Source organism: Lynx canadensis, chromosome D3 (genome assembly GCF_007474595.2).
Source record: "Lynx canadensis isolate LIC74 chromosome D3, mLynCan4.pri.v2, whole genome shotgun sequence".
In the NCBI taxonomy this organism is placed as follows: domain Eukaryota; kingdom Metazoa; phylum Chordata; class Mammalia; order Carnivora; family Felidae; genus Lynx; species Lynx canadensis.
Genome location: NC_044314.2, coordinates 78,448,617 through 78,519,272, shown reverse-complemented (window position 1 = coordinate 78,519,272; position 70,656 = coordinate 78,448,617). Strand labels below are relative to the sequence as shown.

The 70,656-nt window shown below is 49.4% G+C and overlaps 2 protein-coding genes across 2 annotated transcripts; both read left to right on the top strand.

Annotated features, from left to right (window-relative positions):
- The first annotated feature begins 20,006 nt into the window (after nucleotides 1-20,006).
- LOC115528728 lies at nucleotides 20,007-28,060 on the top strand. The gene is made up of 4 exons (XM_032595435.1): nucleotides 20,007-20,198; nucleotides 22,788-22,814; nucleotides 24,623-24,673; nucleotides 27,864-28,060. Exons 1-4 carry the CDS (start codon nucleotides 20,078-20,080, stop codon nucleotides 28,013-28,015), a joined length of 351 nt encoding a protein of 116 aa, XP_032451326.1. The 5' UTR covers nucleotides 20,007-20,077; the 3' UTR covers nucleotides 28,016-28,060.
- Nucleotides 28,061-30,524: 2,464 nt separating this feature from the next.
- On the top strand, nucleotides 30,525-51,204 carry SRRM4 (serine/arginine repetitive matrix 4). Its single transcript, XM_032595347.1, has 6 exons — nucleotides 30,525-30,589; nucleotides 31,550-31,694; nucleotides 45,161-45,465; nucleotides 49,741-49,944; nucleotides 50,655-50,765; nucleotides 51,123-51,204. Exons 1-6 carry the CDS (start codon nucleotides 30,525-30,527, stop codon nucleotides 51,202-51,204), a joined length of 912 nt encoding a protein of 303 aa, XP_032451238.1.
- The last annotated feature ends 19,452 nt before the right edge of the window (nucleotides 51,205-70,656 follow it).

The following is a 70,656-nucleotide window of genomic DNA, read 5'->3' as shown; positions in this document are numbered from 1 at the left end:
ATAATTACAATAATCCGATATTGTGCTTAGTTTAATAAGTGTGTATTTTCCACCACCACCACGGGTGCCTGAGTGGCTCAGTTGGTTAAGCGTTCGACTTCCACTCAGGTTGTGATCTCATGGTTTGTGGGTTCGAGCCCCGCGACGGGCTCTGGGCTGACAGCTCGGGGGCCTGGAGCTACTTCGGATTCTGCGTCTCCCTCTGTCTGCCCCTCTGCTGCTTGCACTCTGTCTCTCGCATTGTCTCAAAAATAAATAAACATTAAAAAAAATTTTTTAGGGGCGCCTGGGTGGCGCAGTCGGTTAAGCGTCCGACTTCAGCCAGGTCACGATCTCGCGGTCTGTGAGTTCGAGCCCCGCGTCGGGCTCTGGGCTGATGGCTCAGAGCCTGGAGCCTGTTTCCGATTCTGTGTCTCCCTCTCTCTCTGCCCCTCCCCTGTTCATGCTCTGTCTCTCTCTGTCCCCAAATAAATAAACGTTGAAAAAAAAAATTTTTTTTAATAAATAAAAAATAAATATACATTTTCCACCGCCACCTCAATGAAGTATTATTCCCATTTTAAAAATGAGAAAACTGAGGTTAAAATCGAGGAGAGGTCTTGCTCAAGGTCATGCTGTAATATCTTAGAGGGATTTGCAGAGTTTCTGGAGCCTGGTGGAGTAAAGAATGTGCTCCTTATAGGGCTACGGGCAGGGACGGGGGGTGGTCAGAAAAGGAGGGTATGATTATTGAGCTGAACCTTGAAGGATGGGTGGGTTTCTTTTTACAGAGAAAGAAAGAGGGGGCGCCGCAGGCAGAAGGATCAGCCTGAGCAAAGACAGGGAAGTTGGGCGCCTGTGTCCCAAAGGCTATTTACAATGAATAATTACAATTACAATGACAGCTAACATTGATTAAGTGCTTACTCTGCACCGGGAACGGTGTTAAGCACTTCATGTGCATCGTCTCTACGAGCCGGACAATATCATTAACCCTGTTCGGCAGAAGAGAAATGAAGTGACTCGTCCAAGATCACAGCTTGAAAACGGCAGAACCAGCTTCCCAGCTCCAGTTTTGTCTGATTCCAAAGGTCTGGGTGGCTCCTGGGTGCTCCCCAGGGTACACAGAGATACCTCGGAGCTTAAAAAGACCTCTGCCCATATGCTAGGGAGGGGTTTGTCCCAAGATCCCCTGACATCTCCCGTGATGTCTGTGTCCCTGCCACAACTCACTCCTGCTCCCAAGTCCTCCTAGAGCCGAGAGGAACCCATCAAAGTTGGTGGGCAATAATCACGAAGCTGACTGCCTAATAAAGATAAAGCTCTCTAATAAACCCGCAATCCTGCGGTAATGGGTTTGACTTTTAAAAGGCAGATAAAAGTCCCAGTGGAGGGACAGACCTTTCCCATCAACTCCTTAATCAGAATTACTGTGGAGGAGCCATTTCCTACAGGTGGGACAGCTGGATGCCTGGGCTGGCATTGAGAAATGACCACTTCTGTGTAAAGCCAGACGTCTGCTCCTTCCAGAGATCCCTCTCTCCCGCAGGGAATCCTTTGTCAGGAAAGAACCCTGATGGCGAAGGATGGGGCCTCTGGGACAAGCCTAAAGGAGGGCGGGGAGGCTGGAGAGGGCGTGGTTTGAGAACTCGCTGGTGATTTGTGCTGAAGTTGCGGGGGCGGAGTCTTCTGAGAGCTTCCCGCTGATTGGTGGAGTTCTGATGGACCAACCTCTCCATTTATTCTGGCTCCACCGTCGTTGTCATCATCATCATCAAATAACATATACTGAGCGTTTCTTATGTATCTGGGAAATGTGCTAAACATTTTATAACCACCTTATGAGGCAGGTAATATTAACAACCCCATTAACATTTCCCATCCTCAGATGGGAAAACTAAGGCTTGTTGATAATAAATTTAACATCCTGTGGGTCACACAGCCCAGAAGTAGCAAAGTGGAGATTCAAACCTATGTCTGCCTGACTCCGGAAATTACAGTACTTAGCTAACCATTGTTTCTGCATTTAGTAGTTTGATAGAGGAAACACTTGGTTTGGGTCTGGGTCTTTGATGGAATTCACAAGAAATAAAGCCCGAAACAGAGACTGGGGTGCACATGACTTGTTAAGGTTGTGCTCTCAGGAGAAAGGAAGTGAGGGAGCATGCTAGGTCAGGGGCAGAAAGCTAAGGGAAGATGTAGTTTCTACTGGAGTGTAGCCTCAGCCTGATGCCAGGGGGAGCTCTGGAGTGTGAATTAAACCTTAGAGTTGGTCCTACTTTGAGGCAAGTGGGCAGGTCTTTTGTACTTTAAGACAGTGAGTCAGTCATCAGCTATGGACTGCCTCTCTGCCCCACCCAGGGGTGGACATAACCTTCTGGAAAGGGGCGCCTGTGAGGCATTCACAGCCAATATTCACATCAGCCTAGGATCTGACCAACAGCATCGACTACAGCAGCAAAGGAACTGAGTGGTGGTCCCTGCACAGCCCCTAATTTGTCAAGTGTCTTTGAATGTAGCCCTTGCCCCCTCTGGACACCAGCTTCTCCAGGCTTGGGTTCAAAGTCCTCCCGGGCCTGGCCTAGCTCTGACAGGTTCTGACTCTGTGATCTGGCCCACTGCCCCAGCTGGCAGTCTGTGTTTCTGTAACCCAGGAGGAGAGACGGGGCCCCTCGGGTGGTTCCAACAGTGTGAGGCGAGGTGTCTGACAGCTTTCCCCCACTGAAGCCCTTTATCTCACTGCTCTGCTGTGTTATTTTAAAACTAACGAGCCCAGACCTCAGGAGCTCACCGCCTGCTCGCCGCCTGCCATCGAGATTTGTGGCTTGTCTGTTCTGTCCTCTCTGCAGATTTCAGTGGCAGCTTACTCTCTGCTTGTTAGGAATTTTCTTCCAAACCTCAGCATCAGGAAGGAGGCGTATGTGCATGTGTGTGTATATGTCTACAGGAATACGAAGTCCAAATTGCACCATACTCTCAGAAGCCTCAACTGTAGTTCTAGATGATGAAAGAGTCTAGTGGGTGGCTCTGGGACGACAGGGAGAAACAAATTCATCCCTGAGTTATTGAAAAAGAAAGAAGGCAGGACACAGAAGGGAATGGGGCAAGGGCCATTGCTAGGTTCTGAGGTAGCCACTCGGCTTGGTGGTGGAGAGCCACGGTCCCGGTGTAGGGAGGAGCTCCTGAGACACTCAAGGGCACACCAACCTCCCTGCGCTCCCACTCTGCAGAATCCCTTGCCTTGGGCTCTTTGGGGAAAGGGGCTCAGAATCAGCAGTGAGGCTAGAGAACAACGTGACCTATCCTGAGAAGTGTGGCTGATATTTAAAATGCCGCCGTGGAAGTGCTGGGCGTGCATCGTGCCATTTTATTCTCATTCCAGCCCTATGAGGGTCATATGATTTGTGTTTCACCAGAGAGGTGAAGAGGTTTTCCCAAGGCCACCAGTTGGTGAATGGCCGGGCAGAATCTGTTTGATGAGTCTGATCACCATGCTCTACCGAACCCTCCGGAGACCAATCAGTCTTCCCCGTCTGTACGGCCTGTCTTGTTCCTCCAACCTTGTCCTCTTTCCTTAGGGCTTCTCCTTTCCTGGGTCACTTTCATTCATGAGAGTTTATGTACCTGACCCATGTCTTCCTCTGAATTGTAAGGAAAGCCTTCTTGGGGGAAGGAGCATGTCTGGAGCATCTTAAAAGGACCCTCCACCAGGAGTAAAACAAGGCGTAACAGATGAATGAATGAATGAATGAATGGGAGGAGTCAGACACTTTATAGTGCAGCTGACCCAAGTTTGAATGGCACAGGATCCACTTATGGGTGGATTCTTTTCCATAAATACGGCACAGGACTGTAAATGTATTTTCTCTTCCTTATGATTTTCTGAATAACGTTTTCTTTCCTCTAGCTTACTTTGTTGTAAGGATACAGTGCATAATACAGATAACATACAAAAGATGTGTTAACCTACTGTTTACGTATCAGAAAGGCTGACTGGTCAACAGTAGGCTCTTAGTAGTTAAGTTTGGGGGGGAGTCAAAAGTTATACATGAATCTTTGACTGCACGGGGGTCGGTGCCCCTAACCCCTGTGCTGTTCAATGGTCCATTGTATATTTTAAGAGCCAGTCCACCAGGCTGGGGCACTCCTGTTGAGCCATCTTGTTATTCAAAAACCTCACTGGCACAGAGCTTAACCGACTTCCTCAGTTTCCCACCTCACTGTGGCGAGGTGCCCTATCTAATCCCAAGAAGATCCAATCTCATGGCCTTAAATACCATCTAAATGCCAACATCCCTCAAATGCACTTCCTCAGCGCTAATGTCTTCTTTGAACTCCAGTCTTGGGCACTCAGCTGCCTACCTGCCATTTCCACATAGATCTCTAATTGGCATCTCAAAACTGGCATGTCCCAAATGCCCTTCTCCACCTGCAGCCACCCCAGCTTAGTAACCAGCAGCTCCATCCTCTTGGTTTCTCAGAGGAAAACCTAGGAGTCACCCTTGACCCCTTTTGTTCACACTTCCATATCCAATCCATGAGCAAACTCCATGGATTCCAGCTTCAACCTGTGTCCAGAATCTGACCACTTCTCACCACTACGGCAGTGATAACCCTGACCCCAGCCACCATCTTCTGTCAGGTGTGTGATTGCAATAATCCCAACTCGTCTTCCTGTATTTATCCTGGCTGGCTTGCCCATTACACTCAGCATGCCTCCAGGGAGACCCTGTAAAGCCTAAGTCAGATCTCATTGTTCCCCTTCTTGGAACCCTCCAATGGCTTCCTGTCTCACTCAGAGAAAAAGTCAAGTTCTTGCAATAGTCCACCAGACAGTCCATGATCTGGTCCCTCATTACCTGTCTGATGCTCCCTCCTCATTTTTGTCCCCCTTAGTCAGCTCTAGCCTCATTGCGTCTAGTGTGTTCCTACCTCAGGGCCTTTGCATTGACCATGCCCTCTGCCTATCATGCTCTTCTCCCGGGCATGCATGAGGCTCCCTCCCTCAGTGCCTTCAAGTCTTGCTCAGATGTTACCTTTGAAGGGAGGCCTTCTCTGGTCACATTTAAAATTCCAGCCCCCTCCCAGTAGCATTCCCAGCTTTCCTTATGCTCTGTTTCTCTTCTGTATGCACTTTCCAATAGCCTACGTATTTCCCACTTAATTATGTGTATTTTCTGCTCTCCTCCTCCCTCTGCCCATCCCAGTAGAATGCAAGCTCCGCCAAGCAGGGATGGTTCCTGCCTTGTTTTCTGTTGTGTCTCTGGTGCCTAGAACATGGCCTACATATAGTAGGTGCTCAATAAATATTTGTTGAGTCAGTGACTGAGCAAAGAATAAGCGAACGGTCCCTGGCAGCACTTGTTGGAACCAGTCTTTACTCTCTTGGCTCTTGAACCAAGGCTCCTCCCTACCCTGGACTGGAGGTTTCTGTCCTGTTCCCAGAAGATCCTGCTTGCTTGGTGCCTCCTCCAGTAGTGGCTGTAACGATGCCCAAAGGGACTCACCTAGCACAGCCCCTCCCACGGCAGGAAAATATAGTCAGCCACTCATGCTCCGTGGAGAAACCTAAACCCTGTCTGCAATTCCAGCTGGTAGAAAGGTCCTGAGGGTGCCCTGGGCTGAAGCCAGAGATGTTATTCTTGCCTGTGGTGACACAGCTTAGAGGAATCAGGGCTTGAACCCAGGTCACTAGGACCCCAGGACCGTTGTACTTTCTCAGCATCACCTAATTACTTTTTGCAGCCCGTTCAAGTGGAAAACCACAGCACTTTGGAACTTAGCTATTTCCCAAGTTACGGGCAGCCTATATTCCAGGCAGTCCCAAGAATCCAATCCAATCCAATCCCCCTTTCAGTCACTTGCCCTCTCCCTAGGCAAATAGGCAATCGACAGGCCAGCCTGGGGAGGGAGAAATGACTGGCTGAATTTGGGGTTGATGGGAGGGCAGAGGATGGATGTGTTCAGTGATGAGAGTCCACAACCCAGGCATGTCGGGGGCCTGACCTGCTTGGCTGAGCTGGGTAAGAAATGCTGAGCTGATTTTTCTCCATATGGTTCTTTTGTCCTTTGACCTGAACTTGGGAACTGGACAATTTTTGATATACAAGCGTGTTTACCACACACACATACACATGTTCCCACACTCAAATGCTCTCAGCCGTGAGAGCTGAACTAAACCATTGTCATCTTGCCCGAAGAGCGAGTGTGCCGGAGGGCTGTGCTTGTCTATATAGGCAAGCCTTCAGGGTCGGGTCCAAATCCTTTGTGAAATCTACAATCTGATTACTCCAAGTGTGGGTTCCTGGGGCCACAGCAGCACCTGAGTACTGGTTAGAAGTGTAGACTCTCAGGCCCTAACCCAGACATGCTGAGTCAGCATCTCCAGCCTAACAAGATCCCCAGGAGATTCATGTGCACGTGAGGGTGTGAGAAGCACCTGTCTGTCCTCCATATGACCCTCAAGGACCCAGTCCCTGCCTTCCTCCCCGGTATCAGCTTCTTTTGTTCCTGCACCCCATGTCCATTGCAACATTATTTACAATAGCCAAGACATGGAAACAACCTAAATGTCCATCAGTGGGTAAATGGAAAAAGAAATTATTTTACGTAAACACAACAGAATACTATTCAGCCATGAAAAGACGGATGTCCTGCTATTTGTGACAACACGGATGGACCTTAAGGGTATTTTGCTGAAGTGAAATAAACCAGGCTCAACTGTTGCTTTCCACCCTCCACCCCACTGTCTCATTCAGCCTACTGCCTCCTCTGCAGTTACGTGAAGTTCACTGCTGTGTCCTGATGTCGGGCCTTTGCACTCTCCTGACCAATTTCCATATATCTTTAGGAAGCCTTCCATGGCCACCTGCCCACGTTCCCATGGCTGGATTAAGTGTTCTCTCTCTCTCTCTCTCTCTCTCTCTCTGTGGTTCCATGGCCCTCTGAGATTACCATACCATATTTCCAGTTGAGGGATCTGTCTTCCCCTTGCAGGCTGAAGGCAGACACAAGTCTTAATTACTATACAGTCCTTGAAATCTGATACTAAGTAGGGGTTCAGCAGACAGCTGTTGAACAAATGAATTAAATAATGAGGGAGATGCCAACTTCATAAAATTTCTTATTTCTCATTCGGTTCCTAGTGGCATGAGCATTACTGACCCTGAGCCCAGCTATGTCTCCCTCAGTGGCTCTCTGGAATCCCCAGTCTTCCCCCAAGCCCCTATACTTTTTCTAGCCATGGTAGCAAACTCAAAGAGTCACAGCTCCTGCAGATTATCCCCAACCAGGCTTAGTTAACCTTGAAAAGGACTTGGTACCAAGACCTCAGGCCAGGATATTAATAGGGCCCAGACTGAAGCCCCAGGAACCAAGGCACAGATTAGCCCAATCCATCTTGTCCGTAGGCTGAGTCAGCCCCGTGATAAGGCTTGAGCTTTCTAGTGGACTCGTGAGCTGAGGGTGTGGGCCTTCACTCTTACTGAAACAGGCAGACTGTAGGTATCTGGTTGGCGTGGGGACAAGGACGGACCATCCACAGGCCTGAATGCACGTGTAGAATAAGAACCTGGGGCGTGAACCTTGGATGGAAAGCAAGAGCCTTTTCCTCTCCAGGTCTCAGTGTCTTCATCTGTGTAATGGGGATAAGTTCACTACACTGGGCACCTAACAGAGGGTTGTCGATTTCAGTTGAGATGCTGGACTAGTGCTCTACACCCAGGAGAAGCCGTTAAGGGGATGAAGGCAGTAAGCGTCCCCAGTCTAATGACCAAATGCCATTCCTCTTTGTGGAATATAACATCCAAGCCAAACTTGAGATACAGCCCCTTCTCCAAACACATAAAACAAGTCCCTGTCTTATGATGAAATGACCAAGATTCACCCTATACCCCCACGTATGACTTCCTTACATTTTCAAAGTGTTTTCCAGATTTCTCTCCTTTTTCCTCAGTTGATTCTTATAAACAGGCAGGGCAGCTACCGTTCTTGCCTCTTACCTATCCCCGGGTCTCAGTTTTTCCACCTGTACAGTAGGGACGACCATGCCTGTTCCTGGGTTTCTGTGGAGGCTTAAATGAGATGGTGCATGGCCCCCGTGTCTGGCACAGAGTAGGTGCTTGATAAATGCTGTCTCTGCTGCTGTGATCTAGTGACACGGAAAGAGCACCAGACTGGGGGTCAAAAGGCCATGGTTCAGCCACAGCTCTGACATGAGTCACTCATTGTGCAGCCTTGGGCAAGTCCCTTGCTTCTTGGGGCCTCAGTTTCCCCACTCAGTACAGAGGAGAGCCAGGGTGGGGGGCCCTTCCTACTCCCCTCCAACATGATTTGTCTCTTATTCCCCAGTCGGTGTTTAACTCAATCTAGTTCTTGGGCACGGGGATCTGTACCCAACCCAGGGCCCGGTGAGCACTTTGCTGGGAGCAGGGCGCTTTGATGTGAGAAGCAGGGAAGCAGCTAGGGAGCCGGGCATCTCGGAGAGTTTTGTAGAAAGTTCAGGCCTGACTTTTATCAGAGGCTGGGAATCTGCTGGTTGCCATGACTACAGAGAGCAGCATCTAAGCTCCAGGTCGTTGATTAGCAGGAACAGAGCGGGGAAGGCCTTGAGGAATTCAGCACGCACGGCCCCCTCCCTCCCTCTGTGAAGTGGAGTGTGCCGGCCCTTGACTTCACTGTTTTAGCTGTCCCCTGAAGATCTCGCCTCCTTTTAAGTGCTTTTTTATGCAACATCGAACGGCCCTGTGGTAAAAATGAGGCAGCTGCCGGGACTCCTCAGCAAAGACAGAACACGGAATTTTTCTTAAAGCCCTGCAAGGCTGCAGAGCGGGAGGTGGGGAAGGAAGCTGGCGGGGGGTGGCTTGGGGGAGAGGGGCTCCACGGCTGAGGTCTGAGTCCGCTGAGATGCTGTCTCAACTGAGGTGGGCCCTTCTCCTTGGACCACTGCTTCTTTATACTAAGGAGAGTTTGCCTCTGATCTGTGGTTCCCACCTGAGATCAGTCATCATTTATCTATCCATCCATCAGTCATTCATTCGACAAATGTTTATTGAGCAAAAAAGGGCACACTATGCCAGGCACCATATCCCTGGGGATTCCGTGGTGAGAAAAGAGGCTAGTTCCCACTCTCGTGAAGCTAACATTGGAGTCTAGTAGACAAGTGGTTAGCAAACAAAACATATAAAATAGTCATTTCAAATAGTAACAAGTGCCCTGAGGGGAGAGACAGCAGACTGCTGTGCTGGCGGCAGGTGAAGAGAGGGGCAAAATCACTTAAGGGGGTCAGAGAGGGTCTCTCTGAGAAGGTGACTTCTGAACCAAAGGAAGGAAACTGGCCATGCAAAGAACTGGAGGAACAGCATGCCAGATGGATGGAACAGAAGGGCAAAGCCTCTGAGCAAAGGCCCTTTTCCACATGAGGGACGACAGTAAGGAAGCCATGTGGATGGAGCAGAGTGAGGGATGGACAGAAGGGTAAGAGATGGGGTCTAGGGTCGGGGCAGACGCCGGATCATGCAGAGCCTTTTAGTTCTGGCAATCAGTTTGGATTTACTCTTAATCGAAAGGAGGGGAAATTACCGGGGATGTTTCTTTAAGATGCAGATTTCCTAGTTTCACCCCTTTGAGACTATTTATTATGGCTATGTTGGGACTGAGGAGTCTGTATTTTTAACAGCTCCTTGGGAGCCTCTGATACTGTGCCAGGTTTGGGAAGCCTGGGACTGCATGGTCTCGGAGCCTCTTTCAGTTTTCAGGAAGCAGAGAAGCCAAGTGTCAGAACATCTTGAAAAAAGATCTTAAAAGTTGTATGATATTATGGAGAATTCCTTTCTTCCTTCCCTCACAACTCCCTATCCGCCCGGTAGAATTAATTCGGGTTTTGTTTGTTTTTTTAGCTTGTTTGCAAAAAATCGCAGATGGGGTACCTAACACAAGGAAGGTGAAGCCAGCGTTATGGGGGGAAAAGAACAATCGACCGTATCAGGTTATAACAGCAGCAACCCCACCAAAACATCATCAGGATTTGCCAGTCCCTGATGCTGGCGATGATGGATGAGGGTTGTCCTCACCCTAAGCCTGGTCCACCAGAGCCTGGCAGTAGCATTCCCCATCTGTCCCTGTGCTACAGATAACCATGCCTCCTCTCCCTCCAGCAGCAGGAAGTCACTGAGACCTTCCACACAATGCCAGCTCTTACTCATCGTCTATTTATTCACTGCCACATTGCTTACATCAGTTATTGTTGTTTATTTTTCCCTTTTGAGGGCTTGCCTCGGATACAGATTTGGGTCATGGTTTCCTATAATGCCCCAGAGTCCAAAACCCCATTCTTACGTGTGTCTAGCTCAAGGCAACACACATCCATTGATAAGTTCGCTGATCACTTTTCTAGGAGAAATACGGGGTACATTAGAAAATGCATCAACTGAGCCATCGGAGTTGACTGAGGCATTGGCTGGTTTATTTCCACAACTGTGACGTGAAGGGATTAACTCAAAGCATCTCAAAATCCCTTTCTAACTCTTTGAAACAAATGCGTGTTCTCTTTAGCCAATGCATGTGCTCTTTCATTTATTCATCGCACAAATGTTGAGTGTTTACCACGCAGTGGGCTCTGGGTCAGTGAGATGCAGTCCCACTCCCAGGGAACTCATAGTCTGGCGTGAGGAAAGATAATGAAATGGCAACAGCTCATATCAGGAGTTGCAGTCATAGTAGCAAAAGGACTGTTATATCCGAGAATAGGGCTTAGATCTCCCCCTAAGTCTGCCCCCGGCGTCACCATCTCTACCTCATCAGTGGGGACCCATCCTGCTGGTTGCTCAGGCTCAAAACCTTGGAGTCATCCTTGACCCTTCCCCTTCTCTTATTCTCTCCACCCACCTTTAGCCAGCAGCAAATGATGCTAGAGTCCCACTTTCAAATATCAGAATCTGACCACATCTCATCACCTCCGTCACCAACCCACCGATCCGAACCTGGACAGTTGCATGCACCTCCCTCCCTGTTGTTCCTCCCTTGCGTCTAGTGTCTTCAGCCACTGGGCTGATCCTTCTAAAATGTGAGGCAGACCATGTGAGTCAGTCCTCTGTTCAAAAGCCGTGCCATCTCAGCCTCAGAGTCCCATGACCTACAAGACGCGAACTCTGGTCTCCCCTCTTACCACACCCTAGCCCTGCTTGCTCTTTCTTGTGAATATATGCCAAGGGTCTTTGAACCTGCCATTCCTTCCGCCTAGAGCACATTTTCCACTTCCCGTGGATAACTTGTGTAGAATCTGTACATCGCCAGGCAACGGATTACCCACCCCCCCCCCCCCAATCTTATAGCTTAAAACAACAACAAACAGTTCTGATGTCTCCCCGTCAGGAATTGGCTGGGCCACTCTGGCTGGGCATCTCGCGTGAGACTGTGGGCAGATGTCAGCCCGGGCTGCAGTGTCATCTGATGAGTCACGACTGGGGCTGGAGGGTCCACTTCCAAGTTGGCGTGTGCACGTGGCTGGTGGCCGGAAGCCTCGGCTGTTCTGCAAGCGGGCTTCCCCATAGCGCTGCCTGAGGGTTCTCACCCCGTGGTGACGGCTTTCCTCAGAGTGATCAGTCCAAAGGGAGCGAGGCAGAAGCCGCCTTTGTGACCTGGTCTCGGAAGTCACGTGTTATCACTTGCACTGCCTTCGAGTCATTAAAAGCGAATCGCTAAGCCCTGCCAGTATTCAAGGGGAAGGAAATTAGGTTGCATCTTTTCATGGCAGGGCTGTCAAAGACTCTGTGAACACATTTTAAAACCACCACTCACTGCAAGGTGAGTTCCTATTCCTTTAAGCCCCCATCCCCCGGTTACTTCCAGAGTGGCCTTCTTCCCTGATACTCTGTACAAAAGAACAGTCACCCCCTCCCATTACAGAATACTGTTTCATTCTCTCCATGATTTATTGCCATCCAATAAGCCACGTTATTACTTGTGTATGCGCTTAGACCTGCTCCCCCCCTCCCCCTGGTCTGGAATGTAAACTCCGTTATCACAGGGGACACCTCTCTCTTCTTCACTGCACCCCCACACTTAGAACTGGCCTGGACGCAGGTTAGCCTAGGCCCGGTCAAGTATGACAGGAGGCAAGTGTTGCTGGGCACTGGGCAGAAATTGTAAACTCTGAGTTGTTTGAGCAGAATCAGGACAGAGTTCCATATGAAGAGACTGGAGGCATGGGAATGGAGCCCTCAGAGTAGGAGAAGCAGAGCAGACAGGTGTAGGGAACACCGGAGTTCTGGAAGCCTGGCGTGGGCAGTGAGGAGGGCTGGACGGCCCCGACAAGAATCTCCATCCCTCCTGGGCTTGCCGCATCTCTCAGCTCTGCTTCTAAAGATGCACTGATAAGCGGCTGACAGAGACAGATGTGTTTTGCTGCCCTTCCTTCAGTATTGACTGGGTTTGGCCTGCTCTCTGGGCAGCCCTAAGGAGCAGGGGGCGTATCAGATGCATTCATCCTGAGTCATAAAACCAGTCTTGACGCACTGGCTGCAGGTGCTTGGTGCAGGAGAAATGCTATTGCCTGTGGTCAGTGCTTGACCCGGACTCTGCAGGCAGGGTGAGGAGGGAGGGGCACTCCCTGGATGATGCCAAATCCACCTGTTCCTCCCAAACTCCTGAGGTTGGGGGCCAGGAGATGTGAGTGGCAGTGTCTTCAAAGACTGAGTACCTAGGTGACTTCCTTCTCCTTTCTGGATCCCAAAGAAGGAAGTGGGACTCAGGTAGTTTTCCTAGAGTTGTCTGGGGCTCTTCTCAGAGGCAGAGGGATGAGCTTCAGGCCTTCATGGGAATTGCATCCCAGGTAGGTGGCCTCATACCTGCCAAGGACACCAAAGTGGAGCAAAGGGGAATGGAACAGACACTTTTTAAGGCCGTTTTGTTTGCTTTATGTTATCTCATTTTCATAACCATCCAGCAATATAAGGACTAGTGTTACTCCTCATCTGATCACTGAGGAAACTGCAAAACAGAGAGATGGAGTCTTCTATCTACTAAGTGGTGGAAACAGTGTTTGAATCCAACTATGTACACCTCTTCCATCCAGAGATAAGGCAGGGAAATGGACAGAAATGGCAAAGGGGCATTGGAACGGATTCTCTCATGCTTTGGCCTCTACTGAATGTTTTGAGCAAGGATGTGGAACCCTGGTTTCCAGCCTCTCCCTGTGGTTTAGTCAGGATAGGATAGGATAAGCAATGCCACAGTAACAAATAAACCCCTAAATCCCAGTGGCTCAACCCGACTAAGGCTTATTTCTATCATGCAAAGTCCGATGTGGCTCAGGCATCTCTCCTCCGGCAAGTAGCTTCACCTTTTGGGGTTTGTGACCTCCAAGGTCACTGCAACAGAGGGAGAGAGAGCTGGAGAAGGCACACAGACCTTGCTGGCTCAAACCGGAAATGACACACGTCACTTCCACCGAGAGACCAGTGGCCAAAGATAATCTCTCACGGTGCCAACCTAACTGGAAGGAAAGTTGGGCCATATTAGGATGTCTCTGAATGTCTGATGAATGCAAAGACCTTGTCATATCCTAACAATTTCAGCCTCTTCATTTGTTCCCCTGTAGGACAGAACCCCAGAGCAGCCCTGTGGTTCCAGCTCAGGATGGACCCTCGGAAAAGCTGAGCCAGCATCTGGCCACCGAGGCCTTGGGGCACCAACAGCTGGGAGAGAGACAAGGCCTGCCGGGAGCTCAGCCCTGCCAGAGCACGCAGGTGACATGCTGACCCAGCCCTCTCTGGGGTCCAGTGAGGAGGTTCAAGTTGAGAATGCAGAAGTGAAGTTTGTCTTTCTGGCCACTCTTCCTCTCCTTCTGTTTGCAAACTCCTCTTTCAGACCCTTAAACCCAATCAAAGTCAGCACGCTTTTTTTTTTTTTTTTTTTTCCTGTAGAGGACCAGATAGCAAATATTTTGAGGACCAGATGGACTTGGCCACAGCTACTCAATCCTGCCCTTGTAGCACAGAAAACAGCCACAGACTCTACGTAAATAAGGTGTATAGATGCATTTCAATAAAACTTTATTTATAAAGACAGGCTAGATACAGCCTGGGGGTCAAAGTTTGTTGCCTTTGCCTTAGATGATCGAGCTAGTTCCTGTCCATTTTAATGACTCTATAAGCTACTTACTCCCAAGTCATGACTTCAGCCGAGATCGGTCTCCTGAGATCCAGATCTTTGCATTTTATTCCTTAAATTCAGTTATTCAACCAGGATTTCTTGAGCACCCATTGGTGAATTGGTGACAGGCACGGTGCTGACATCTGAGGACACACCGTTTTACTGAGGTTCGAGAGGTAATGTAACTTGCCAAAAATATGGCAGCCAGTAAGTGGCAAAGTGAAGTTTGAATACGGTCTCTCTGATCTTAAATCCTAGACTAACACCTACCATGGTTATACTTTGATGCTAATGAAAAGCTAATCTATCCCCTGGCTTCTATTTTCAAGTTTTGCACCCTGCACATATAAGCCTAGTCTGTCTTTGGCCTCTGGAGAATCAATTTTGTTGACAACATCATCCTTATTATCTGGTTTTATCAGCTGGTTGAAACTAACTCACCACTCTCTCACTACCCTGGGCTTGTACCTACCCCCTCAGTGACACGTGGAAAATGAACCTAGTGTCCTTGCCAATGGTGTGCCCTAGATATAATCCCTACCTCTTGCATCAGAGGATGTCAAAGCCATTTTACAGGTGTGGAAACTGAGGACAGTAGGTGGCAGGATCAAGATTAGCCTGAGGGACCCCTGATCTGGTCCAGATTCTCTCTTTATGTCCTGGAGTTGTTGGTTTCCTAGGTACAGACTCTAAACTATATTAGGCACCCATCTGAGAATTACATGGAAGCTAAGAGTGCTGCCACCAGGGAAAGTGTGGATATGCTCCAAGAAAACTCCCCAAATTCCACATACCATTTCAGAGGATTCATAGACTCCCAAGGCCCATGAGCAGGGCTGTCTAGTTAAGAATCTGAATTCTGAAGAAGTGGTTTGGGAAGCCAGAATATCACTCACAGGTGAAGTCCACTTCTCTACCCAGCCTACCGTCTTGGCCACGGGGTTTATTTAGGCTCTGATGTCAATGGGGAGAAAGAGTGAAGTCCTATCAGCTTGGAGAAAGTGAAGGTCAACATCAGATCTGGAGAATGCTCTCCAGGAAACAGGAAAAAAGCTGTTTCCATAAGAGGCTGCGGGAGATGGAGAGAGGGGGAGAGAAAGGGCGTTTCTATACTTCGAAAAACACTGGTCTCTCAGACAATCCAAGGGAGACTGTGTCATAGAGATAGACGTGTACTAACTGAGCAACTTTGGGCACTTAGTTTTCCTTCCCAGGCCTCAGTTTTCACAACTATAAATGGGAATATTGAGATATATATCTCCTAATCCGAGTGAGGAATTAAATCAGATACGCATGTACAGATCTTGACCGTGAGCCTAGAATGTGGGGGGGGCGCTGGAAATGCCGGTGGGGGGTGCCATGGGGGCCCGAAGAGCAGGCTCCAGGCATGAAATCTCAACAGGGTACCATGCTGTCACTTTGGCTGCAGAGAGTCCCTTTGGACTGTGGAGCGTGTTGCTCCCTTCTCTCATCTGAGACCGCTCTCTGACATGCTAAAAAAAAAAAAAAAAACAATAATAGAAGTCCATTTTTACATGAACTTGCCGAAGCACCAGGGCGCATTGCATGAGTGAGGGCCTCATTGCTTGTGACAAACGTGGGAGCACGGGTATCATGTTTTATTCCCATCTCAAGATAGTGCACGTGATACCCGGAGAGGTAGCTGAGCGAGGAGGTAATGGAGCGGGGAGTGTGTCAGCGTCTATAGCCAGCGTTCTTTATGGTTGCCAGAGTCTGCATGTTTGACCATTGTGAACGGAGCCACTCCGTGTGTAATCACTAAACACTTAACTGCTGCACATTTCGTGGCTGCTTGTGGTGACTGCGGTGTACTTACGTAACCACTAGTCTGGCCCCTCCAGCCCTGCCGTGAGGGCACACCTAGGCACACAGGTACAGGAGGAAGAAAAAGGATTTGCAGAAGGGGTTGATTTTCCCCTCACAGACCTCAAATCCAAGTCAAGGCCTTTCTCCGTTTGACCCATCACTCACATAGGAGGGTAAGTGGTCCCAAGCCTGCTTCCCTGGGACCTGGCGGTTCCAGAAAAAGAAGTGAGAATAATTGTCTGAAACATTGAGATCTTTCTCTATTTTATAAGACACAGCTTTAAGGCTTTTTTTCCTTTTTAAGCATTCTTCCTTAAATGTTTAGGGTTTTTTTTTTTTTCTTTCAAATTCCTGGCAAGGTTACACTGCGAAGTGTTTATTGTGAAACAAGATAATTTAACAAGTGGCTAAATTATTGCATCCATTCACCCCTCATTAGGTCACCCAACAAATATTTATTAGGCTCTTACTCTGTGTCAAGCACTTGTTGCCGGAAAAATTTGGAAGTGGTCTACGGACAGTTACACAAGCAGCCCGTCTGCTTCCTGGACATGTGTACTGTGCTTTGTGCTTTATAACACATAAGTGTAGTTAAGTAGTGAGGTACTTAATCCTGCGATATTTGATTTAAGCCTGCTTAAAGTGACTCTCTTGAAATGTTCTAGATATAACTATACAATTTTTATTTATTGGCAATGCAGAGACCTTAACAGATAGTCTAGTCGCTTGGTCATTTTTTCTACTACCCATAATGATCCAGATTCTTAGAATGGCATCAATATGGCAGCATTTGATGATGGCCTTAAAGAGCTGGGTGACTTCCAAAAGAAATGTCCACATAAACCAGTTTGAGAAGGCAGTTGGTTTTGTGGGAAAGCTCTCTGGGTGGGAATTACACAGGACTTGACTGCAGTCCCACCTCAGATGCAGCCATGGGCAAGCCAGTTCATGATTTTGTGCTTTATTGTCTGTGCCTGTAAATGAGACCCTAAAAGTCATACCACCCTCAAAGTGTTTTCGTATATGGTAAAACGGTTGGCACAATAATGAGGGGATCAATGATAGTGGTCTTAACGCTAACAACGACAATAGTATTTCTTATTGATACTACATTTTCCCCGGTACGTTCAACTGAGTGGGCATGTTTCTAGTCCCCAAGCAGTTTTTCTTCCCAAACCCATCTCCTTTTGCCACAGGATAGTGTTTTAAAAAAAATCCCTGGAGCCTGCCCCAATTATAACAGGAGATAAGTTGACCTTCATTCAGCTGCAGCCAGAGCATTTGAATTAATTGAATGGGAAATAATTATTCCTGAAGAGCAGAGGTTTTTGAGGTTCTGTGAAGCGATATAAGATATGTATCTCATTACATTAGACCTCGCAATATACTTTAATAATCAAGCTGCTACTTAACATAACTTCCTCCTCTCCTATTAAATTCCGGCAAGAACGATGGACATGAAGTACTGGGGAAGGAGGGGGGGGGTGCTTGAACTGCTGATTAATTATTTAAAAGTGATTTATTTACCAAGGTGAGCCATTTGCACATTCAATAATAAATCTATTAAGGAGCAGTTAACCTCTATAACTCTGTTTTAAATAATCAATCGGTGTTTGGGTAACAGTACAACGTCTGTCTCATTAGGTCGGCATTAACTCCTTATTTGAAGTGCTTAATCTGCAGTATGACCAAATCAACCATGAGGTGGTAATTAGGTATTCGCCATGGGTCCTTCATCCTCCAAGGAACTGGGGTCCTTCTTCCTCGGCAGCAGCAGCCCTGGTTGGGGCTTGGGGCGTCCTGGTTCTCTAATACCTGACTCTGTGCTCCCCACAGTGCCTCCTGTGACAAAGACCTGACGCCACCAACTTCCTCCAGGGGAAGAAGAAAAAGAAGAATCCACCCGGAAGAAGAGAAGGAGGTGAGCGTCCTAAGGGGAGATGAAATCTTCAGATGGGAGGAAAGGATGAGTAGGGGTAAAATGGGTTTCAGAGTCAAACAGTGGACTCCCCTTGGGTTTGAATCTCTCTTATCTAGCTGTGTGACTTAGGCAAGACCCTTCACCTCTCTGTGCCTGTTTCCACTTGTATAAAATACTGATTACACCTGGCGTTTGTGAGAATCAGATGGAGAAAAATGGCTGTGGAAGGAGCTGTCATAGTGTCTGGCACACAACAAATGACCAGTGAATCAGCAGAATCATGGACCATGAATATGATTTTTTTTTTTTTTTTGAGAACTTACTCTGTGTGGAGGGCTATGCTCTAAGCACTGTGATCTCCATGTTTATCTTTTCCCTTTGACCACAATTTACCAAACATTATTGTACCCATTTCAGAGATGAGGAAAAAAAAGGCAGGGGACAGAGGGTGACAGATTTACAGGGATCCCAGGCTCCTCAGTTGATTCTACTACTCCCACCTAGCAGATGAATGCCAAGGAAAATGAAGTTTATATTTTTGGCAGAAATTAGTCTTTGTACCCATGGATTTTTTCTTTGTAAAATCTCTTCTAATTTTTTTTTTTTTAATTTAAAAGTACTTCCAGATTTTCTTCAAGACGACAATTATGTCCAGTGTTCCAGACCCAGAGGGGGTCAGGTTGAAAGTCTCGCCAAACCCTGAGGCAGTGTTTGAAGAGGCCTGCAGGGGGCAGCAGAGAGCAGTGTCTCGGATGACTCGGGCCCCACTCCAGATTTTCTGGGTTCTTGCTATGCCCTTTTAGCCTTGTTCTAAGGCCCAAAGAAGACCCAGAGGGGAGTGTGAATGAAGACCCTACATCGTAGGTTGAGGGGGGGAATTGGGGCAAGTGGCTTTGAGGTTCCTGATTTTAGGGGTGGGCAGAACACTTCAAAGAAGGAAATCAGGCTTCACTAATTCAATTGTTCATCCAATAAATGTCCCTGGGCATGTGTTTGGGGGACAGGTGCTGTGGTCCCCTAAGAGAAGTTGTTCTCAACCCTGCATTTCCCCCCAAAGACATGTTCTGTTTGACCTACAAGGGCTTATTTTGTCTTTTTTTTTTTTTTTAAGTTTATTTATTTATTTAGAGAAAGAGAGAAAGCAGAGGAGGGGCAGAGGAAAAGAGAGGGGGAGAGGGAATCCCAAGCAGGCTCCACGCTGTCAGCACAGAGCCCAATACAGGGCTCAATCCCAGGAGCCATGAGATCATGACCCAAGCCAAATCAAGAGTCGGGCACTTAACCAACTGAACCACCCAAGTGCTCCTCTTTTGTCTTTTTAATTGGTGGCCATCATTTAAAAACCAGATTTCACACGAAGATGTGTTTTTCTGGTGACTTGTGTTGAAAAGCCCAGGGCTGCATTCCCACATAAGACCCTCCGGCCGATCTGAGACAGCAGATGCTCTCTGGTTCACCACAGTCCTCACCACTCTCTATTGTCTTACACCCCTCCTGCTGAGAGGCCCCTGTTGGCTTTGACTTTGAAACTCCTAATCTGTTTCAGCCTTGGTATTTTGTCAGTGGTGAAATGAAAGATGCAGAGATGAGCAGTGACATGCCCAAGGTGACTTCATGGGTCGGGGGTCAAGCTTGGAACTCAGGTCACTTGAACTTGAGTCTTGAGTCATAGTCAGGTTCCTGGGGTGGCTCTGTTTTCTTGGGTAACCCTGAGAGCACCACCCGTGCCGAACCACAGCCTGATGAGGTCTCCTCCAAGGGCTCGGCCCTACGGGAAGGACAGGGTGAGGCACAAGAGAAACCTCAAGTATCTGAGAGGAAGGGCAGAGCTGGGGGAGAACAGCAGACAAAAAACGGATTGAGAGCAAGGTCCCTGCTCTCAGTGAGGCTTCAGTTTGAAGCTCGGCTCGTGCACGTCCTAGCTGTGTGTCTTTGGACGAGTCACTTTACCTCTCTGAACCTCACTTTCCTTGTCTGAAAAAGGAAGGTAGCAATTGTCCCTATGTGGGGAGCGTGTGGAAAGATTAGATGAGGTAATGCCTATAAAACACATGGTGACGTTGAAAACAAATGCAGACTTGATTATATCAAATAGATAAATGCAAGTACTGTTAATGTCAGTATCAGTATTATCCTTGTGTGTGTTACCGAAAGAGCTGAGACCCTGTGTGGGGACCGGAGAAGGGTCTCTGAAAGCCCATGCTGGCCCTTAAGAACATCCCTCTGAAGGTGTCTCCTCCCCCGGCAGGTCCCCATCATACAGTCCATCGCCTGTCAAGAAAAAGAAGAAGAAAGGTTCCAAGAAACATAAGCGACACAGGTATTGTCCTTCTTCCTCCTCGGCAAACACCCTCCTCCTCCTCCGGGTGGGGTGGGGGTTGGGGTGGGAGTGGGTGGCGCCCAAAGTTCACTGGGAAACTTATCATTTCACTTATGTACAATACTCACCTGTGTGTTGTTATTTCCTTTTTCTTGTCTAACTTGGAACTTGGTTGCAAGGACCCGAGGCCCACTAAAGCCAACTCCGGCCCGTAGGGATGTGTGATGATAAGGAGGCAGGAGTGTCTCAGGAACCAGTCAGGCCTCAGTGAGGGGCTGGGACCAGGGCGTGGAGAGCTGGTAGCACCCAAGCAGGATACACAGTCCCTGTTCCACACGGGGAGACACGGCTGCACCCTGTTCCCATGTCTTCGCGTGGCAGACCCACCACAAGAAGACACAGGAGCCCTCTGGCTTGTTCCTTATTCCAGATTCCCAAGGAATCTCTGGGAAGGTGGGTCCCACTTGGTCCCACTTGTCCTAGAGGATGGGATCATGTAAAACATGGCTTCTGGGATTGTCCACCCTTGTGGACGTTGTTAAGGGCCATTGTGAGCTGGACACACATTCCGAAAGGTGCCCGCTACTCACACACGTACACACACACATGAATGTGTGGGGGGTGGGGGAGAATTAAAGAACTGGAAGGATGTACACCAGAGGACTCAAATCTGTGGCTCATGGGCCAACTCAGCATTTTATAATTGGGAGATTGCATAATAAAACAAAAAAATCAAGTTTTCCAGTTCCTCCGTTAAATCAGCAGCTCTGCCTTAACTGGGCCACTTTTCCCACAGGAGGCCACCAGCTAGGGTTGAGGGATCGCTGTGCATTTAGACAGAGCATAGGTGCTTTCGTGTGCTACAGGCCCCACTTAGCGCCCCCTCACACACATTTACGAAGCCCGCTTGGCCCTGGGGGGCAGGGAGTTTGAAATTCCCAGTGTAAGTTCTTTGCTATGTTTGGCTGTGGACGGTATGGAAAGAGCGGTATATATCCTTTTTTGCTTATCCCTCTCTTCCAATCTGCCTACATCAGTGGTGGATTACTTGTGCAATTAAACAATCACAGTGGAACAAAGGAGAAGAGTGCATGTGGGTTTCCCCCCTGCATCCCACCGTTGGCTCAAAGTTGCCCCCAAAGTGGCTTTTTCCAAGCCAGGGGGGTGGCCACATCTCAGCCTTTGTTGCCAGAATGGTCTCAACTCAGTCTGGTGTCACCAGCTATGTCCACTGCCTGCCCAGACATTTTGACTGTTGAGTCCACACTTAGCACAACATGTGGGAAAGCTGATTAGCAAAACGTTGTTAATTTGGTGTTAGAAACCTTTCCCGACGTGGGGTCCCCTGTGGCGGCAATGCCGCCTTCCTCTGCTGACCAATCTGTCCTATTTGGGGGGACCTTTCCATATCAGGATCTTAGAAGTCAAATGGCTTCTCACTCAAGGGTTTCTCCTCATTGAGAAAGAGACTGTGCCAGAAAGTTAGGAATGGCTTTTTGTGCCAGCCACGCTTAGCCCAGGAGGTGGAGATTAAGAGGGGAAGATGCTATTGCTGGTATTTTCCAAACCACCTGCTAGACACCACCCTACTTCTGGCCCTGCTTCTCCAAGCTCTTGAGATGTTGGGTTAATGATAGTGGACTTTTTGGAGATAGGAGCTAGGGGTGGGGAATGCATAGAGATTTTTCTTTCTCTCCCCTCCATGAACATGGCTTCAGGGCTAAAATAACAACAACAAAAAATCCCATTTTTCACATCTATTTATTGAATACCCAGTATATGCCATGAATAAGATTCTGGGCTTCGGGAACAGAACAGTGACCAAAACCCAGCCCTGGACCTCAAGTGGCTCACCTTCTAGTGGGGAAGATGAGTCATTATAATGTGCAGAGGGTAGTATAAGACCAAGCTCAGAAGCTCACCCAAGCTTGGGGCACCCAACCAGCCTGAGGGGATCAGAAAATGCTACAAGGAGGTGATACCTGAGCGGAGCTCTGAAGAATCCCTAGGACTTACGTGGGTGGAGCTGTGTGACCTTGGGCAACTTAACTAACTTCTCTGAGCTTCAGCGTCTGCAAAATAGTTGTTACTAGAACTTCCCAGGGTTTGGGTGAAGACTGAGCGTGTGGGAGACGCTTAGCATGGAGCCTGGCGCAGTTAAGTTCCACACGTGGGAGCTGGTTGTCCCGTGATGATGAGGAGGAGGAGGATGAAGAGTCCACCGCTAGGCTCACCACCCCCCCCGGGGGTAGGGAAGGAGGCAGAGGACTCTTGTATACCCCCTTCATCCACCCCCAACTGAGACAGGCTCTCTGACAATTTTGGGGTGAGGACTGAAGCTCCGGTGGGTTTGACTGAAATTCAAAATGCAAACCAGTATCTCCCATGTGGTGTCCACTGTCCGAAATCTGTGACAGAAGGAGGATTCGCCGGGTGTCCTGACCCCCGTGTAGCATGATCATAAATGCACTGATACGTTTGTCCCAGGAAAACAAACCTCACACTCACCTGTATTTATTTTCTTCCTTCCTCCCTCCTCTCTCCCTTCCCTCCCTCCCTGTCTCTCTTCCTTTGAATTCCTTTAATCAGGTCATTCTCCAAGAAGAGAAGGCACAGGTAAGAACCTTGTCATTTCTGGCTGCTTGCTTCTGCTTCCTGCTTTCCTAACAAGGTTTTAGGCAGCTTCTAGAGTCAGTTCTCCGTCTCCATCTCTGTGCTCTTGAGCACACCCCCTGCATCTTCCTGGGCCTCAGTTTCCTCCAAAATGAGGGCCTTGGGCTGGTTTCCCTGAAACTTCCAAGCCAGCTTTTGCCTTCCATCAGGCTGGATGGTTGCTCCTGGACCAGCCCCCACCAATACCCTCCCTGGAAAGTCTGGCTACCCTGGTCACAGTCTGTTTTATCACGTTGAAATCCCAGGCTGGGGCATATAGGGAACCATCGGCCCCCCACCCCACCAAAGCCTTCTCAGATCTTAGCCAAGGGACAGAGGCCAAGTCCTACTGGACTGGAACACTAGGTGAGCACAGATCGAGCTGTCCCCTACAGGGTAGCCACTATAAATTGGATCCTGCACTAAGCCCCTGCCATGTGTGTGCGTATTTAACCTCCACTGATCTCCATCATAACCCTGTACAGTGGATGTATTTATTCTTCCCATTTTACAGATGAGGAAACTGAGATTTAGACAGATGTGACAGGCATGTCCACAGACACAGAGTCAGGTGACAGAGCCAAAATTCAAACCCACGTCTGTCAGACACAGGATCAGGACACCCTACAGTGGCTTCTTAAATAACAGCCACACCTAGAGCAGTTGGCAGAGTGCAAAGTTCTTTTGTTTATCCAGTTAACAGGTAGAGAGCGATTACCAATGTCAGCCAGCCTCCCAGCCCAGCAGCCTGAGCAATGGCCCCACCTCACGGTCAAGGAAACTGGGTCTTCCAGAGGACAGGTAACTTGCCTGATGTCACAGCGACTGAGCAGCAAAGCTGGGACGTGAACCTGGACCTTTCAGTGAGGTCCTGGGCTCTTCCACTGCCCAGGCTGAGTCTCAAACACGGAGATAAATCACACGGCTGACGTCAAGGTGCAACAGCAGTTGTATAAGGTTTTCCCTTTATCCAGGACCTAGGCCGGTCCTGCATTCCTGGTGACCCCCCTGAAGCCAGTCTGGCTTGAACTACCAAATAGCATTCACCCTCCCTCTGGGGCCTCTAGTTGGTAATGCTGGGAACCCGCCTCATCGCTGTCCACCGGACCCGTCCATACCCCAGCCCTCTGACTTAAAAAAACAACAACAGATACTTAGATAATCACGGGCAGTACGTTACAGAACCGGCCAAGCTTCATGAAGCTTCAGAGTGTCTCCCTATATATTCCATTCTTTGCTCTTAGAAACTGATTGAACATCAACCAATAGCCTAGGCTCTGGGGACCCATGGTCTGGGGCCACATCCTAGCTCACCTGTGTGATCCCGGCCAAGTTTCTCAGCCTAGCTGAGGCTCAGTTTCCACATCTGTAAAATGAGTACGTATTAAGTAAATGTGCCTCTGCCCACAGATTGCAGGGAGAGTAAAGTAAGACTGTTGACGAAAAGTATTTACCAGTGTTTGCTTACAATAAATCCTTGACACATGGCAGGTATTATTATTACCTTTATTTACGACTGTATTATTAAGCTCCCAGAGCTGGCCATGGCCCCCTGCGTCACCTCATTCTCAGTCTGTGTGGGTCACTGTCTCTAGCTGAACCTGCTGGGTGAAAAGATCAGCAGTGACTGCTCTCCTCTTGGAAATGATTAGCGTCTGTCCCCAGACTGCCTGGGTCTTGTAACCCTGGTGTGTAAAGCATCTTAACTACTGTTTCTTTTTATCTGGAACTGGATTCTGCATCTTTTAATTAATTGGCCATTTCTCCATTAGCTCCTCCAGCCCAAAAAGCAAAAGAAGGGACGAGAAGAGGCACAAAAAACAGTAAGTAGGGAGCACCTGGAACATTCTTTTCTCCAGTTTCGGGGGTGGGGGGGGGAGGCGGGGAACCTGACCTCTGCATAGCCAGAGTGTGGGCGTGGCCAAATAAACGTGAGGTGGGGGTGGGGGAGGAAGGAAAGCAGGGAAAGGCAGAACCGGCTGATGAAGGGCAGTTGTGGGTTTGGGTATGTGTAAGTGCACGAGATTGTGTATGTGACGTGCGTGTATTTGTGTGTGCGTGAAAGTGAATGATGTGCGTCTGTGTGCCTGCAGTGCCTTGTGGATACATTTCTATGAAAGGCGTGTATGTATAGTATGCACATTGTTTGCAAATGTCTGTACGTTTTTCCATCCTGCAAACATTTGTGTGGAAGGCGTGTACAAACGTATGCAATGGGGATAGTCTGTGTGTGGTGTATATTTGTGTCCACACGGAAGCATTCTGTATGCTTCTGCTTACGTAAGCCCGAACGCGAACAGTGTGCACGTGGGTGCAGTCTGCCCGCGTGCTGATTTTCTGCACCCTGCGTGTGCACCGCTTATCTACCCGCGTGCATTACACGTATGGAGGGTGTGGGGTGGGTTTTACCTGTGCACACAGGTGTGCCGTGTGTGCGTGAGTGGTCATGGGGGCATGATCACGTGCAAGCACACGCGTGAGTGTGCTTGTGAGTCCGAGCCTTGGCTGCGGGGGCTTACATCATGGAGATTGCAGCGAAGCTCCTACCCCCGGTCTCGGGGCCCCAGCTGGTTCACGGTGTATAGCTGGTGGTAGAAATTCAAATCAGCTAGTGCTGCCTGCGGAGTTCAGTTCCCAGACAAATTAAAAGTAAATGTGGTTACAACCCACCTACTTTATACCCTGCAAATGTTAGCACATGTGTTTTCCAATCAACTAATATTTTATCTCCCGCCAAGAAGTGAGGACCAAATGCAATAGGATGAAAGGCGGTTGGTTGGCTGTTGGGGAGGGAAAAGAGGAGGCAGGGACGCAGAGGGAGGGCACCTCGCTTTGCTGCCTGAGGGGTCACTTCATCCAAGGTCAGTGCAAAGAAGAGCATTTGAGCCACCCCCACAGGGGCCTGGGGAATGCTCCAGAAGGAAACAGTAGAGCTTTGAATTAGCTCAGGGAACAACTTCCCGATCATCAAGCTTGTTCAGTTCAAGTCAAAAGGCATTCACACTAAGCGCAGACCAAGCACATACTCTGAGAGACCTCGGTATCACTTGTCCAGTGGGGCTGCAGTATAGACACACAGAGCCAGGGGCTGGACCGAGACTCTAAGAGCACTGGTGGGGATTGTGGGGGTGGTCATCACTGAGGCTGACTGCTTGAGGGCAGCAAGGGGGCCACCCTCCCTGGTGCCAAGAGCTGGATGAGCCCCAGAAATTGCTAGGTGATGCAAAAGACAAGCATCATCAGGAGAGGGAGAAGCAAGAAAAACCAGGCGCCCCTAAGATAAAGGATGGTTCTTCTTGCCAGGTTCTATGGTCGGGGATGCTTCTAAACAAGTGATCTCTGGAGAGATTGAGCCTGCTTGTATTCAACATCCCTTAATAAGGCCCTAATACATGGCAGGCCCTGGGCTGGGCCCGAGGACAGAGCTTAGCCAAATATTCTTCCACACTCAAGATGCTCACAGTTCCCAGCGGAACACAGGAGCCAGACGAGGGACAGGTCACAGCACAGTGATGGCGGCTAGGAGCCCAGGGCATGGTGGCAGGCTTGGTAGTGAGCAGGGGCTCCCTACAGGAGGAAGTGTCTAGACTGACTGGAGTGAGGACAGAGGTAACCATTCTAGGCTACTGGTTAGGCACATGGTTTAAACTCTCTGCCTCAGTTTCTTCATCTGAGAAGTAAGAGAAGCTACTTCATACGTTGTTGTTGTGAAGGCAGAGATGGGTCCATTTAGACTATGGTGCCAGGCAGGCAATATGTGTTAAATATGGGCCACCTGTCATCATCATCCTCAGAAGGACATCATGAGCTGGGACATACATGAGCCAGAATACAAGCAGTTGGACTTCCTTGAGCCTGCCCAGCCACAGCAGGAGACAACACACAAGGAAGCTAGAGAGCTTGGCAGGGCTGACTCCTCAAGGTGCTCAGGGTTCAGGATCAGAATGCGTACTTGACATGAGGGCAACGGGAAGGGTTAGCCAGGGCAGGGATATGGTCTGATTATCACATTAGCAAAAATCCCTGAGTCCTTTGTTGGAATAAGCAGGCTACCTCCCGATAGAGCCCTCTCTAACTCCCACTGACATCGTGCCTTGGCCCAAACCACGACATTCCTTGTACATACTCAGTGACCATTGTCTCTGCTGCTATTACTTCTGGGTCATTATTATCATTTAGGGGGAACTGAAGTAACCTGTAATAATACCACTATTAGTGGTAGTGGTGGTTGTCGATTGTTTGTTGTAATTTCTGTTGCCAGTGATGTTTCTAACTCTGAAAGCGGGTCTTTGACTCCATGTGAAGAATCTGGACTTAATTTTCCAGATCTGAGGTTATAAATTGGCAGCCCAAAGGCCTAATTTACTCTGCAAATGTGCGTTCTTTGCCCCCAGTGTCTTGTTAAAAAATGACCTTCCACTTAAAAATAGGAATCTTTTGCATAAAAATCTGTATTTCTACATTCACTTGGAAAATTAGAAGATCCAACAGCACGCCAATATTCTGGAGGCAAGGCCACTTCTTTCTTTAGCTCTTGCCCGACTGATTCACACAGTACAGTGGCTGGCTGAGATTGAGATCCCTGTCTTAGGTGGGAGAGGTGACGAGGGGACGTGACACTCCTGGCAGGTGTGGTCTGCGTCAGGGCGGGTGGGTGCAGCGGGGTGGGAACCCGAGACCCAGGCTGAGTCCCGGCTGGCTCCTCCAGAGGAAGCCTTGCCACTCACTTGTGTTCAGTATGGCTGGCTGGAGAGGCCAACCGCCCGAAGAGCTGCGGTGTTGGGGAGTGGGGCGTGGGTAGGGGGAGATGCCTAACTTTGGGAGGGACAGTGACTCTGGTGCAAGAGGATGATGTATGTCACAAGATCAAAATCTCTCTCTCCCTCCCTCTCTCTTCCCCCTTCCCCACTCTCTTCCCTCTCCTGCTCCCCCACCCTCTCCTTCCCTCTTTCTTTCTCCTTCCCCCCTCCCTCTCTCCCCTCCTCTGACTCACTCCTTTTCACTGCCCCCAAGATCACGAAGCCGGCCCCGAAAGTCTCACCGTCACCGCCATCACCATTGCCCCTCCAGGTCCCAGAGTTCGGAGACCCGCTCCTCAAGCTGTGAGAGCAGGTAACCCCTCTCCCCAGGGAGCCTCCCCCGACACTGTCAACACCTCCCTGTAGAGAAAAGGGACGGGCTGCCTCCAGGTACAGGAACAACAGTAAGCACACGTGTGTGTTTCCTAAGGGCCAGTGACCACTGCCACTGCCATGGTGTGAGGTGCTGAGCCCTCTCCCTGAAGTAACTACACGATCCCCTCTGCTACCCCATGAGGTAGCTACTGTTCTTATCCCCCGTTTTAAAGATGAGGAAACTGAGGCACAGAGGGGTTAAGGAACTTGTTAATCAGCTACTAAGTGACGGAGCTAGGAATGAACTGCGGAGTCTGGCTTTGGACTTGGTGCACTCTCTAAGCGTTGCTCTAGGCACAGAGAAGCTGAACAGCCTATGAAAGCACCAAGTACCTAGTTCTGCGGCCCTTGCGAGTTGGGTTTCTCCCAACCAGGACCCTCTCTGTGCTGACACATTAGCTGTCCCGGCCTCAGAAAGGGGAGGAGGGCTCTCTTGTGGGTGAGAAGAAACGGAGCGCGGCTTTGTTGATGTCGATGTTTGGAACTGTTGATGGCCAGAGGATGCACCAAGGCCTCCGGCTTCTGGATGTCACAGGCTGCTTTGTTCATCCCTGTGGGCTTCCCACACGCTTGGCGACACGCTCAGGTCACCCAGGGAGATTTTAAAGTGTCACTGTCCTGGGGGGGTGGGGGGCTCAGTCAGTTAAGCGTCCAACTTTGGCTCAGGTCACGACCTCATGGTTTGTGAGTTCAAACCCCACGTTAGGCTGTCACTGACAGCGTGGAGGCTGCTTGGAATTCTCCCTCCCTCTCTCCCTGCCCCTCACTGCTCACTCTCTGCTCACATGCCCCTCACTGCTCACGTGCCCCTCCTCCCTCTGTCCCTGCCCCTCACTGCTCACATGCCCCGCATGCTCACTCTCTAAATAAATACATACATACAAATAAACTCTTTAAAAAAATAAAATAAAAGGGGCACCTGGGTGGCTCAGACAGTTAAGCATCCGACTTCGGCTCAGGTCATGATCTCGCAGCTTGTGAGTTCAAGCCCCACGTCAGGCTCTGTGCTGACAGCTCAGAGCCTGGAGCCTGCCTCGGATTCTGTGTCTCCCTCTCTGCTCCTTGCCTGCTCGTGCTCTGTCTCTCTCTCAAAAATAAACATTTAAAAAAAATTTTTTAATAAAATAAAATAAAATAAATAAAATTAAATTAAATTAAATTAAGTTAAAAAGTCACTGTCCGGTCCCACCTCATCCCACTTATATCAATGTCTAGAGGAAAAAGGAGAAAGAGGAGAGGGGAATATTTTCCTAGTTCCTACAGGCAGTGTGCTACAGTTTCAAATACATTGTCTCTCTTTTTTTTATTTTTTTTAATGTTTTTTTTTTTTTTGAGAGAGACAGGGACAGCACGAGCAGGGAAGAGCAGAGAGAGAGACACATACACACACACACACAGAATCCGAAGCAGGCTCCAGGCTCCAAGCTGTCAGGACAGAGCCTGACACGGGGCCTGAACCCACAAACCATGAGATCATGCCCTGAGCCAAAGTCAGACGCTTAACCGGCTGAGCCACCCATTTTCTCTCTTGATCATCCCAGTCACACCATCAACTAGACCAGGGCTTCTCCACTTTGGCTGTACTTTACGGTCACCTTGGAAAATTCTTGAAATGCCAAATTCCTGGATCTTACCCTCTTGATGTTCCGATCTAGTTCAGAGGAGGTGGGGCCAGGTCAGTGAGATTTTTAAATCTTCCTTCACGAGGCAGATGTGGAGCCGAGCGTGAGAAGCATTTGAGGAAGGAAACGCAGACCCCGACGTGTGCTGCCGTCACCAAGTCTTGGCGTTTCCCCTAAACACCAAAACCATAAAGAGCATCGGCATCAGACAAGGTTGCTCTGTGACCCTGAGTGGCCAGAAAAAAACAAGGCCCCTCTGTTGTCAGGCTGGAGCCCAGATAAAACAGGAACTTTGTCCAAGGCCCAAAAGTGACCCAGCGTCTCCCTATCCTGGCTAGCATGAGGGACTGTTGTTCCTTTTCCAGTTTTAGCCTTGGCCTTGGTCTGGGCTCCAAGATTTATGAAGAGACCCGGCCAGAGGATCACCTCCACTTAATGACAGCATCCAATCCAGAACAAAGCCCCAGTTCCTTGAAGTCACCTGCCGCCCGCCCAGAACACTCCCGTACAGGGACAGCCTACACGTCCCCATGGTGTGTGCTCTCCCTCACTGCAGGGAGCAGTAAACACGCTTATTCAGCCACAGGCGTGCTCCTGGTGGCCTTTGTCCGGAGGGCATTGGCACACTGAGCTCAGGTGCATTACTGACGTGGAAATGCAGAAAACTCCACCGTGGTGAGCAAAGGCATCTGAGCAAGGTCACAGTGACTGGCAGAGTTGGGACAGAGACCCGGGTCCGGAGGTGACCCAGCCTGCGCCCTTGACCCCAGGCCCAGGCTGAATCGGCTCTCGGCGGCTAAGCCCTGCTGGCCTGGGTCAGAGGACAGTGCAGAGAGCTTGCCCTCAGCATGCTGCCCTCTACCTCACCTCTTAGCGAAATGGCTACCTCTGCAGACCCCGGCCTCGGCCCCCTTCTGCGGTCACCGCTCCTGGTGATGTTGCTGTCTGAGCTCCCCAGTGCCTGTTGGGCTGAGGGACGCTCCAGTAGGCACTGGCCACACACCCAGTGAAAATGATCGGGAGGTCCCAGAGTACAGAGGGACATTTCAGAGCATGACCAAGAGGCATTGCTTCCTAGTGGGGCGGAAAAGTCTGCCCTGGCCCTGGTGCTGCCACTTTCAAGCTGTGTGACTTCAGGCAGGTTCCCAAACAGCACTGAGCCCCAACTTCCTCGTCTGTAAAATGGGAACTACCTGCCGTGTTTGTGTTGTGTCTTCAAGTTGCAAAAAATGCCCTAAGAGGGCAAGTGCCATGCAAATCAGTAAGGTGTTACTTTTATTACTACTGTGACCCAGAGCTAACAGGCTAGCAGAATCTAAATATGCCCTTTCTAAAGAGTCAGAGATTCCTTTGGGTTCCGCTGCAGACAGCTTGACGAGCTTATGCAAGGCATCTTTGCATTTTTGTCAGCTATGTTTTTTTCAAAAGTTTTGGGTGGCAGTCAATATAGGATGTGTCTGTGTCACAGATGGCAAGGTCACGCACAAAGACATACGGATGTGTCCGGTCATATCTATAGGCAAACACAGTGGGACACACCCAGGCATACACACGGTCACAGACAACCACACTGACAATCACACACGCAAAGGACACTAAACCAATCAGGCTAGGGATGTTTTCTATCCTCCCAGCTACATTCCCAGCCCCAAAGACAGTGTCAGGTACATGAAGAAACATTTTTGGAATGAACAAATGAGAGAGAGTGAGTGAATGAATGGAGATGCAGGGGGCAGATGGGCAGATGGACGGACGGGAGAACGGCAGCACACGTGGTTCATACAAACACACCCAAACACATTCCACAGTCCTCAGATCCTACTGGCTCTGCAGCCACCCCTCTGCCATGCTCCCCTTCAAAAGACCCTCACGCCTGTCTCCCCTGCCCCCGGCACCGCGGCAGGTCCCCCGAGGAAGGGCGGAAGTCCCGCCGAAGGCACTCCCGCCGCTGCTCCAAGACCCTCGGCAAGGCCAGCCCCGAGGCCCGCTCCAGCCACCCGCCCAGCCAGCCCCTCCAGATGCTCAGCCTCCTGTCGGCCAGGGGTGTAGTAAGTATTCCACACAGCCTCCTCGGCCAGTCTTGGCCATGACACTGGGGGGAGGTGGAGACACAAGTTCAGGGCAGTGTACGGCACATTTTAATTCGGTTTTGGGCAAATACCCCACTGTTTTTCAGACCTCAGTATTGCTTAACCAAAGGGTCATTCACCAGCCTTTAGCAGCACTCGGTTGGGGGAGGAAGTAAAGCTAAAACACCCTTCTTATCAGGGAAACATTGAAAACTACATGTCGGTCTCCAGAGTGACATCTGCAGGAATGCATGTGGGAGACACTGGAGGAGGTTTCTTTGGGAGGAAGGAAAGAGGGGTCTTTGATGTATCAGAGGCATTCCAGCATTTCAGTGAAGTCTGCATCTTTGACACCAGCTCGCCTGCAGCATTGATTAGCAGCTGGGATTTGATTTCACCTATATAAACACGGCCTTGACTGTATATGAGAATTTTCCTTCAAGGAGCTCATAGCACTTGATCTGTGTCCTCTCATGTGTCTACACAAGGTCTCAGGGAATTGGGGGTATGGCTGCTCTCACTGGTGCCTTTCACAGATGGGACAGAAAAACCAAGGCTCAGAGAGGTTACGGTCTGAGGTAAAGCCACAGAGCAAAGCAAGAGTGAATCCGATTGAGCAACCCCACATTGAATGGAATCCTGGAACGCTCCCCTCAGGTCAATAAGGAGGAGCTGGAATGTGGCTTCAGACAGTCTGACACCAGGAAGTTTCCCCGGGCAAGGGCTTTAGAGTTGGATCTGAACTCAGGTCCTAGCGTTGCTATTTGCTGGTTGTGTGGCTTTGGGAAAGTTGCTTAACTTCTTTGAAACTCAGCATTCTCATTGGCAAACTTGAAATAATACCACCTGCATATGGGGTTGTTGGGGACATCCAGTAAGATAAAGTATGCGAAGGCCTTTTGTCGATGCTCAGGGGATAGAGACACAAACGGGAGGATATGCAACGTTGACAGACTCCAGTCGCAGCTGACAGCTATGAGTGTCTTCTAGCTATGAGTGAATCTGAAAATTTCAGATGAGGTGAAAGAAAGGAGAAGTTCAGGGTGCTTGCAGGAAGGTCAAGGAAGGGAAGGCCATGGTAAACACTAGCTGGGCCTGGTTGACGCAAGTTATCACCTGCAGTGCATTCTGGGAAACTCTTCTTTACCAGGCAAGGCACCCTGGCTCACCAAGGTCTCGTTTTGTCCACATCCTCTGCCTAGCTAGAACCATCCACAACTTTCCCAGCTCCCTCCCCTCTTTGTAGAAGGGCCTTGTGGTTGCTGAGTAGTTTGCAGATGGAAAATGCCCACCTGCATTCCGCGCCGCCCCCCCCCCCCGGCCCACCACCACTGATGTGTTATAAAATGTCTTCCCAGCATGGCAGAGAGTCTGTGGAGGCCTAGGTGGTGCAAGTCTTGGCTTATCTGGACAATTCCTTCTAATCCTCTCAGCCTTGGCTTCCAAACCTGGAAAATGGGCATGCCAAGCTCATCTGTCTCCCAGGGGAATTGTTGCCAAGTTAGAAATCAATTTACAATAGCAGCAAGAAGAGGCAGAAGAATTTAAATGAGTAAAACTCACCCTGTCTTTCTGGTCCTGGTATTTGTGGCAGCCCAATTGGTGGCCCCAACTGACTCTCGCTAAAAAGTGCCATTGGGAACAACTGGCCTGTTTGATCCCCTTCCTGGGATGGTTTCCTAACAGGCCATGTCTGTCCAGATGTTGAAAAAGGCTGGATGTTACTAAAAACAAAAAACAAAAGAGTGTGGTCCTCCCACACCAGCTGGTAAGGAACCAGTTTGGCTATCGGTTCTTGAAGTCTCAGTGCCTCCCACGGGTCCAACCCCTCTCAGAAGACCTGAAGGCCCATCTGTACTTAGAAGGGACAGGCATTAAGAGCTCACCTAGCTCAGTGCCCTGATTCCAAGAAGAGAAAACTGAGACTCAGAGAAGAGAAATGACTTCCGTGGGCTGTGGCAAGTTAGAGTTGTTCAAAACATGGGGCTGTGCTTATGCCGTCAAATACTGGCCCTGAGCTAGGGAGAGTTACTTAAACCTTTTCGGGCCACAGTTTCCTCATCTGTTTAAAAAAAATGCACATAATAAGTCTTTTCTTCAAAAACCCTGCTGTTAGGACAAAAGCAAACTAGTATGAGAAACTGTTCGGCTCGGTGCTTGGCCCAGGGGAAAACTCAGCAAATATTAGTGGGTGTTATGACTACAGCTTTCCGGGTACTGCTTGTGCACTTAGCAACTGTGGGACCTTGAGCAAGTTGCATAAACTGTCTGTGCTTCAGTCTTCTCTAAATCTGCAAAATGAGGGGAACGGTGAGACCTGCCTTGTAAGAGGGATGTTACGAGGATTCGATGAGTTAATGTAAGTAAACGTTCCAGACTGTAACACACAGAGACAGCCCTATGAGCCAGGCACTTTTGTTAGAACAGAAGTAGAGGAAGAAATGCTACTTAACGGTCGCTGCCAACAATAGTGGAAATAGTAATGGGGCAAAGACAATAGCAGCAGCACTGGTAGCAGCAGGAGCTGTAGCAGCAGGAATGAGAGTGTGGCTCCAGGCCCAGGCTAGTCCTCGCAGGACTTGGGAGCAGAGCCGGGGCCTCTGTTTCCTCTGTTTTCAGTTTCCTCCATCCTAAATAGCAGCTGCAGCCCCAGGGGCTAGCCCCACCCTACTCACGGTTGTCTGACTTCTGGGGGCATCAGACACCCCCAAGTCTAGCCCTCCGAGTGCCCTCCATGCTAGACCCTTTCTCCTCTTCTCTCTTGCAAAAAGGCAGAGATGGATGAAGGTGCCAGGTTGGACCACAGGTTTCCTGAGCTCCCTATTAAAGAGAACAGCGAAGGCACTGCCCTTGGAGAATCCTTTCAATCACTCATTCAAATCTACCAAATATCCACAAAATAATCCATCAAGGGTCTGCCGTGCCATGGCTCCCAGGATCCGGTGAACATAGAACAGTCTGTGCTTTCTTACGAGGGAGACAGACAAGGTAAAGACTGTAAAAGACAATACACACAACGAAGCAGAGATGCTGAGATGCGGGGGGAGGTAGCAGGCGGGGCAAGGAATTAGGGCTAGCATTAGGTTAGGGCAGAGAAAGTAACAACTAACTGAGAAACTGGTGGTGAGCAAGAATCAGCCAAAGGAAGCAGGAAGCAAAGACTGGAGTCAGGGATGGAGACAGAATTCCAGGCCAAGAGATGGGGTTCTGGGGATAAGCAGGAACCTGAGTGTGAAGGGTCTTCTATGCCATGGTTCCTGCCACACTCCACTGCAGGTATTTCCTATGCACGGCTCGTTAAAAAATCAAGGACTGGCACATTACATCAAGGGGGGCCTATCTGCATACATGAATATGCAAATTCAGGGCTCTGTCTTATTGAAATCCTAGTTGGTGAGCTAAAGATAACCTGAAGCCCTCTTGCTCAGTCAGAGTCCAAATCCAAATGGAGGGTCCCAAGGAGATGATTTAGGGACCCTTCACAGTCTCATTCACGTTCTTTATCTCCACTCAACCATCTCTGTCCAAGGCATCAGGGAGACAGAGATAAAAACTCTTCCTGAACTCCAGAGCTCGGTCTGGTAGTCAACAGCAGGCTGCAGTGCAGCGAAATAAGTGTTGTGATTAGGGCTGAGATTGAGTCAGTGAGCACCAGTTCCCCCTTTAGTTGCCACAATATTCAAAAACGTGCACAATAGTTGGTTAACAGACCCTCTCACCACACTACCCCAAGTCACCAAAGGTATCCCCTCCCTCCCGTAGTACCTCTGGACCTTCTCACAAGTTCAGCAACTAAAGAGTGATACCTGATAGCCTTAGTACCAAGGCCAGCTACCTTTGGATGAGGCAGTATCCACACTCAACCAGTTACTGACTATTGTGACTATCAACCATGGTGGTGATGGAAGTAAGTATAATAGGTAGTAAGACCACAGAGAAAGGACCAGACAGTGTTGCCTTGGTGCCTGACAGGGCTTTACAAATAAAGGAACATTTGAGCTGAGCTTTGAAGGATGGGTTCCCCAAATTGAGATGGCTGATGAATAAAGGGAGCCTGAGATATTGCTATGTGCCAGGCACTTTTGTTAGAACAAAAGTAAAGTAACATTATAAACTATCCCATATTTTGCACAGCTGTTAGGGTTTTTTGGTCTCAAAAACACTTCTTTGAGGTAGATGCAACTATTATCACCATTTTTCAGAGAGAAAAACAGGCTCACAGAGCCAAAGAGACTTAGGTAGGTGGCCCAGCTGGGAGGAAGGGGAGCTGGTGTGTATCATGGCTTGTGTCTCAGAAGCTTACTTTCATAGCCAGAGGACCGACTGGATGGCAGAGAGGTTGGTGGTGCGAAGCCTTGGCCAAGCCCTTTCCCTGTTGGCATGGGGCTCTCTGTTAAATCTGCCCTCACTGGAGAGGGAATCTGGAAGAGGGCTGATCTCTAGGACGCTAGACCAAGGAGAAGGACAGGCTCCCTTCCTCCTTCAGCCTCCAGCTTTGGCCAACAGTTGCCATGTATTCCTTGCCAACAAAAACCTGCAGACGCCATAAGAAAAAGAGAAATAGAAGGAGAGGGAGAAGGAGGTGAAGGAGAAGGAAGAGAAGGGGAAGAAGAAGAAAGGAAGAAGAAGAGAGAAGGAGGAGGAGAAGGAAGAAAGAGAAGAAGGAGAAGGAAAGGAACAGGAAGAGGAGAGGAAAGAGAAGAGGAAGAAGAGGAGGAAGGAGAAGGTAGAATGGTAGCAGAAAGAACCTGAGATCCATAAAAGAGGGCCTCATGAAATTTGTTAACAGGAGGCAGGAGAGGGCAGTGATGAAGACATGGGCTTTGGAGCAGATCTGTAGACTCTGGGGTCATGATCTTGTCTCCCTGGGAGACCCTGGGTAACAACAACCAACGGAGCCAACTGAGCACCAACTATGTGCCAGTTGCTAGGCTGAATTCTCCACACGTGCCACATCTGTTTCTTATAAGAGCCCTTCAAGAGAGCCCATTTTACATTGAGGAAACCATGGCGTACAACAATTAAGTGAAAAGGAGCTACGTGAAATGGAAAAACCAGGATCCAAACCCAGAAAGTCTGACCTCAGAGTCCATGTGCTTCATTATAAGACTTTCCTTGTGTCATTTCACTTCCCTGGGCCTCAGTGTCCTCATCTGTACCTTGGGCTAATAATCATACCTACTTCATAGGGCGGTTGTGAGGATGGAGTGAGTTGAGGTGTTCATTCATTTAAATTTTTTTTTCAACATTTATTTATTTTTGGGACAGAGAGAGACAGAGCATGAATAGGGAGGGGCAGAGAGAGAGGGAGACACAGAATCGGAAACAGGCTCCAGGCTCTGAGCCATCAGCCCAGAGCCTGACGCGGGGCTCGAACTCCCGGACCGCGAGATCGTGACCTGGCTGAAGTCGGACGCTTAACCGACTGCGCCACCCAGGCGCCCCATGGTGTTCATTCATTTAAAAAAAAATGCATTCGGCACCTACTGTGTGCCAGGCACCGTTCCAGGCAATGGTTGAACAGCAGTGAACAAGACAGACAAGGATCCTACCCTCATGCACTTTCAGTTCTGTATGAGAAACTTAGCCCAATGCTTGGGACATAATCGACACTCAATATGCAATCATTGCTAGTGTGATTATTTGTCATCGTAGTGGTGTTATTAAGCTTACTCCTAATAAACCCAGATGTGATGGGTTCAAAAAGCTTAATCATATCCGGCCTGAGGTGACCTTCAGAACAAGCCAAGAAGAAAGGCAGGATGGAGGTATACATCCCACTTTGCAGGCAGGGAAAAGGAGGCTAAGGGAAAGCATATGGCAGCCCTGGTCTTCGGAACCCTGGTCCAGGCTCTCACACATCCTTGCAAAAGCCTTTCGAGCTCTCGCTCAGCTGAGAGACTCCACATGCCACACCATTTCACTGCAGTATAGAGAAGAGAAGGACCAGAATGCAGAGGAAGGGCAGTATGAAATGGGAATTTGCAGGACCTGTTCTGGTTGTTGTTGTTGCCGTTGCTGTTTTTTAACGGAAAGTGGCATGAGGTTGTCAACTTCCACCACGTCAGCTCAGAATAAAAGAAACCACCATTTTCTATCACGTAAATGACTTCTTACCACCAGAAGATGTAGTACTGACCTGCCCTCCGAAGAAAGGATGAGCCCTTGAATCAACACATTCAGCCGGATGAAAAACTCATTACAGTGAACTTACTTTCCTCCAGTTCAATTTGGGCTGGTGCAAAATTTGCCTGACTGGATCCATATAGAGAGTTTTGAGAGCCGGTGGGCTGGGGGCCAGCAGGAGGGGCTTCAGAGGCATGATGGGACTGAAATTGCGATTCCCTCTCAGCTTCCTGTGGTGGGGAGGGGGTGGGGGAGACAGGAGGCTGGACCACCTCCTTGGGTCCAAGGTCAATTGCAGCGTATCACTCTGAGGGATCACCCAGTCCTGAAAGACTTTGTCATCTTCCCGCCGTCCCCACATCCCGCCTGCTCTCACACGAACTCCCAAAGGTCAATGAACCCATTCTTTTGCTGTCTTCCTAATTAGTGTACAAAGGAAGATGTACAACAGCAAGGAAAATAAACTTAATGTCTTTGTGAAACAAAAGGATTTTTTTTTAAAGGAATAACCAGAACCCTGTAGCTAAAAGCTCTGCCACACAGCTCTATATTCACATGAGAATTCCCAGTCCCCCATATGGCAGGGAGGGAAAAAAATTTATAGCCATTCTCCTCCATGGGGCCATTTGAAGCTCAGTAAATGGACTTGTTCAGTTTAATGGAATTCTCTTCTTGATTGTATTTTTGTAACCTATTAGCCGTGCTGCCTCTTGATCTCAGAATTCAGCTGAAATTAAATTTGAAGTGTAAGTGAGAGGTTGCCTTTTTTCCCCCGTTCTTGATTAAATAATGATTTGAACAAAAACAATAATATTACAGTGCCCGCTTCCCTGGAGGCTGAGAGAGACTCCCAGTGAAACGCCAGGAACGGTGTTTGTGGTGGGGGGATTTAATACTTATTAGAAAAACCCAAGTGTTAATGTGGAGTATATTAAGGAACAAGGAGATGAGTCAAACTTGTGAGTTCAAGAGAAAAAAAAAAAATCAGAGCTTCACATTGGAGGGGGCCGAGGGGAAGTAAAGGGGAAACACTTGTTTGCTTTCTCCCATGGTCATAGATTTGTGAAATACAGTTTGTTCTTAGGAAAAAAAAAAAAATCTGAGCTTGGCAATTTTGGACCCAGAAGGGAATAGCTTGTAATAGCTCCAGGGTCTGGATATGACTTAATGGCTTTGGTCTCCTAGTTCCTTCCATTGACAAAAGCCTAAGAAGGATGCAAAGGATGGAGATGGGAAGACAGTGAGATCTATTTCATGGTTCTGACAGGGAGAATGGAGCATACAGGATGCACGGTCAAGGTAGCAGCAAAACACTTAGAACACAGGGTCCAAACCTAGATGTCTCAGGGGCCAGGTAAGTAATTGATATAACCAACTGGAACCCCATGGGGTTGGGGGCCAGAAAAACTCATGCCCCCCCCCCCACCTAAAATGGGCAGCTGCACTTCTCTCAAGCCGATTATTAGTGAGCAGGAATGTGGACCCAATGTTGTCAGATCTTAGTCTTTGGCACAAACCAGAGACAGAGTTGTTAATGTGAAAACTGTACTCATTCTACAATGTTGGCAGTTAATTCAGATTTACTGTCGAGCAGGCTCCCTACTAAGCACTATATACTAAGTGGGCTCAAGAAAACATAGCTGAAACAAAACATCACTTGGCCTGCCAGTTTTCCAGTGGGGATGTGGGGTGTTGAAGCAGACGCTGTTCATTTATATCCCTTCACCCTCTTCCACTTCAGGGCACACAGCTAACTTCCAGCTTCCAGAAGATGCTCTCTGGCCGCCAAAGACCATTTTGCTGGCCATGTGGCAGTTTGGATGGATTAGCGAAATGACCCCCTTGGGTGCAGCCTTCACTTATGAGTGGTGGGGAATAGTACATTAATACCCCAGCTCCCTCCTTGGCTGAGATCAACATCTGGAGTCGGTTCCTCACTGGCTCCCACCGGTCCTCCAGCTGCTCACCGTGGCTGCCGGTTTGTGAATAACCCATCTTTCATTGGTTCCTCTCTCCCCTCACCTCATTTCCCCACTCTCCTACGAAGTTCCCTGTCCTCTCAAGATAACTACCAGCATTCAATTCCTGTCTCAATTTTGGGAGTAATCCATATTAAGACAGATGTTTTTTCACCTAGTAATTAAGCAGATCTTACAGGGCTGAGTTTTATGCCAAGCCTTAAAGAGTTTTATTGCCAGTGTCCCGTGAGGGCATTGTTACTGGATCACGGGGGTCTAGAATGACTCTTCCTAGAAAGTATCTTGAGCACCATTTTTAGCCTAGCTACAAGGACAGGGGCAAGATCAGTTAATACACAGAAGAAATTCCAAACAGAAGAACCCTTCAAAGATTAATTTTGCGAAGGCTGTTATCTAAATGAGGAGCAAGTAGGAGGCATCTTGTCATGTCAGTGTCAAGTGGACAACTGTTTGCATCTTATATGAGTATTTGTCTAGAAAGGAGCCACTCCGAGATGAGAGGACAATGAGACAAGACACAGAGGCCTCTGTGTCTATCATGATGTCCCATGACTTGAAGGTCTCCTTTGCATGATCATGGCTGTACACACACCTCCAACACACACACATCCTACCTTCGGCTTAGCTCCCCTCCATACTTTCCTGTTCTTTGTGTAGGGTGAATGGAGAGCTCTGGAAAAGGAGAGTCTGAAACTAAGAGGCATTAAACTATCCAAACATCTCTAATAGAGTTTATTAAAATGTTCCCTTCACCTGGATATAGACAGAGCCCATCAAGGCTTGTAAAAACAAAGACCAAATAGGGTTAAGCCAAAAGAAAGCAGAAATGAAGGTCTTTGGGCTCCCACCTCTTACTGCATCCACAGAGTAACCCTTTAAGCAGGTCAATTGGAATCAGAAGATTTGTATGTCCAGTGCCTGCTAGGGATGCTATGGAACGCTGGTTGTGCCCCATATCAAGTGACCTCATCTTGGAATTAGAACTCCCACCTACCCTCCATTCACCAAGGCAACCGTGAATACTGACCTGAGCTGCTTCAGCCTAGAGAAAGGTATATCTTTTTCCTAATCTGTCTGGCCAGAGGAAACACCTGTTTCTAACTCCTGACCCAGGAGGAGCACCTTTTTGTAATCTGAACAAAGTCACCGTATGGGCTAACAGCCCCATTATGTGCAAATGGCCAGCCCCAGTCCATTTTGTAAACTGATCTCCCAGAGTAGAAGATGGAAAGGAATTAAGGAGACCAAGCATAACTTGTCTGGAAGGCTTCTCAGATCCAGAGCTTCTCACCTTAGCATGGAACTTGATGACATTGAAATATGTGGACAGAGCCTCTGTGTGCTTTCTCCAAGGGTCCTGGGTCCGAGGAGGGCCAAGAAGGAGAGGAAGAACAGAAGGTGATTCCTTCTCTGCCATAGGCCTGGACAGAACTCAGTTCTAGACGTTATCTCTTGATCACAGAGCCAGCCCTGAGCTGGTCTTGAGACATCAACCTTCAGCTAAGAATCAACCTAGTTTTTTAGAACTGTTTTTATGATGGAGGCCAGTCCCTCTTTTAAAAAGCCATCAAGTAAGTTCCCAAAGTTGGCAGTTACCCAGTTGGGCCTCACCAGGGCCTGATCACTCAGCCATCTTCACCACTGAATTAAGTTAGGAAGGGCCCAGGCTTCTGAGCTCAGGCTTCTAAAGGACTATGGAGCAGCTTCATTCATTCAGCCAGATTTAGTGAGCACCTACTCTGCGCCAGGCACTGGTAGTTACTTGGGTACAACGCTGAACTAGTCATGCGTGGCCTCTGTCTTCAACAAACTCCCACTCAGGTGGAGAGACAGGCAATAAGACAAGAAATTGCCCCACTGAGTAACAGTGCTGTGACACACAGAAGCCACTCATTTTTGAAGGAGTAAATGAATGAAAGAGCGAATGAATGAGTGAACTATGGACTGTTGTGCTATGGACTATGGACTGGGGGATTAGAGAAGGCTTTCTAGAAAGTGATGTGTAACCTAAAGGATGTATAAATTTAGCCATGTGAAATGGAGTAATGGGGAAGAGTATTCTAGGCAGAGGAAATGGCATGTGCAAATGGCCTGGGCTTGGGAGGGCAAGATGTGGTGGCAAAGCCAAGAAAATTCTAACATATCGGCATAGGTTGTGGGGGTCACGGTGGGGGTATATGGAAGAGATAAGGTCTGTGAAGTACTCAGGGGGGTTGCAAAGGATACTGTCATCCATTTTGAAGAATTTATATTCATCCGAAGAAATGGGACGTTTAAACAAGCTGGAGATGTTGGTATTTTCAGGCACCAGAGTCAACCCAATGAGAACATTTCAGAGGACCTTTATCTCTGTTTTCTGGAAGGATGGAAAAGCATGATGCCTTATACAGTTCTCAGTTCTAATTACACAAGTTACGTGTGCATAATAGTCATGGTCAGGTGGAGACAAGCTGAAAGCGTCTCTGTGAGCTCAGAGTGTGGGGTTGAGAAGGCGAACAGGGCAAAGTCCCCTTCTGTATCCACTAGCCTGGAGGGGCCTCACACTCAGGAAATCCTTGCCTATGGGGACCCATGATGCACCAGGGCAAATGCATTGGAAGTGGTAGCCAGGGATGGGAACAAGTACCTGGGAAGAGAAGGCCAGCCTGGATGCCCCAGGGTAGCAAGCCAGTTACAATGGATAGATAATGGAAGCTGTTATACTCACAGGCCCCTTCGTTTGAGTTACCTTCTAGCCTTGTTCTCCCCAAAAAGGGCTTGCCTGATTCCCTGCACCCATTCTGGAACCAAGCTCCAGTCTGAGAGCCCATCAGTTTTCTCATTCCTGACAGAGGTGGTAGAAATACACGTGTTGCCAATGAACTCCCAGAGGTGGGAAAGATACAGCATCCGCAACTGCAAATGGGAAGACAAAAAGGAGGCGCTGAATGGGAACAGGGCCTTTACCTTCTTTTAAAGAAGTCTCACTCAACAAAACTCCACTTGAGCAACATTATTTTGAGGTCCCTTGTCCCAAAGCAAAGCTTGCCAGATCACCAAGCAGATAAAGATGACAGGGACGGCTGTGCTGGGGAGAACTTGGTAACGCTGGACCATCACCCTGTCTGTGTGCAAAGCCTCCTGGGAGAATCCACAAAGGAAGTTCCGCCTCCCCAGTCCAGAAGCTGACATCCTGAGCATTCGGGTGTCTCTGTGCCTCACCCTTGTGACCAATTGCTGAGAAGGCAGACATGGTCCTTTAAGAAAGCCCAAAAGTCCCACTCCTTTAGGCCCAAGTTACCTGTAATAAGGGGTGGGAGGGAAGCAGGCTCTTGATGGTGAGGTCTCACTGATATTGGTGGCCCCAGGACAAGTATAGAAGGAGGCCTACATACTGGATGTCTAAATGTTTATAAGTCAAGCCAGCAAACCTAAACAAAATGTTCTCCTATCCTGGCAAACATACCTCCAAAATGATCTGGAAAGTCAGGTTTGAATTTAGAACCTCAGACCCCTCAGAGTGGCCGGCCACAACATGGCAGTGGGGGGTGGGGGCGGTGTCCCTGCCTCAATGCCCTGGTCCCTGCCTTTCTCCTCCTGCCTCTTACACCAACCAACACCGTGATGGGCCTCCCACACATGCACATAGACACCCCAGCCTGAACATCTAAGCTCTGTACAAAGAGTCACCCTTGGACCTAAGAGTGTGCACACCTAAAGCATGGTTATGTCCCCAGGAGAACAGATCCATGGATGAGCCTGCAGAGATCCTGAAAGGGGTCCCAAGGGCCATTTAAACAGAGAACAGAGAATTCTGGGATCTCAGGTACCCATGAACTGGTAGTGCCCTCCTGGCCTCACAGATCTCTTGCCCCATGAGGATAGTTACTGCTGGAAGAGGTCCAGGGCAAAGATTCCTCTCGCCCAGCTAAAGAAGCACAGTAGTATTGGCAGGGCCAGACCAAACCCACTGTGTCAATCACAGCCGTGACACTGGTCTGAACGTTTTAAGAAAACCACCCACTGTGCTTCTAAACACAGACACCATTGCTTTCCCAAGGGCTGGCTCAACCTCCTTTCCTCCTTCATCTGTCCCAGTTCAGACCCAAACAGGACTCTGGGAAATGCTCCCCGTTCCCATTCACCACAAATCCAAATGTCCAAGCCCCTCCCAAAGCCCTTTGTCACAAGCACACCCTCGTGATCTGGATATACCCAGACAGAGGCAAGCTCTAGCCCCTACTGCCTTTTCAGCAAGGGTTTCTTGATCCAACTTGGGCATTAAGGGACTGATGAGGTTAGTGTTGATGGCCTTGAGGTCCCCTTGCTGAGAAAACCAAACAGATCTGATGCCTCACCTGTTAGGAACACTGAAAAACCAAAACTCAAAGCTGAGGGCCAAGTGTGAGGGTGTGCAGAAAGGTGTGTGTTTTTTCTTGTCATTTTCGACTCTAATGATGGACTCACGTTGCCCGCTCTTCCCTTTCTCTTACACCTTACCTACCTACTAAAGGAGGAGCTCTTGCTTGGTAAGTGGATATAATCCGCAAAGACATGAGAGAATTTATTAGAAGCCACTCGAGAGCCTTAGCTACCTTCTCCAGGGGGAAAAGGACACACACAAATAATCGTAGAGAGCTTTTTTTTCGTTTGTTTTCAGTCAGACTATTTGACTTCCATTTTTTTTGTCCCCCTTTCTTTTCCCCTTTAGTTGAAAACTACTAAAATGTCATTTTGTGACCTTGACTTTATATTTAAAAAAAAAAAAACTTCTCTTTATTTCATTTCTTTTCCCCTTGCCATATTTGTTTAGGGTTCTATTCAGGGAACTTTTTTCTTTAAAAAAAAAAAAAAAAAAAAAGGTCAAATTCGTTGAGGATTTGGTTGAAGTTTAAAATTTTGGCTTTATCTTTTTTTTTTTTAAGTTCCAAGATATGTTTTTCATGTCCATTGCCCCATTTCTTTTCCCCTCCCCCTTCCTTTATTTTTATTATTGTTTTAGCTTAAGGGTGTTTATACACCCCCCCCCCTTTCGATTGAGTTGTCTGTTTTGTTTGAGTTAATTCATTAGAAATTAAATTTTGTATAATTTCCTTTTTCTTGTTTAATCTGGATCGCATGCTTTTCTCTGCATGATACCTAAATCTTCCAGTTATTCTAGCAGGGGGTAAAAAAAAATATCTCCTTTCTGTGGTATTCTTTCAGGAATTTGTGCTTTTGTTTTTTGGCGTCTCTTCTTTCCTTCTCTCTCTCTTTCCTTTTTCGTTACAGTGCATCATGACGGTAAACATTTCTTGGTTATTTAGACACAGTGCACAGGCCCGGCGATCAGCAGTGTCCAACGGGTGTTTTTGCTTTCAGATCACTGGGTCGGGGTCTGCAGCTGACCTCTTTACCAAAACAGCCAGCCCGCTCAACACCTCCAGAGGACGCTCCCAGGAGTATGACTCAGGCAATGACACCTCCTCGCCACCCTCCACGCAAATCAGCTCAGCCAGGTCACGGGGTCAAGAGAAGGGGAGCCCCGGTGGGGGCCTAAACAAGAGCCGGGAACTCAACTGTGGAAACACCTCTGATTCAGGGAACTCCTTCACCACCTCCTCACCCCAGAACAAGGGGGCCACTTTGGAGAATCTCTCCCCCACCAGCAGGGGCAGAGAGTCAAGGTCAGTGCACTTAGGCTGGGTGGGGTGGGGGTGGGGGGTCCTGCCTTAGCTCCACCTTCTCAGTCTCTCACCTTAGCCCTCTACCCACCCACTCCCCACTCCTAACCCAGGACTCTTTGATTTGCAAGAGAGAGAAAACTCAACTCAAACTGGCATAATTTAAAAAATATATCCAAGGATATCAGCTTCGGGTACAGCTGGATCCAGGGGCTGAAAAGTACATCATTGAGAATCTATCTTTCCCATTACATCTCTGAGCTCTGCTTCCCTCTCTATTGGCTTCATTCTCAAGCAGACCCTCCCAAGCATGGGCACATATGCCAACCATTCTGCAGGTTAGCCAGCCAATGGAAGCAGAATGCCTCTTTCCCAAAAGTTTCAGCAAACTGCCAAGGCAGATTCTCATTGCTTCTGCTTGGCCCATCTTGGTTCATCTGCCCACCCTTGGATCAATCACTCTGGCCCAAGAGATGCTGTGCTTTTGGCAAGAATTTGTCACACGCTACCATCAGGGCTAATGAGTAGTCTTCCCACATACACAAAACTTGGGGGAGGTCTGGTTCTCTGAAGGAAAAGTCAGGGTACTGATATCAGGAGGGACAGAGGCAGGTGCACCCGGGTGTCTCATTCAGTGAAACCTCCGACTTCGGCTCAGCTCAGCTCAGGTCATGATCACATCGTTCATGAGTTCCAGCCCCATCAGGCTCTGCAATGACAGCATGGAGCCTGCTTCGAATCCTCTGTTTCCCTCTTTCTGCCCCTCCCCCACTCTCGCTCTCATGCTCGCTCTCTCTCAAAAAAAATATTTTTTTGAAAAAATTTTGTTAAAGGAAGGACAGAGGCTGGGCAGGCAAAAACAAATGTCAGTTTTACCATTAATCTCAGGAGAAAGTCTAACATTAAATCCATTGAAAGTCAACTGTCATTTTAAAAAGTTCAAATGCATTGAAAATCTGTGGCAACAGAAAAACCTGCTCCTGGATGTTTGTAGCAGCTTTATTCATAATTGCCTAAACTTGCAATCAACCGAGACATCTTTCAGTACATGAATAAATAAACAAACTGTGGTCCATCCAGACAATGGAATATTATTCAGCAATAAAAGAAATGAGCTATCAAGCAATGAAAAGACAGGGAGGAGCCTGAAATGTATACTGCCGAGTGAAAGAAGCCAATCTAAAAAGGCTACATCCTGTATGATTCCAACTATATGACATTCTGGAAAAGGCAAAGCTGTGAAAATAGTAAACAGATCAGTGGTGATGGGGGGGGCGGTTAGGGGGTAGAGAGGGATGAACAGGTGGAGCACAGATTCTGTGTGACATTGCAGTGGCGGATACATATTTTACATTTGTCAAGACTCACTGGGTTCACAAGAGTGAACCCTAATATAAACTCTGGGCTTCGGGGGATAATGATCCAGCGGCGGTTCACTGATTATAACAGATGTATCACTCTGGTGTGGGCTATTGAAAGGCAGGGGAGGTTGTGGGTGTGGAAAGTACAGAGGGTTCCCATATACCTGCAGAGTGTGTGTGTGTGTGCACGCACGTGTGCACGCATGTGTATCTTAACCCACTTGCTAGATGCAGTTTTTCTGCAGAAAACCCTTTCATGCAGTTGCTTATGAGCCAGCTGTAATTCTAGTTCATTACCCCCTTACTCTCTCATTCAAGAAATCACAGCAAAATGCTAATCACTGAGGATAATGTCACAATAATAGCTAGTAAAAATCGCTGATCATTTACTCTATATCATTCACTCAGTTACTTATCCCTCTCTCTAGTTTTCAGGCACCTCCTGAATGCCAGCCACTCAGCTTGGTGCTGGAGATACAAAAATGGCATGGTCCCTTTCCTCGGGAGCATGTAATTAATGGGGCGGATGCAGAGATACAAGATGGGTGGAAAAGGTTTGCGGGTATATTCTGCCATGCTAACAGTGGGGTCTTCTTTCTTCTGGGGTGGGAGTCTGCTTTTGTTCAGAGTGGCCAAGATTTCAGGATGATAGCCGAAGCCCTAGCAGTGAAGCTGTTAATGGCTTCTTCAAGGACAGAGCACCCTTTTGTCCCCAGCACACACAGCCCACTTCAGTCCTGGACAAACAACTTGGCATCCACACGTAGCCTCTGGTTTGCCAGCCCCAGGACATCTCTGGCCTCAGTTCACGCCCAAGCCTGCCTGGGAGCAGGGCTCCCAGGGCTGGGTCAGAACAAATGTCAACATCTCAAAGAAGAGGGAGTGATGTCCCCAGATGAGACGAAGGACATACTTCAGGGCAGAAGAAAATAGAATAGCACTAACAACCACAATAATGATAATGGCTGCTAACATTTGTGGAGCCCTAATTATATGCCAGGGGCCATGCCAAGTGCTTGCCATGGACAATCTTCCTTGATTCCTCCTTGAACCTTTATGGCATAGGCATTACGATAGACCTTTTTTAGCTGATGGGGAAACTGAGACTCAGAGTAGTTAAGAAACTCAGTTCATAAGGGCCAGCACCAGGATTCAAACACGTATCTGTCATAGAGCTGAAGCTAAAGCCTGAGTGGCATCCAGCAGTTCCCTGTTTAGTTTGATCTTATGTGGACAGCCAAATTAAATAATTTAGACCCAGCCTTTCATTTTGAAATTAACTGATCTCTAAAGTCATGGCTGTGTATGTCATATCAGCAATGAGCAGAGGGCTGAATGGAAGAGGTATCATTGGCTCTAAATCAAGGGAACCTTCAACAGTGAAGGTAGGAGACTGATGAAGTGGAGGGGGCATGGGTTTTGGAGCTGGACAGATCAGAGTTTGAGACCCTGAGTGGCCTTGAGGAAGTAATTAACCCTTCTGAAGAGAATAGTGCCAGTTCCATAAGGTCATTGGGAGGACCATACAAGATGATTCTTGTTTAGCACCCAGGACACTAAGAGGCTCAAATGTTTACTTCACAACTATTTATTCATGACCTAGGCCAGATGAATCAGGCTCTGTCCAAGGTGCTGGGATACAGTATCCAGAGACATGAGTCCTCTCCCTCAAGCTCAGTGACTGGAGGAGGAAGAGACAATTTTAAGACCAAGTGAGGTCTTCTAGGGACGGGGGCGTGAGGGGTGGAGGGGAAGTGGGGGTGGTGCCTAGGGGCTGGGGGCTGTGGCAACACATTGGAGGTCACCCAACTAGACTTAGGGGGATGTCAAGAAAGGCTTCCCAAAAAAGGTGAGGTCAAACTAAAACCTGAACCATGAGTAGTTATTGTTAGGTGAGGAGGGGAGGAAAGAGGGTTGCAGGCAGTGTGAATGTTCTGAGGCCTGGAGACAGGGAAGGAGCAGGGGGATTTCATGAGGAACAAGTAGTCCATTATGGCTGGAGTCAAGAGAGGAAAATGCCAAGAGCTGAGACTGGAGGGGTGAGCAGGGGTTGGGTCATTATGAGCCTGGAAACTCTATTAATGTGATTTGAACTTGACTCTTGGCACAAGCCAAATGAACATGCCCTTACTGAGAATCCAACAGGAGCTTATATGGCCCTAGGCAGGGTGGAAATACAGAAGACAGGGCCCTGCCACTGGGTGATTTTGAACAAGCCATCACTCTTCTTTGGGTCTCAATTCCCCCTCTGCAAAATGGGCTACACCGAAAGTTTCCCAAACTTAAACCACCTACATGGCACCTGCTTGATTTTAATCATATCCCTGTACTACTGGTACTCGTATTTACCTTGACAAACTCACTTTTTTTATATAAGGAAACTTATACTACTGTCTTACATAGAAAATTTATAGCATTCATCCTAAATAGAAAGCACCTGCAAAAATACATGATTTTTTTATATGAAAATACATAAAGACAGTGGATTTAATTCTTGCGAGTAACAGTTGCCTGCCCAAGGCTCTTGAGCACCAGGTCTGGGAGACTGCCAGTGTTCCAGAAATGGTGGAAAACCCACTAGTACCCAATCCAGTGTCTCTAATGTACTCAGATGGGCTGAAAAAGACTCAAAAGGGAATAAATCTCTCACTATGTGATTTGATGTTATTTACCATTATGCCCGTGCCCACTGACCTACTCTGAAGTGCCCCCTCTGGAATGCATCCCCCTCTGTCCCTATTCCTCTACCAGCTGTGGCCTAGAAAGTCTTTCCAGAGGTAGTAAGATGGGACTAGGTGGAAAGGGGTTTCTGAGGGCACCACAGCCTGGGCAAAGGTAGGGAGAGGAGTGTTACCTAGAGATGCCTCCAGGCTAGCGGTCAGGCCAGTGCTAACAGGTGTTCTCCCCACATCTGCAGAGGATTTCAGTCGCCATGTCTGGAATGCGCGGAGGTGAAGAAATCCGGTTTGGTCCCAGCCACAGCCCGGAGCTCCCCCATGAGAGGATGCTCCCGCAGCCCTTCCTATGCCAGCACCCGCTCTTCCAGTCACTCCTCCCGATCCCCAAACCCCAGGGCCTCCCCCAGGTACACCCGAAGCCGATCCACCTCCTCCGGGAAAAGGTGAGTGCAGTTTTGACCTCTGTTCTGCAGCGCTTTCGTTCTTAGGGAGCTAGTTAAGGTAACTGGACATGTCCTTTGACCCGCCGGTGAAAGAAGTCAGATTTGAGTTTGAATGCCCACTACTCCCATTCCTAGCTGGTGGCCTTGGGCCACAGATAACCTCTCCAAGGCTCAGTCTCGTCATCTGTAAAATGAAAACATTAACCTCTCGTGCCTCGGTTTCCCGACTTACAGAATGGGCTTAATAGTACCTAACCCTAGGATCTGTTGAGGATTAAATGAGATAATGCACAAAAAGCATTAGTTCAATGTCTGACACATAATAAAATACATAACAATCATAGCTAACATTTCCTGTGTGCTGGCTCTGTGCAGTATGTGATTTGCCCTAATTTACTCATTTACAATTCTATAGGGTAAATTCGATTATTTACCCCCTTATATAAATGAGAAAACAGAGGCCCAGAGAAGTGAAATCACCTGTCCAAGGTCACACAGCTAATAAATAGCCTTAGATAGTAAGAATTCAATCAGAGGAAGTGGTCGATATTATTATTAATTGCCCAGGAAAGGGCCAGCCAGGTTCCTCTGCCCGGAGTCCAGAAAGAAAAAGGTCACCCCCTGAGGACCAGCTGAATAAAACCCTACACTTCCGGGACGACCCCGGCGAAGCCCAGCAGGCCCCTCGGAGACTGTTTACTCTCCCGCAGGTCCTACTCTCGCTCTTCCAGCTATTCCTCCAAGTCTGGCAAGAGGAGCCCCCCCAGCAGAAACTCTCGATCGCGCCGCAGCCCCAGCTATTCGCGGTACAGCCCGAGCAGGTACAGGCCCCGCCCCCCAGGCACAGGCCACGCCTCCCAGCTCACGTCTGGGGAGCGTCACCCAAGCCCGCCCCGCTTCCCCCTTTGTCCAGCACTGCACGAGTAGGAATGGGAAGATGACCCAGCCTCCTCGTCTTCGCTGGAGTTATCTTTGGGGACCCTAATGCACCCGCTATTCCACACCCCGGCCTCTTCACACACCTAATACTCCCCTTCACCATATTCAGAGCCCCCAGTTCTTACGCACGCACCAGAGTCCTCTTGACGTTCACGTCCTCGCCCCCTGGCAGCCGCGCCCCTGTAATGCCCACCCTCGAAGGCTGACACCCCTGCACGTGCCCAGCCTCACCCCCACAGTACACACCCACAGCCCCTGGGGCCTCGGGAGGAAGCCACCACCTGCCCCAGTGGGGTGAAGGGCACAGGTGAGAGGCAGTGAGTGCCCCTGTCCCACGCGTTCACGCGGGAAAGCCAGCCGCAATAACCCCCGCACCCCTTCAGGGCGGGACCCCAAGTACAACGAGAAGGACTCGCAACAGCGGGAGCGCGAGCGAGCGCGTCGGAGACGGCGGTCCTACTCGCCCATGCGGAAGCGCCGGAGAGACTCCCCGAGCCACCTGGAGGCGCGGAGGATAACCAGGTGAGGCCAGGAGGGCCGGGGTGCCCATCTCCACCCTCATTCCCACCCCTCCTACCGTTGGGGCCTCGGGCCCTCCCCGTGTCCCCTTGGAGCTGGAATTCAGGACTGTGGGAGCTCAGGGACGCTGCGGGCCCTGCAAGGAGGGGGCAGGGCCTCCGGGGCGGGGCCAGGGTGGGTGCCTGGGACAGGGGCGGGGCCAGCCTGAGGAATCTGGTGGGCCGAGGGGGTGTGGCCAGGGTCTGTGGAGCGAGCTGGGGTAGCGTCGAGGCAATGCGGGCCAAAGCAGTGGGGCAGGGCCTTTGTCTGGGGGTGGAGCCGGCCACTGGAGGCCCAGCACCCTCAGACCCACATGCCAGGCTTTAGTAGACTCTGATCATACCCTGCACCAACTGAGGAGAGGGCAAAAGGATCGTCTGGGTGCCAGAGGGACTTAAGAGGGGGAGCACTGAATCTGGAGTGCATTCTTGGCTGTGCCACTTTCCAGATGAGCAGGGAAAGTCTCTTCACTTTCCAAACGCTGTGTTTTCACCCATGAAATATTAAAGGAAATAACTCCCAGGAGTATCATGAAAATGAAATGAAAGGGGGCAAAGAGATGTGAACACACTTTGTAAACTTAAATGCAGAACACTGAAACCCGAGGCATGCCATTGCTATTGATTGCATAGACAGACTAGGTGGATACGGTTTCTAACCAGTAAGCTCTTCACAGAGAAAAGCCATAGAAGAGAAGCCTGAGGTCTGAGTGGACCCAAATTCCTCAGGCCTTGAAACCGGGACGAGTGGCTGAGAGCTGCCCTAAAACTGGCTCCTGGCAATCGGTTGGGCTCCTCCCCTGGCCCTCCAAGGGTCAGCTACTCCTTCCAGAGACCCACAGGATGGGGCTGCGGCGGGGTTCGGGTGCCTGGTTCCTCCTCCCCAGAGAGGACCTGGAGGAGGAAAAAGAACCTGTGCCCCAAACAATAAAATGGGGGTAACGGCATCACCTTCTCAGATATGCCACAGATCACCGTGGTACACAGGGACTCCTACACCCTTGACCAAAGTGACCAAAGGTGACCAAAGGTGTCCTTGGGGTTGACTTGGAGGGAGACAAAGTGGCATTTCTAAAAGGCTCTCTCGTTTCCTTAGTCGGTCTCAAACAGTCCATCTTGATGAACCCATTCAGTGTTTCCCAAACTTCAGTCACCCAGCAGCATCTTTTGATTCGTCTGTTTAGGAAGTGTACTACTGTTTACTTAATGTCTGGAAATAGATATGCCCTTTCTTAGAGGTCCATACATCTAATTCAAAAGGAATACACCACAGTATACTATAGTAAATGGAAAATCAGCCTCTCTTACCATAAATAGAAGGTTCCAGTAAAAGTAAAAATAGCAAAACAAAACTGCCATTAAAGTCTAGACGTAGATTCCTTCACCAGCTGGAGGCTCTGAGCCCCCGGCTTGCTTTGTTAAAAAGTGAGGTTATCACTTCTCAAGACACCAGCGCTAGGGCTGAGACCTTGCCCTGGACGGTCTGAGGGCAGCGAGAGGGGCTTAAAAAGAGTGTTTCTGCTAAGGGCCTGGGAAGTGGAAGGCCATGCCGCTCTCCCGGGGGACGGGCTGGCGCGGTCTGGGTCGAGGCTGGGCGGAGTCTGGCCCTCGAGCAAGCTCCCTCTGGTCTCCGCAGTGCCCGGAAGCGCCCCATCCCCTACTACCGGCCCAGCCCGTCTTCATCCAGCAGCCTCTCAGCACCTCCTCTTGGTACAGCGGCAGCAGCGGCCGCTCTGCCAGCCGCAGCTATTCCCGCAGCCGCAGCCGCAGCCGCAGCCGGAGCCGCAGCCGCAGCCGCAGCCGGAGCCGCAGCCGCAGCCGGAGCCGCAGCCGCAGCCGCAGCCGGAGCCGCACCCGGAGCAGGACCCGCACTAGCAGCAGCTCGGGCTCCCGCAGCCCCAGCCTGGGCTCCCGGAGCCGGAGCCGGAGCTACAGCTCAGCAGACAGCTACTCCAGCACGAGGCGCTAAACGAGGGCCCTCCCTTGAGCCGGCTGCCTGGGGGGTGGGGGGCCCTTTCCCTCTGCCGGCCCCCCTGCTCCCTGCCCACCCTGCCTTCTCCTTGGTGACAGACATTGAGGGCTCCTGGACCCTGTCCTTCCTGCTCTCCTGGGGGGTAGGAAACGAAAGTACAGGGCTTTGGCCTCTATGTCAAGCTGCTAGGAGCCTCCACCAGCACCACCCTGGGGCTCAACACAGGCCTGGTCATATGGAGAGAACCATCCTCTGTTGGCACAAAAACCCTCCAGGTTTTGTAAGAAGCGATGGGTTCGTGACTCAACAGTTTGGGCCTGGCCAGGAAAAACAGTTTTGCTAACCCACTGCTCACAGGATGCATATGGGAGGCTAGGAGTCATTTGTCACACCTGCCCTCATTCTCCTTTCATCCCGTCATGTGTGGACCCTCACGGGGTGGAGGGGATGAGAGGAAACCAAGAGCAGTGAGGCCCAGGAGAGGTGTCGCGCCTTTCACCTCCCCAAACAGGCCCAAGCAAAGGCCCGGAGGATGCTTGCGGGGATAGAAGGGGACCTATCTGAGTGGGGAATGTGGATGTTTCAGTTGGTAAGAAGTGTCAGGAGGTAGGAGATGGGTTCTCTGCCTGTGAATATAGCAGCAAAGGGCAAGGGTCATTCTGCCGCTCCCAAGATCTCGGCACAGTCAGAAGAGCAGTCCAGTAGATTCTAGCAACGGAGAGGCCACCACATGGCTTAGACAGCCTCTTGGCTGTTCACAGGGCCCCTGAACCTCACTGAGAAAACACAGTGGACAGTCAGGACAGCTTGGTGTGCAGCCCCACATCCCAAGTTTGCCTCAGCCCCCACTGGCTGGCACCAGCTTAATTCCACAGGACCATCTGCTGAACATTCCCCAGGGCCGTGGCCGGCTGCCAGTCCCCAGCGCCAGCCAGTCTGGCCTTACCCTCCAGTTGGAGCCCGCCTGCCCCCTCCCCACCGCCCAGACTGCCACACCCTGGATCCCACCCAGTGTGGCTGAACCATCTAAACCCGCCCTCAGACTAAGCTACCCCCTTTGCCTCTCAGGAATGTTGCTGGGATGGGGCATAGTAGCTCAGGTTTTGGGGAAAGACTCAAGTCCAGAGAGTCTGGGGGGACAGGGGCTTGGGAACTCCATGGCTTCCGAGGCTTCCTGTCAGCCAGAGCCCACCTTTATTTCTGCCCTCTCCCTGTCTTCCCCCTGCCAGGGCTGGGCAGCATGGGTAAGCTGATCTCTGACACACAAACACCACCTGCTTCACCCACAGAAGGCACTGAGAACAGGGGTGTGAGGGAGAAGGTCCTTAAAATAAACTCCTGGGCACCCCCCTCACCAGCTGACCGGCCTTCCGGAGCCCTGTGGGTGAATGTCAAGTTTGCGGTGGCAACAGCGGCAGGGCAGGGCATGGAGGGAGATAGTGAGGGGGGACAGTCCGCAGCTCTGGATACTGGGGGGCGAGCTATGGGGAAGCAGGGACCAAACACTCTTCTTCCTTCACACCCCAGGGACAGCATTTGGGAAAAAATCCCTTTTCTTGACATCAGTGACCCATCTCCCCGACCCCTCGTCTTTCCCAGTCCATCAGCCCGTGGGGCCAGAAACTGCCCTGCAAACTCCCGCAAGTCCTTCTTCCACCAGGAGAGCAGCGAGAGTGCCCCAGACAGCATGGGGTGACCTGGCCTTCCCCCGATGCCCTCTGGCCCGGCCCTGGGCCCCACCCGCCAAGACTGACAGATGCCAGTGCTGTCACCACAGAAGGCCGGATGGCAGGTGCCTGGGACAGGGGCAGGTGCCCTGGGAGGGCATGTACAGCAACTGTAAATAACCCTCTTCCCTGCCCGGGAAACCAGCCTGGGCTCCAGTCTCCCATCACGGAGACAAAGTCTTCTCCGAGCCGCAGAACCTCTGGAGCCACGGACCCTCCTTAGCAGGACAGCAGTGAGAGAGGCCTGGGAGCCTCCCGTCAGACTGCCTTCAGACAACTCTAGGGGACCATTTTGCCTGGGGCTCCTAGCAAACCTATTTTTATTTTATTTATTTATGTTTATTTATTTATTTATGTGATGATCTCTCTCTCTCTCTCTCTCTCTCCCTTGGTTGCCATTAGCAGTATTCAACTATTTATTTATTTATATGGAGAGGTGTGTGTGTGTGTGTGTGTGTGTGTGTGTGTGTTGGCAGGGGGCGGGGTGCTTCTGAATTATTTTTGTGAATCTCTTTTTTTTCCCTCGTGTTTTTGTGTGGATGAGATCTGAGAGGCCGGATGTGGCTAGGGATGTTGGCTTTGTTCCCGCAGGTGAGACCCACAGAGCTCTAAGTCCAAACAGCCTGGAATTGGCCTGGGGAGGGGGACACCTCAGACCTAAGGTTCGTTATGTCAGTGAGGTTCAGGCTTGCTCCCCAGCTCCCTGCCCACCAGCTACCTCACTGAGGTATCAGAAAAATGAAAACATCCACAAGGCTTGTGAGCTAAAGGCCTGAAATGATACACTGGAGTCACAGCTCACATGGGGGTTGGAGTCTAAAGTTAGCATAAGCTAAGGTAAAACTTGCAGCGTCAAAATCGTCGGTGTGAGTGCTTTAGGGAGGCACCTGCTGGGAGACGGATGTACTGTATGTCGCCCACTGATGAGGCTTCTTCGTCAGTACTGCAGCAGCTGTCTTGCGTTTGGGGGGCCATGGTGGTTGAACTGGCATCTGGTTTAGCACTGGGATCGAACTTTGAGTGGACAAGGAGAAAGCAGGGCAGGAATTGGGCTGAGGGAGTGGAGAGAAGATGCACATGGGGTCTCACCCTTACTCCAGCAGAGACAATAGTAGGCAGGATCACTCCCTAAGCGTCTCTGAGCATCCTGGTGGGTTTCGTGTAAATTACACATCCTTCTTGCTTCCATTGTAGCTAATTTCTCCCCAAGCACTGAGGCTTTTCCAGGCTGCTCTCTTCCTTCTGCAGGAGGCCCACTGCTTCCTGGAGTGGTATCAACCTCCCTAGGAGAGATACACAGACCCAACGTAGAAGCCTTTTGCTGGGATCTCCTGCTTTCCATCAGGGAAGAGCACAAAGCTATTTCAGAAATTAGAGAACGGAAAAAAAAAAAAAAAAAAAGATGAAAGGAGCAGCCGGAAGTTCCCCCAAGAAGGTCATTGAGGGTCACATCAAGCCAGGATCTAGAGGCCTTTCTTTACCAGTCCTGCCCCTCTGACTGGCAGTGTCTTCCTGCTGCCTGCCAGAGAGGCCCCGCCCCCACCCTCTTTCCAAAGTCATCATTCACTGCTTTGAAATTGCCAGATTCTCTGGTCCAGCTTTGAGTTTGGTGAGACTTTTGCAACATCCCTGGTCGTTTCCCTGGCAATGTGACTTTACCCTGCTCTATCCCAAGCAAGAAGTACCTCCAGCCAGGGGAAAGTTGCAAGAAGGCTGCTTAAATGCCTCCAGGGGGAAAACCTCTGTGCCTCCCTCTTGCCCAATGTGCTTCTCTAATTACCTTTACATTTCCTTTCTTTTGCATCCAAAATTAAACAGCTTCTTGGGATGCTGGTGACCTTGCTTAACCAAAGGCCCCAGCCCCCCCCCCCGGCCCCCCACACCGCCACATCCCTATTTCTCTGCCTATTTTGCCCACATTACCTTCTGCTTCCAGGGAATGAGACAAATCGGCTGAAATCTGCTGGTAGCGAGCATTCATTTTAAAAGCCAGCATTGGGGGGTTGACTTGAGGCCCAGAAACATACAGCCCACCTGCAGCCTTTCTGGATGAATGAACCTGGACAGATCGCTTCATTCCTCTGGGCCAAAGATTCCCCCTTTTTAGGCGAGTTTTTGAGATACAATCCAAAATGTTGACCTGAGGGCTGGGAAATTGTCTAAAGACAGAGTGAGTTCACCAGGACTGAGAAGCAAAAAGGAGAACACCCTCAAACATTTTCAGGAGGTTCTCAATCATTAGAATAAAACGTATGTGAATTCCTTCAATTAAGAAAAGCTAACTCACTCAAAGCCCCCTCGAGGTCTGACCGCACACGCATTCCTATCTCTGTCTCTTCCTTTCTTTGTGAAGGAAAGTCAGTCTTTTAGAAAAACAAAATTGAGATGTTTGAAAGACACAAGGGTCTCAGTCTCAGAGAGCCCCCATCATTTCATTAGCTCAGAACCGTCCTCTTTCCCAAAGGCTTTCCTTGAAGAGAGCCAACATTTGGGTACTCCTAAAGGTTCCAAAGACCTTTTTTTTTTTTTTAAGTCTCACTCCCATCATGTCTCCTGCTATATTCTTTTCCATGAATATTCACAATCGTCTCACAAGCATCTGTCTTGCCTTGCTTGGCTCTCCAGCTAAACCGAAAAGTTTGATTAAAAAACAAACCAGGATTCCTCAAAATGTTCCCTCCTCCATCAGCCAGCTGCATCCAGTTGAGGAACTTCTGCTTAGATACAGTGTCATCAAGCAATGCTTTCCTGAAACCTCTTCCTTGTCATCTCTGCACGCATGAGCCAGTGGTACTGAGACTTGGCATCTCCCCTCTGTCTGTGGCTATTGTTTTGTTTTTTATATTTATTGAGGGTTTTGGGTTTTGGGTTTTGCATTGTAAATACCATGATGGGGCCCCCTCATCAGATCATGGCTTATTTAATAATTTATTCCCTATTTATTAAATGGTATTGAGAGAGGAGAGGACCCCTCTTCCCCTAAATTGCTATTGGAAATCAATCAGCTCTGGGTGTGGCTGTCTGCAGCAGGGGCATTATCCCCCAGGTAATGAGTGCTAGAATCACCCAGCAAATTGGAATTGGCAGAAACGGAGTCTTCAGTCATACAAATTAAACTCAAATGGAACTAAAACACTGGTTATCTCCGGGAAAACCTCATTTTGATGGAAATTAATTGAGGAATAAAATGCCTGTGCACGAACCAACTTCTATTAAAAAGTCACAACTCCTTGAAAAAAGAGAGAGAGAGAGAGACAAAATTGTAATTCCTTTTCTCTGGCCAAGAAAAGATATGCCTCTCTTCTAATGAGTTGAGCCAAAGAGACTGGAACAGGATTCCTTTGTGATTCTCTGGCCCGTGTGTGTCTGTCTGGATGAAACGGAGTGGGTCTCAGGCCTCAGTGTTACCATCTGTAAAATGGGATTTGGCCGAAGTGTTCTTGGCAGGGTGGAGGGAAAGGGTTCTAACTCTGATGTCACGAACTCCAAACTGTCAGATGTATGGTCCATATGTCTTCTGCCGACTATAGGTTGAAGGATGTCTCCCAAGGAAGGAAATAAAACACCAAGCATGGACTTCATTTGCAGGGTAAGGTTGTAGTAGCTGAGTCCCGCAGTCAAAAATGGGAGGCCTTCTAGTGCTGCCACCTTATATAACTCTTATATCCTGGGTTAAAGAAGCCCTCTCTCTCAGCTTGAACTTCTCTCCAAGCCCAGACATCCAGAGATCTCAAAGGAGAGACCAAGAAGGCTTCAGCGTTCGCTGGATTTAATCACTGTTTACGTGTCAGGACATATTTTGTATGCTGTTCTAACAAGCCAGTGACATAGGTCATGTTGCCATTTTCCAGATGAGAAACTGAGGCCTGGGAAGGGGGAGCTGGCATGCCTAAACTCCCTGGAGCTCAGATCCACCTGGCTCCGTGTCCCACTCTCTCCGTAGCTCTTTCTTGCCAGGTGCATGTTTGAGAACTCTCTGCAGGGTCTTTTCTCTCCCAAGTCTTGGCTGCTCGCTCAAGCAGCCATTGGCCAAGGACCTAGCAGGATCCACTATATCAGCCCAGTAGGCTTGGTGCACCCCAAGGCCACCTCTCCACACCGGGGGCTGGAATTCTCATCCGGAAGACCCCAAACAAGGGGACCCGGTACCAGCCCGGCTCGGCCTGAGAAGCCAGCCTCTGCCTGGGACATCCACATCAGAGGGAGGAAGCTCCTGTGTCCTCCAGCATCCTGGGACCCTGTCCTCCACCTAGTGATACCGTGGCCATGGCTTGTTTGATTTCTGGTGTCCACAGCTAAGCATAACCTTTCCGGGGTTTCTGATTTTTCAGCCTGTACGAAACATGTCTCTGTTATAATAAAAGGTTCCATGGTATGGTGTTCTCATATGTGGCCCAGCATCCTCTGTCTATGGGGGGTGCCCAGAAGCAAAGAGGGAGGTAGGGTGGCAGGGAGACGGGGACAGAGAACATCTAAGCAGTACCTGCTGCATGCACACATTGTCACGTTGCTCAACACATTTCTTTAATCTTCAAAACAAACCTGTAGGCACTGTGTTGCCCTAAGCATTTTACATGCAGTATCTTAGTCATCGCAACCCTATGAGGTAGGCATTAGAGTCTCCTTCCTACAAAGAAGGAGACTGAGGCCTCAGAAAAGCAAAGTCACTTGCCCAAGGCCACAGATTCAATGATAGGATCCAGGCAGGCCGACCCCAGATCCCAGACTGTTCACTGCTCTGCCCCACAAGACTTCAGCTCATGCAAAGGGTCATCAGTTCTCTTCGGTAGAAGAATTTTTCTCCCATGCATTAATGGTCAGGAGGAAGTTCAGTGCAGGGCACAGATTTGGGGCCCCAAAGATCTGGATTCTAATATAGACCCTGACGTTACTAGCTGTGTGGCACTGAACAAGGACGACACCCTGTTGGGACTTGGTTTGCTCATCTATGAAATGGAAACGACAGTAGCTCCCTCCCTGGGCTGCTGTGGGAATTAAATGGATGGCGGCTCTAAAAAATCATGTGTGGGGAAGTGCTCAGTGAATGTTAGTGAGCGTGACTACCATTCCCTAAACCGAGACTGAGCCGTGGGAGTGGGGCTCGTGGCGACAGCCATAAGTGGCCAACTGGGAACAGTGGGGTTCCTGCAAGGCCCTGTGGAGGCCTCCAGAAATGTTCTCGGTGTCCGACTTTTTAGCTTCCTGCCGTAGAGAACAGAGGCTGAAAACACCCATGGGGACAGGCAGGTGAGGGAAGGCGGCAGGGTTAGGACTGTGGGGACCCGGGGAATCCAGGACACCATTCATTGCCAGATCGCTAGCTCAGCTCAGGATTGCCAGATCTCCCCATTTCTCAAAAAAATGTGAATTTTTATTTTTCATTATTTTTAAAAATTTTTAGTGTTTATTTTTGAGAGAGAGAGAGAAAGAGAGAACAAGTGGGGGCGGGGCAGAGAAGAGGGAGACACAGAATCCAAAGCAAGCTCCAGGCTCCAAGCTGACAGCACAGAGCCCGACGTGGGGTCGAACTCACAAACCCTGAGATCATGACCTGAGCCGAAGTCGGACGCTTAACTGACTGAGCCACCCAGGTAACCCGAGAATGTGAATTTTGACAAAATTTCCTGATTTTCAAAACGTGCGTTAACTCCATCTTTTTTCAAACATTATGCAAAGGCAAAAAAAAAAAAAAAGTTATGCAAACACACATACAGATAATGTGTATCATCCCAGAGGCCAGACAGGTCCCCCGTCCTCAGGAATACAGCCCCTTGTCTAGCAGAATGTCTACACCCGACTAGGGTATCAGCTGGGGAGAAAGAGCAAACAAATAGGTTACCTACTGTCACCTCCCCTTGTAGCTTGCCCCTCTAGAAATCTCCCTTGAAGATCAACTGGTGGGATTAATCTCGCTGGGGTACATCCATTGCTCTCTGCCACAACCGCCGTGACACCACCACACACACATGGATTTCTCTCTTCCCAAACAGGCTGTCGTAAGGCAGCAACCAGAGTCCCCTTATGAGGCTTCACTGATAAATAATAGTGGTCATAATAATAATAGTTACCTTTTATGGATCGATGATCATGCACGCACCGAACCTTATCAGGCATTACATTCCTTAATTGTCATAACAACCCTGTTTAGCCCCATTTGACAGATAAGAAGTTGAGAGTCACAGAGGGAGTGCCACGGAGCCGGTGGGTATTTGAACCTCGGTCTGTGGGCCCCAGGACCGTTTCTGCTGCACCTCTTTACCCCTGAAGGCAGGAGCCCCATAACTCAGAGCTAGCCCTCTGTAAGGGCCCCTGATGACTTTTTCTGGAAAATGTGTCTGCCAGGAAGCTGTCCCTGTGATGCAGTCATCCCTCAGTGACTCACGGAAGAGGCCTTCACCTTTCTGTGTCCTGCTCTGGCTCCTGGTGCAGGAATCAGGTGTTCTTCTGGCTAGGCTATTGGTCTGAAGAGGCCCCCCTCCCCCTCCCAGCCTCCACCGTCCTGGCTGCTAGAGAGGGAGAGCGGCTTCTGGAGATGGCTCTCTTTCAGGCCAGATTAGCAGCTGCCCAGGGTGCAGCTGAGGGTAGCATGCAGCCAGCACCCTTAGCGTCTGCAGTCCCAGGGACACACACAGCCCCTCCTCATGGTGAAGGCCGTGAGACAAACAGGGGTTCTGGAGGACATCAGAAGATCCAACTTCCCAAGAGGCAGGGGCCAAGGAGTTCTTGTGACCTAAGCAAATCAAGCCCCTCTTGAGTGCTAGTTATTTCACCTGAAGAAAACTGGGTCAGGCAGTGGTTCTTAATGCTGGCTACACATCAGAATGAGCTGTGAACTTTACAAAGCCACCCACACTTGAGTCCCACCCACCCCCAATAAGAAGAATCGCTTGGGGCACCTGGGTGGCTCAGTCTGTTAAGCATCTGGCTTCGGCTCAGGTCATGATCTCACGGTTCCTGGGTTCGAGCCCCGCGTCGGGTTCTGTGCTGACAGCTCAGAGCCTGGAGCCTGCTTGGATTCTGTGTCTCCCTCTCTGCCCTTCCTCCACTCACACTCTGTCTCTCTCGCTGTCAAAAATAAACATTTAAAAAGAAAAGAATTGCTGAAGGTAGGTGCCAGGCAGTGTGTTTTTTAAAATGTTTAAGGGCACCTGGGTGGCTCAGTCGGTTAAGCGGCTGACTTTGGCTCAGGTTCATGATCTCGCGGTCCGTGAGTTCGATCCGCGCGTCGGGCTCTGTGCTGACAGCTCAGAGCCTGGAGCCTGTTTCGGATTCTGTGTCTCCCTCTCTCTGACCCTCACGTTCAGGCTCTTTCTCTCCCTGTCTCAAAAAAAAATAAATAAATAAAACGTTAAAAAATAAATATTTATTTTGAGAGAAAGAGAGAGAAGGGAGAGAATCTTAAGCAGTCTCTGTGCTGTCAGCACAGAGCCCTACGTGGAGGCTCGAACCCACAAACCGTGAGATCATAACCTAAGCCAAAATCGAGAGTCAGATGCTACCCGACTGAGCCGCCCAGGCGTCCCAAGGTAGCAGTGTTTTTAACATTTTTTTTTTTAACGTTTATTTATTTTGAGACCAGAGAGAGATAGAGCATGAACGGGGGAGGGCAGAGAGAGAGGGAGACACAGAATCGGAAACAGGCTCCAGGCTCTGAGCCATCAGCCCAGAGCCTGACGCGGGGCTCGAACTCATGGGACTAAGAGATTGTGACCTGGCTGAAGTCGTACGCTTAACCGACTGCGCCACCCAGGCGCCCCAGCAGTGTTTTTAAAGGCTTCCTAGGTCATGCAGATATGAAACCAGGATTGGGAACCGCTGAATTACATGGCATCTTAAATGTCACCTTAAATTCTCAGGTGTGGTATCAGAGGTGTGGCGTGTTACCAGCCGCCACAAAGGTGCTGATAACGCCAGCAACAACGCCACCCAACACTTACCTAAGACCCACTGTGTGCCGGGCATGATTCCAAGCACTTCACATATATCAACATAAATTACATTATTCATCCTCACAGGGTTCCTTAGGAGGCAGGTACTATTTTGATGCTGATTTCACAGATGCAGAAAGCTGAGGCACAGACCGGTCGCCCCACTAACATAGCTAGTCAGGGGGGCACAGCTGGACCCCAGGATGTGGGTAAGTTCAAAGGGACTCCCCAAGCAGCCTAGGAGGTCCAAGGAAGGCATCGCAGGAAAACTCACTGATGGCCCGGGGAAATGAGAGCAGAGTGGGTCAGGCCAGGAAAGGGAGCTCAGGAAGGGGAGGGGACAGGGGATCCCAGGCAGGAACAAGTGCGTGCGTACAGGAACAGAGCAATGACTGCCACCTGCCAAAAGTAGGCTTTTGGTCCCCCGCCTACCTGGGCACTCCTTCCACAGTTCTATGTAACTGGTTTACTTGTTCACGTCTTCATTGCCCATCTCCAAGAGGACAGAAGCCTTGTCTGCTGCCTCATTCATCTCCCCCCTTCCCGCCCCCCCCCCCCGTCCCTGTGTACCCAGCAGGGGCAGCTGTCAAATGATTAAATCTGCTGGGTTACCAGCTCTGCTTCCCTCCCAGTCCCATGCATTTTTGAGCTGGTTGATTTTTACTTTAGGTCGAGGTTGGGGAGTATGGTTAGGAGACTCTGGCAAAGCAGTGATATGTCCCACACAGGGACCCTAAGGATCTCTCACGCACACATTCTTCCAACGAGGGGCTGTGTCCCTCCCTGGAAGTGAGAGAAGGCAGCGTGGGGGATGAGGCAGACACACGTGAGCACCTACTATTCACCCAGCACCTGACTGAGTGTAGTCCCTAGGATAAGAGGATGGTGTGATCTTTAGAAGGCAGTGTCTGAGAGCAAGCACTTGGGAGTCAGAAGATCTGGGTTTGAACCTGACTGCTGCTTCCTAGCTGTGTGTCTGTGTGTAAGTGGCTTAACCTCTCTGAGCCTCAGGCTCCTCATCTTTCCAGCGGGGATACTAAAGAACAATCTCATAAGGGTCTCATGAAGATTAGCCAAGGTGGTAAAACGTAAAGCAGAGGTGATACACTTTGCCCAGCGCCTGAGTTAGAATCATTGTTGCTGATACCAAAAAAGTGGGGGGGTGGGGGTAGGCTCAGTTGCCCAGGTGAGCTCATAAGTTTCTGGAAGGGTTTCAGGTCACCTTGGCAAAAGTCCCACAGCCTCTCCTCTCACCTTTCATCACCTCGAATACCAAATTCTCAAGAGAGGCACTCCCAGCCGCCGCCCCCTCCATGAGTATCTTCTCTCAGAAGAATCTAGAGTCTCCTAAGAACTTGGCGATCTCCCGGGTATATCTCCACCCTGATATTTGATCATCTTCAATCAGAGTAATTATTTTTTTAATGCTTATTTATTTGGGGGGAGGGTACAGAAGATCCAAGCAAGCTCTGTGCTGACAGCGCAGCAACCCAATGCGGGGCTGGAACTCATGAACCGTGGGATCGTGACCTGAGCTGAAGTCGGATGCTCAACCAACAGAGCCACCCAGGTGCCCCTCAACCAGATTAATTCTAACATCAATCTACTAGAGGAACGACACGGGGCACCGTTCAGGCGTTTCCTCCCACAGCCACAGGGTTTCCACTGCCTCTGAATCCTGGCTCTAACGCATCTATATCATGGCCCACCAGTGATGAGATGACTCACAGCAGTTTTTCTTTGGGTCTTTTTTTTGACCCATTGCCAGTGAAACTAGTCAAATGCTTTCTCAAGGTGTAACACTGGGTCCCTTTGACAATCTGCTCTCAAATCTAAACCCCAAATAAACAACACCAATCACATCGGATATATTCATGTTGCCAAATGGAAAGGGTTGGAACAGGTACACACACGCGCACACACAGTTTGTTTTTTTCCTTCACTTTGAAGCCCATTTCTAGCTTAAGGCTCCATGACCTCCCGTGCTTGGGCTTCAGAGAATCTGTGAATCCTTTGAAATCACGGGCAAACTTTTAATGTATGAAAATACCAGCATTTAGGTGCAGAGAAGCACATATTCCCCACTATTTTCCAGAGGAGCCCAACTTGAAGCCTTTAGGATGCTTCAGCAAAATCTGTCGTTATTCTCGTGGGTATGGCAGTTTCTAGTTGCCGCCCAGCAGTCACTTACCTTTTATCCACGGTAGTAAACCCCTGTTTTAACGAGCTTCATAGCCACCCAGAATAAAGACTGCATTTCCCCATGTTCCTTGCAGCTGGTATAGCCACGTGACTAATTTGGGCCAATGAGATACAGGCAGAATTTCCTCACATTTCAATAAAAGAAATTGTTATATGCTTCTCCCCTTCTTCTTCACCCCTTTCTTCTTCCTGCTGGCTGGAATGTAGACGTGATGTCTGGAACTCAAGTGGCTCCCTGGTCCATGAGGTGGCTTTGGGAAGTGAGCCCATATAAACAGAGCAAGAAGATGGAAGATTCCCAGTCTCTGAGGGCTTTGCAGAACAGGGGTAGCATGTCAGTAACAAGACAGAATGTCTCTGAGCTTATTAAGAAGAAATAAATTTCTCTTCTCTTTTGGCCACGGTTATTTTGAGCCTCTGTTTTTCACAGCTAAAATGAATCTTAATCATACTCAGGGTGAGGCTAAGAGAGTGCTCAGAAGGAGGTATCTTGTTTATCCTTGTCCTTCTCTATACGTCCTCCTCATCTCCTCCAACCTTCCTCTCCTCCCAGCACAAACCGTGAGAACCCTTTCAGGCCAAACCCTCCGAGGAGCTGTCATTCCCAGACCTAAAAACAACACAAAACAAACTTTCCAAAGTTTGCCCGGTGTCATGTCACCAACTGGTCAAACCAGCTCCTGCTCTGACCTCAGAGATGAAAAAGGGGGCCTCCAGATCACAGGCTTTCCAGCTCTCCTTCCCTGGAAGGATCTCAGAGCCACCCCTCTGCATTTGTGCCTCCAATGGCACTCTACCTAAAGGTCTCAAACTGAGAGGAATAGGTCCCACTTTCCCAGCAAGGGCTCTTGGCAGAGAAGCAGATAGACTGGTTTATTAGAATGATATTCACATTGAGGAAGTTCTTTTGAAGCAATACCAAACAACCACAAAAACACAGAATTGGGAGGTCGATCCACCAGAATTGTCTGCATCATGATGGAGCAAACAAACAAATCCAAATTTCAGTCTTAAGGGAACAAAGGTTCATCTGTCCGCCATGTCCATTGTGGACCAGCAGGGACACCCTACCCATCAGAGATGTTGGTGGCCATAGGCAGAAGGAAGAGAAATCAAACGAGGGTCCTCCCGTCATGGAGCGGAGGTCTCCCATGGGTTACTCACATGCTTGGAACTGACAGTGACAGATATCACCTCTGCTCACCACTCATGGCCACAAACTAGTTACATGGCTCTTACCAACCACAATGGCACCAGGAAGTGTGTTGCTCCTATCACATGCCCTGAATTTTACTGAATCCCAACTACGTGCTGGGTACTGTTCTAGGTGCCATGACACAGCCCTAAACAATCAGACCACAGTTCCCTACCCTCGGCCCCCACGGAGCTTATGGTTCTAATGGAAGGGGCAGGACAACAATCGAGGCCTAAAATATAACTCAGTTTCGCAGCCGGCGCTAGGAAGAAAAACCAGCTGATGTAAGAGAACATGACTTCACATCAAATGGTTGGAGAAAGTTTCTCTGAGTAGGTGAAATTTAAGTAGAGACACAAATGAAGTGAGAGACCAGTCCTGAGGAAATCTGGGGGAACAGTGTCATAGGCAGTGGGAACGGCATGAGGGAAGTCCTCAGACAGGAATATGTGTGGCTCTTCTGTCCAAAGGACAGAAAGAAGGCACCCAAGATTCCAGCACAGTGAGCAAGGGTGGGATGACAGCAGGGAATCAGATCAGAAAGGTAGCCAGGAGCCTCAATTTGCTTCATGAAACTTTTGTAGCATCTAAAATTGTTTTAACTGTTGACTAATGATTTGCTTATCGATAGGCGTGAGAACACAGACTTGTGTCTCATGTCTAGCCCCTAGTCTAGTGCTTTGCACGTAAGAACTTAGTAAATATGTGATGAATCAACACATGAGTAAATGAATGAATGGAGTCTCCCCACTCCCCTGTGTCTGCTCCTCCACACATGGTCAACGATCGCCATCACCAACCTTGCGGTTGCCCATGTCTTACAACCAGACGGGGAGTCTGATGTGCCCTCTCCTCTCCTCCAGTCCAATCCCTCAGCCAAAATGTTTCTGCTTCTTTAATACATCATGGATTGTGTCCACCCTTTATCTCTCCTCAGCCAACAACCCAGCCCAAGCCACCATGTTCCCAGGACCCTACAACAGCCTCTTCTCTGGTCTCCCTGGAGTTTTTGTCCCCCAGTGCCCTCTCCACAAGTAGTAGGTGATGTTCCTAGACCTCATCATACCACTCCTCCTTCTCCAAATAGTTCAATGGGTCCTCAAAATGCTCAGCCTAACTCTTAAATGGGGTCCAGAAGGCCCTACATCATCTGGCCCAATGCCCACCTCCCCAACCATTCCCCCCTCATGATCCATGCCAATTATCCAGTGAGATAGGTAGGTACTTCTGACATCCCCCTTTTACAGATGACAAGGCAGAGGTTCAGAGAGGCTAGGCCACTGGCCCAGAGCAGCCGATCCGGGTCTGTTCAGGTTCCTACCCCCCCAGGCTTCGCTATCTTCTTAAGCAGTAAGTACCAACACTGTTACTTCTTAAAAAAACGAAAAAACAAAAAACAAAAAACAAAAAGCCTGGTTAGTTGAGATTACTATTTCCTGGCTGCAGAATGACTATTCGGGCTGTGAAAGGGACTTCAAAAGCCCTGATAAAGGCCCAGGAATAAGTAGAGGGCCCCTGAGAGCCCTTGGCTAGGGATGTCCCTCTTTGAAGATGGGTGGGAGAGGGGGTTGCGTGAAGCCTCTCCTCCCACAGCTGACCCCTGACTCCCTTCTCCCAGGGACATATGCCGCTAAGAGGCGCGCTCCCATTGAGTCCACTGAGCCCTTGGCTCCGAGAAGCTTCACACTGGTAACACATAAGGATCTCTCTGGTTGACCACAGTGATGGCTTGTCCCAGGCAGCCACCAGGCTTCCAAATATCAGTGAGTTCCTGGTGTCACTTGTTCTACCGACAACGTCTGGAAGGGCCCAAAGAAGTTTCCAGAGAAGGAGGCCCAACGAGAAGGTTGGAGGGAGAGGTGGGCTGGTGAAACTGTGGTCTTTCGGGTCCCTTATGGGTTTGGACAGCGCTTGCTCTGGCCATTCAGTGGGGACCACATAGCATAGCCCACTGGACAGCGAAGCACACAGGCTTAGCAATCAGCACACATCTGCCTCTGTGCCTTTAGTTTTCAACAGAAAACAGTTAACAATATACTACTATCTCATAGGGTTGTCATAAGGAATGACAGAGGTAAGGTAGGGGGTCTTTAGTGGAGCTTGGCACGTAAGAGTTCTCCAGCAATGGTGGAGATCATTACTATTTTGTTGTTTGGGGAGCTGTTATCCACAGGCTCACGTGGTGGTGCGGAGCACCGACTCTGGAGCCAGACTGTCTGGATTTGAGTATCAGCTCTGCTACTTTGTAGCTGTGTGAGCTGGTGCGAGTAATTTAACCTCTCTGTGCCTCAATATTGGTGCCTCAATATTGTCGTCTGTGAACAGGGATAATAATACCTATCTTAAAGCAATTTGGATGAGGATTAAATAAATCGGTTTATGCAGAAGACAACTATTACAAAATGTTAAATAAGTATTATTATTATTATATTACTTGCAGAGGTGGTCAGAGGAAGCGATCCCTGTATTCTGTATAGAGCGTGTTCGTGAGACTTGTCATGCATTTCTGCCCAGAGCCACACATACACCATCATGGGGGGCTTAGTTGGCTTGTGCTCCGTATCTGGCCTCGGGATCAGAATTGGCCCCTCTGTTCCTGACGCCAAGGGGATTAACTTGCCTCACCTTCTCGAGCCAGACCAGGCTGGTCCCCTGGAATGGATCAGGGCGGGAAGAGAAACGTGCACAGGCCCAGGCTCCTAAGATTGTGAGATAGGATAAGAGACACAGAGAAAAAACCCAGCTTGCTCAGGACTGCACTTAGGCAAACTCATGACTAACCAGAGATCAACATGGGTAGTGTATATATTGCCCTGGCGGGAATAGTTGGAAGCCTCACCCGAGGGGAGGACATTCTGCCCAGGACCCTCAGTCGGGACTCCAGAGGGGGCTGTTCACCGAGGGGCTCCCCCAGCCAGAGGTTGGATGTTGCGAGTACCTGATTTGATGTGTTAACCCTTCTCTGTTCTTCTCTATACTCTCCCCCTCTTTATGTTTACTCGAATTATTTAATTCCATATATTCCCTTTCCCGTATAATTAATAAAACTTTCCTCCACAAAACAGAAAGCGTAGCTATCGTGAATTATTGTTATTCAGAACATTCTGGAAAGAATTTTGGACATAATAGTAGCAGGAAGCTAGAGCTGAATAAATAAGCATTAGCTGTGTAGGATTATGAGGGCATTGACTTGGGTAGGGAGGGGACCACGTGGGTTGTTTATTTATTTCATTTATTAATCATCTTGTTTTTTGCCCGCGCATTTGGCCAAGGAAAGAGGACGGGGCTTGAAGTTCAGACACAGCTGGGTTTAGAACCCACAAGCTGGTGGCCTTGGACAAGTTCCCTCCCGTGTTGAACCTCAGTGTCCTCATCTGTCAGATGGAGATGATGATGGTATGAACTTCTGGGAGGGGGTTGTGGTGAGGAATAAATAAATAGCACGCTTCGAAAGCATTCCACTGGGTGCTGGCACCTTCTAGGCACTCTGGAAATTCTAGCCCTATTCTAATGCTGTTACTGAGTACAGGGTCTGCCACATGTGAGCCAGGCAATTGTGACACTGGGTCGCTAACGGGACATCACCTGCTTGGCATAGACCTGCCGAGCTCCGACAACGCACCAGGCACCCTTCCAGGCACCGGGGATGCTGCTGCGAGCAAGACACCCGAGGGTCCTGCCCCCGTGGAGCCGAATGTGCTGGAAATTCCATCGGGGGTCTGAGAAAGGGAATGGAAAAAGACACGAGCATACACCTCTCCTATTTGCTGCAGATGTGCTGGGCTCCTGGGGTGTCCAACGGAGGGAACTCTGACGTGGGTCTTTCTCCATCTGGAGCCTGAATGCGCCAGGCCACCAGGATCTGCGCCCACGCCTGCAACAAGGGCTCCAGACCCCTAGAATTGTAGAGAAAACACTAAGCAAAAATGACATCCAGAAAGCCAGGCCTTTGAGGGAGCCACAGGGGCCCCCCCTGCAGGCCCTACAGACCCAGCCCCCCGTAGAGTTAGGGCTCAGGGGTGGTGAGGCTGGGTGGGACGGTGTGGTGGGGGGGCTGGAAATACCTAGGGGAGCACGGAACGTGGAGTCTTGCTGCCATGGAAAGGCAGCACAGGAAGAGCACAGAATTGTGTCTGCGTCCTGGCACTTCCCGTGTGACTTGAGGCAGCTACTGCTCCTTCCTGGGCCCCTG

Coding starts and splice junctions, on each gene's coding strand:
- LOC115528728 (XM_032595435.1), top strand. CDS start 20,078: ATGCTGGCCCTTAAGAACATCCCTCTGAAGGTGTCTCCTCCCCCGGCA. Junction 22,815..24,622: donor TCCAAGAAGAGAAGGCACAG/GTAAGAACCTTG, acceptor TTTCTCCATTAG/CTCCTCCAGCCCAAAAAGCA. Junction 24,674..27,863: donor GAGAAGAGGCACAAAAAACA/GTAAGTAGGGAG, acceptor ACTGCCCCCAAG/ATCACGAAGCCGGCCCCGAA.
- SRRM4 (XM_032595347.1), top strand. CDS start 30,525: ATGGCTACCTCTGCAGACCCCGGCCTCGGCCCCCTTCTGCGGTCACCG. Junction 30,590..31,549: donor CCGCTCCTGGTGATGTTGCT/GTCTGAGCTCCC, acceptor GCACCGCGGCAG/GTCCCCCGAGGAAGGGCGGA. Junction 31,695..45,160: donor TCCTGTCGGCCAGGGGTGTA/GTAAGTATTCCA, acceptor TTTTGCTTTCAG/ATCACTGGGTCGGGGTCTGC.